Source organism: Lynx rufus, unplaced genomic scaffold (genome assembly GCF_022079265.1).
Source record: "Lynx rufus isolate CCGP_SWC_20201006 ecotype Redwood Valley unplaced genomic scaffold, mLynRuf1.p SCAF_6, whole genome shotgun sequence".
Classification (NCBI taxonomy): Eukaryota; Metazoa; Chordata; class Mammalia; order Carnivora; family Felidae; genus Lynx; species Lynx rufus.
In genome coordinates, this window is record NW_025814878.1 from 27,208,155 (window position 1) to 27,280,243 (window position 72,089).

At 37.7% G+C, this 72,089-nt stretch overlaps 2 protein-coding genes across 2 annotated transcripts; one reads left to right on the forward strand and one right to left on the reverse strand.

Annotated features, from left to right (window-relative positions):
• Nucleotides 1-3,235: 3,235 nt before the first annotated feature.
• On the forward strand, nucleotides 3,236-47,553 carry MED23 (mediator complex subunit 23). The gene is made up of 29 exons (XM_047101926.1): nucleotides 3,236-3,425; nucleotides 3,770-3,801; nucleotides 3,964-4,051; nucleotides 6,678-6,802; nucleotides 7,815-7,926; nucleotides 9,651-9,749; nucleotides 10,343-10,444; nucleotides 11,026-11,095; nucleotides 12,568-12,680; nucleotides 14,154-14,249; nucleotides 19,893-20,093; nucleotides 21,675-21,818; nucleotides 23,874-24,019; nucleotides 25,005-25,250; nucleotides 27,048-27,190; nucleotides 28,227-28,401; nucleotides 29,985-30,148; nucleotides 32,563-32,687; nucleotides 33,725-33,930; nucleotides 34,020-34,200; nucleotides 35,701-35,871; nucleotides 36,560-36,776; nucleotides 38,337-38,573; nucleotides 39,892-40,057; nucleotides 40,877-40,949; nucleotides 41,927-42,141; nucleotides 43,072-43,192; nucleotides 43,939-44,070; nucleotides 45,886-47,553. The coding sequence occupies exons 1-29, from the start codon at nucleotides 3,378-3,380 to the stop codon at nucleotides 46,051-46,053; spliced, it is 4,116 nt and encodes a 1,371-aa protein (XP_046957882.1). The 5' UTR covers nucleotides 3,236-3,377; the 3' UTR covers nucleotides 46,054-47,553.
• Nucleotides 47,554-49,484: 1,931 nt separating this feature from the next.
• On the reverse strand, nucleotides 49,485-57,782 carry ARG1 (arginase 1). Its single transcript, XM_047102995.1, has 8 exons — nucleotides 57,717-57,782; nucleotides 56,568-56,640; nucleotides 53,906-54,080; nucleotides 52,187-52,346; nucleotides 50,872-50,966; nucleotides 50,446-50,550; nucleotides 49,873-50,009; nucleotides 49,485-49,651 (listed from the first exon to the last, which is right to left on the reverse strand). The coding sequence occupies exons 1-8, from the start codon at nucleotides 57,780-57,782 to the stop codon at nucleotides 49,485-49,487; spliced, it is 978 nt and encodes a 325-aa protein (XP_046958951.1).
• Between the last annotated feature and the right edge of the window lie 14,307 nt (nucleotides 57,783-72,089).

Below are 72,089 nucleotides of genomic sequence, written 5' to 3' on the forward strand. Positions count from 1 at the left end.
TGACTGTTCCTAGCACCAAGCCTCCACCTTGAACCAATCTAGTTGCACTGGTTTGACCATTAGCACATTTCCCTAGGTGCAGTTTTACATTTGCACTTTCTGCTCAGTCTGCTTTGACCTGCTCCCAGTAATTTCCTTCCTGCTGAAGGCTTGGTCATCTTTGAGGAAAACTAAGACAGTTGGTACATTACTCATTCAAGCATACCTCCAACCAGTCCTTTCCTTTTATGCTTTTTTTCCCCCCTTCTAGTGAACGTTTAGTGATTTGACATTTTCTGCTAAGGAAATTATATGCCATTTTATAGAAATTTCAAGCTAAGGATTTAGAGGAATATTTTAATTGAATGGACTGACTCTTGGTTATGGCATACAGAATTAACAAAACCACTCTGTCACTGAGGACTGGTATCATTAAATACTGCTGAAAAAGTAAAAGACCTAAATAAATGGAGAGATCCACTGTGTTTGTGCACTAAAAGACTCAATATTATTTAGGTATCAATTATCCCCAAATTATTCTATAGATTCAATTTAATCCCAATAAAAATTCTAGGTTTTTTTTTTTTTGGTCAAATTGAGAAGCTGATTCTAAAATTTATATGGAAATGCAAAGACATAGGGGTGCCTGAGTGGCTCAGTTGGTAAAGCAACCAACTCTTGGTTTCCGCTCAGACCATGATCCCAGGGTCCAGAGATAGAGCCCCGCTTTGGGAGTGCTGGGCACAGAGCCTATATTGAGATTTTCTCTCTCCCTCCTTCTGCCTTTCCCCCACTCACATGCATGCACTCTCTCTCAAAAATAAATAATTAAAATTTATTTTTTTTAATTGCAGAATGAGAAATGAATAACATATTTGGGGTTCCTGGATGGCTCAGTCCATTGAGCATCCAACTCTTGATTTAGGTTCAGGTCATGATCCAAGGATCCTGGGTTCCAGGCCCTCCTCTGGCTCCTCGCTGAGCATGAAGCCTGCTTAAGATACTCTCTCTCCCCCCCCCCTTTCTCTTCCCCCCTCTGTCTCTCAACAAAAAAATTAAAAAAGAAATGAGCAAAGGACCTAGAATAACCAAAATAAGCTTGAAAAAAATAATAAAGCTGGAGAACTTAGGCTACCCTATTTTGAGACTTGCTAATAAGCTACAGCAATTGAGACAATATGATACTGGCATAACAGTTGGAACCCTCACACATTTGTAGTATTAGAATATAAAAATGGTAAAAACCATTTTGGGGAACTGTTTGGCAATTTATTATAAAATTAAACATATACTTCCCATATGACCCCAAAATTGTGTTCCTAGGCATTTACCTAAGAGAAAAGATAACATATGTCTGCTTGAAGACTTGCTCAAGAATGTTTATAGCAACTTTAATCAAATTATTCAAAAACTGAGAATAATCTAAATGCCTCCTAACAGGTGAATTGATAAATAATCTGTAGTATACTACAGATTGACAAACATGGATGGTTCTCCAAATATACAGTTATGTGAAAGAAGCTAGGCACAAAAGAATACATACTGTGTGATTCCAGTTATATAAACTTCAAGAACATGCAAATTAATTCATGGTTACATAAGTTAAAACAGTGTTTGGGGGTTTGGCTGCAAAGGAACACCAGGAACTTCCTGGTGTGATAAATATACTCCATCTCTTCACTGAATTGGCAGTTAGACCAGTGTAAACATTTGTCAAGATTCATGGATCTCTACATGCAAAATGTATGTATTTCATTGTTTATAGATTACACATCAAATGAAGAGATTAATATCAGGGGAAACACATGAAGGTATAGGAATAGATGGTCAATTTTTATTCAATGGATGGAACATCAGCAAGCATGTTATAAAAATTAATTTGTATTTGGTTACAAAAAAAAATATAATTCTTTCTTGACCATTCTTCCTTTTTAACTATACAAGCCCTGGCCAATATTGAGATTTCAAGCATTGGCTAAGAACACACTCATTTGGAAACAGAGTGAAAGCCTGGAAGTCTGCTAGACAGTAACTGAAAACTGTCTTAAAAGTGTATCTGGGGCCATCTGGGTGGCTCAGTTGGTTAAGGGTCCGACTCTTGATTTCGGGTCAGGTCATGATCTCAAGGTTCTTGACATCAAGTCCTGCATTGGCTGTGCTGACAGGCTGACAGCAGGAACCTGCTTGGGATTCTCTCTGTCCACCCTTCTCCTTGTCTCTGCCCCTCCTCACCCCAAACAAACTTAAGAAAAGGTGCATCTGATCAAAGATAGTCCAAAATAAGATAGTCTGTTTAGCGCACAAAAATAACTCTGGTCTGTCCTTCTTCTAGCTTGGATATTTTACAAAATTGATTGCTGCATTATGGTTCATTAAGTACCTAACATTGTGTCTAGCTCTGAGCAAAGGGTGAACAAATATTTCATAAATGAAGTACTCCACTACTTATGCACCAAGGTGTTAAATGAAGATAAAGAAGAGACCCTAAATCAGCTTAACTGAGGAGGGCAGGCTTCCAGGAATATGTCAAACTGATGCTTGAAAAAATAAAGTGGTGTGTGAGGGGTACACTCCACAGTGCACTTAGCCACTGATTTGACCATGCCAGTAGATCAGCCTTCCTATTTGCCAACCGTTCTCCACTGCTACCCTCACCAAAGAGGCTAGGTATTCAGTAATAGGTAATAAATAACATTTATTATTTTATATGATTATAACTAAAAATGGTAGATATTATTATTTGATTATTCTAATTAAAAATCAGTAATAATGCGTTCATTTATTTTTTCAACCTTTTTTGAAAGCCTGCTATGTGTCACGCACTATGCAAGGCACTGAAGTTACCGTACTTGAGAAGGTATGGTCCCTGTCGTCAAGAAAGGTGTGGTTTCAAATCCAGCCTCCAGAAAGTCAGCAGGTGACAGACGTCATGTTCACCTAGGTTGCAGGAGGAGCATTTCTCCCTGGCTGCCATTCCCTGGGCTCCAAGCTTTTTTCCTTCCCAGGAGGCAAAAGCATCTGAGCCGGAAGCATCTCCCGCTCCAGCCGGGAGGTGGCGACCTGCAGCCGACGACGCCTCGGGGTACTTAGGTTCAAAGCTCCACTTGGGGGCGCTCTCGTCTGGCTCGCAGGCCGCCCTTCTCCACCGGCGGAACATTTGGCTGGGTCTCTGGTTTCTGCAGGTTTCATAATCCGCACGCACCCGGCACTTCCGGGCTTCCGGGCAGACTCCTGCGGTTTGCTGGGCCTCGAAAGGGGAGCCTTTCCGCTGAGCGCTAGAGAAAGCGACTCCTGAGAGCCCAGGTTTCCGGCGGGCGTCTTCGCCCCTCTGCCCCTCAATTCCCGGAGCTCGGGTCTAACCCGGGCCGCTCGCTGGGCGTCCTAGGAAGGCAGGGGCGATGGTCCAAATGGAGACGCAACTGCAGAGCATTTTTGAGGACGTGGTGGTGAGTGGAGCCACCAGGGATAAAGGGCAGTGGCCGGGCGAGGGGGACACTCGGTGGCTGACTCAAGGAACCCGGTCCAGGCAACCTGTCCCATTCCTCTCCTTTGTTGTGACACCGTGCATGTCCGCAAGGGTTTAGGACTCTCCAACAGCTGTCAACTTCAAAGTCGCCTTTGAAATCCACAATACCCTTCGTGACAGACCAGGCCGGGATTGTTATTTTGTGTGTGTCTCTGATTGAGTTGATTTGTCCTGTGTTACATTGTAGTGTTTTTCTCGAGGAGGTCCCTCCTTTTTTCTTCTTCTTTTGTTTGTTTTACATCGTTTACTTTTCGTTTTTTACAGAAAACGGAAATTATAGAAGAGGCTTTTCCTGGGTGAGTATATATGCATGGCAGATTTTTGTGTTTTTACATGAGTGTATTTTTGTAAGATTTTACTTTGGTTTGTCTTGGAGATATATAAGATCCATAAGATTCTGGTTATGTTGAATTACCGTTTTAGAACTAGTAGCAAATAATCTGACTTTTGTGTTTTAGAATGTTTATGGACACCCCTGAAGATGAAAAAACAAAACTAATTAGCTGTTTGGGGGCCTTCAGACAGTTTTGGGGTGGTCTTTCTCAGGTGAGCACTGCATTTTTACGACATTCAGCTGATGATTTTTGATGCCTTCTTTTTTACATTATTTTGTTGTTGCTGTTAAGGTATTTCTGGAAAGGGAGAAATAAGTTTGTCAATATTTTTTATTTGTATATTCGGGCTTCCATTTGTTTCCATTTGTATTCTTCTAGTGGAGAACCAGTACTGAGAAGTCAAGTTGATAACAGCACAGTGTGAGATGTCTTTAAAAATCTCCCCCATGTTAGATTATATAAAACCATTTTCATCCTATTTTGATCTATTTGGTGCAAGGGAAAAGAGCTGTGGTAGAAGTGTAAAAGATACAAATTTCATTCATTTTCTCAACAAAGGACTATAAAGCATTGATACAAAGATACTATGATCAAAGATACTATAGTAAAGGTACAAAAAAATGCCACAATAAGGATACTATAATAAAGATACTAAGATATTACAATAAAAACGAGGAAAGGAGCAGCAAAACTTAGTAACAAAGAACAGTCACCAGAAAATATGTTCATGAAAAAGACAAAATGTGTGATCCTTAAAGAGCTGCTGTTCCAGTAGTGTATTATCTTCTCATGGTGCATTATTTGTAGGAAAATGAGAACCGTTCCCATTTAAGCCACTGGTGATAAGACTTGCTGCTCAAACATGGGTTACATAATGGCATATATTCTCTTTTTTTTAATTTTTTTTTAATTTTTATTAGAGACCCTGAGAGGAGGAGAGGGGCAGAGGGACAGAGGGGGAGAAAGACACAGAGAGAGAGTGTCTTAAGCAGGCTCCATGCTCAGCACACAGCCCGATGCTAAACTTGATTACTTGACCCTGAGATCATGACCTGAGCCAAAATCAAGAGTCGGATGCTCAACTGACTGAGCCACCCAGGCACCCCGGCATATATTCATTAAAAAAAAAAAAATGTTTTAATTAGTTTCTAATAGGTAATATATTCATATGACTCCAAATGCAAAAGGTACCAAAAAGGGGGACCCTACGAATAGTCTGCCTTCTATCTTTCTTAACTTAATCACCTACTTTTTCATGTCAGCAGCCAGTATCCCCAGTTTGTTGCCTTCTGGAAGTATTTTACACATGTAGAATCAATTTTTATAAAACATTCATATAATGTGTACACTGTTCATTAGCACCTTTTTCCCTCTTACTATTAAATTCTGAAAGTAATTCTACATTAATCCATTGAAAGTTACTTCTGCCTTTCATACAGTAGCATAATCCATTATATGACTGTACCTTCCTTTATTTAACCAGTCTCCTACTGAGTGACATTTAGGTTATTTCTTAGGTTATTTAAACAATACTAAATGAATAACAATACTTTAAACAGTACTAAAATGAATAATATTCTGCATAGGACACTGTGCAGAATAAATTCCTGAAAGTAGTATTGGTAGGTTAGAGGGTATGTCTATTTATAATTTTTACACAGATTGCCTAATAGCTTTTCCTAAGGGTCATACCAGGCAAGGGGAGAATAAGCATACCTGTTCCCAGCCTCACAGTAGGGTGTTAATGAATGTTTCTTGATGTTTACCAATCTAAAACAGGAGAAATTATATCTCATCATGGTTTATTTTGCATTTCTCTAATATCGAACATCTTTTCAACATATTTTAATTTTTAAATAATTTATTAAACATTTTATGGGTTAAGGATGGCCTGTGTGTTCAAGAAGTTTATATTCTAATGGGGAGCCAGGAAGAAAATAGATATTTCTTTTTTTTTTTAATTTTTTTTAACTTTTTTTTTTTTAATTTATTTTTGAGACAGAGACAGAGCATGAACAGGGGAGGGTCAGAGAGAGGGAGACACAGAATCTGAAACAGGCTCCAGGCTCTGAGCTGTCAGCACAGAGCCCGACGCGGGGCTCGAACTCACAGACTGCGAGATCATGACCTGAGCCGAAGTCGGCCGCTTAACCGACTGAGCCACCCAGGCGCCCCAGAAAATAGATATTTCTAAATCAGCATTATATTTTCAACAATAGAAGTGTGTTTGAGGGACAGTAGTAGTGCAGAAGAGGAGGACATGTAGGTCCCTCTTGAGGGTATCCTAGAAGACAAACTGATATGGGTACTACATTTTGGTATCAGGTTATACAAGTCTAGAAATTTGATATGTCATTGTATTCATAATTAGGCTCTTAGGGATTAGATTTCACACAATTCTTATGAGGCTGATATACTGACTCACAGTGGATCCCCCCTCTCCCCCCCCCCCCCTGCCCAATGACAGGAATGTTTATATCTGCCATTAAGGGCATTGCTTACAATTTCTTACACAGTACACAGTCTTTGTTAGCGCTTTCTACTGACCATGAAAATACTAAGAAAATTTTACTCCTTCTGGCAGTCTCATGTAATAAAAATAGTGGGAATTTAATCTATAGAATTGTATTGATTTTAAGCTTAATATGACTGAAATACTAAATCTGAATTTTTTCATTTTGTCTTTTTTTTAATTGTTTTCATTCATGAATGTTTATAGTGGAGTATTTCATTCATAGTCTTGATGTACTCCCAGGTATAGTAGCTATTTGTTAGCTATGTATATGGCTATATATAAAATATCACTTTGGACCTAAAATCGTTTTTTAATTTTCCAGGAATCTCATGAACAGTGCATCCAGTGGATTGTTAAATTTATTCATGGCCAGCATAGTCCTAAAAGAATTTCTTTTCTTTATGACTGCTTAGCGATGGCAGTGGAGACTGGTCTCCTTCCACCCAGGTATGTTTACTGATAGAGCAATCCAAAGAGTTTTTTTTATTAATATTTGGAAATTGATCCAGGTTGTTATAATAGAGTAAAAGAATGAAAAAGGAGGTTAGGCTCAACAAGTAATCCTTCATAAAATGTCAGGTTTTAGTTTCTAGGAAATAGTATTCTTAGAATTGTGTACATAAAAGCTCAAAACCAGGCGGGCTTTGCCTTTCAACTCAGGAGCTAGGATCACTTAACTTTTCCTACACAATGAACTACATGAACACATTGTGACTTAAAACAATAATAATCCTCTTATTAACACTCATGGTTGCAATGATTGACTGAGTTCAGTAGGCAGTTTTTCTCAGGATCTTGAGATTGCAGTCAGATGGTAGCTATGGCTATAGTTATCACAAAGGTTTCCCCATTCATGTCTGGTGGTTGATGCCTGGTTGTCATCTGAGACTTTAGCTGGGGCTATCATCTGGAATCTATACATGCCCTCTCCTCGTGATCTGGACTTTCTCATAGCATGATGGCACCCAACACAAGCATTCAAAAGAAGGCTAGAGAGAAGCTACATTACCTTGCCTTGGATGTCATAAGCACCCGTTTTGCCATAATCTTAGGCCTGCCCAGATTTTAGGGAAGAGAGTGTAGACCCTTCTCCCACCTCTTCATGGGAGTAGTGTCAGTGTCACACTTTAAAAGAGTGTGTGGGATTGAAAATCTTGTTTCAGCCATCTTGGAAAAATACAATCTACCACAAACTGATAGATGGTAAGCATTTCATCTATAGTTTCTGGTAGATTTCTGTCTAGTAAGAATATACACAATATTATCGTGTTCTGTTTTGTGTTCTGTCTTTCAGTTAAGTGAAAAAAATGTAACGTACATAATTTTTTAAAGTACATTTGAAAAGTAATGTTCCTTTCTCAGAAATGCTATGATAAATACACAGAATACACAGACTTTGGCTGTTAGAGAATTTGAAAAATTCTGTTGTGTAACTGGAATGGGTATTCTTATTTTCTAGGATGGTTTGTGAATCCCTGATAAACTCTGACACACTGGAATGGGAAAGAACGCAGCTTTGGGCCTTAACATTTAAACTAGTTCGGAAAATAATTGGGGGAGTGGATTACAAGGTATTTTTTCCTAATTATAAAAAGTAACCACTTTCAGACATGATTGATTTTTAGTGTGTAGATCTTAATTTCAGATGGAATAAATGAAATGGAAGCATTTATTTTTTTTGTATTTCCTAAAGGAACTTAAAATTGCTCAGTGTTTCCCATAGCTTCTCTGCTCTCCTCCCAACATTCTTTTTATTTAAAAAATTTTTTTTAATATTATTTATTTTTGACAGAGAGAGAGACAGAGCATGAGCAGGGGAGGGCCAGAGAGAGAGAGGGAGACACAGAATCTGAAGCAGGCTCCAGGCTCTGAGCTGTCAGCACAGAGCTCGACGTGGGGCTCGAACTCACAGACCATGAGATCATGACCTGAGCCGAAGTCGGACTTTCAACCGACTGAGCCACCCAGGCACCCCTCTCCTCCCAGCATTCTTAAAAATTCCAGTCCTAATATATATGATGAGTAGGGAAGTCACCAGCAGACTCTGTTGCCTTTTCATGTCACAGATCTTACAATGTTGCGCCCCTTTCAAATGAAAGAGCACAGAGCAGGGGCATGTGAAACCATGAAGGGATGTAGTCATCAGCTGCTAAAGGGAGCAAGCCCTGTTTCACCTCTACTTTGACCTCCTTTGACCACATATGCTTCAGCGCTCTTCTCTTGACCCAGAATAACAGCACACACTCTCACTGTGTCTCATAATACAACTCAGGGTCTCCCTTGCTGCAAACACCATTCTCCTTCATTCAGACTACCTTTGTTATTGTCCTTTTTGAAAGGATTGCCATTGTCTGACCCTAGGCTTTATCTGTATTATCTGTATTTTCTCTAATCAGAAATGACTTAAACTGCTTAATTATTGATCTGAATCATGATTTCATACAAAATTAATTCTAAGAAACTTTTTTCTTTCTTTCTTTCTTTTTTTAATTTTCTCTTTACTTACACTTCACTTTCCTTAGCAGGTTTACTTGGAGTTTTTGCTTTCTTCACTTGATCTTAGCCAAAAAGCCGAGAAGCGATGGAGTTTTTGCTTTCTAATTTGTAGGATGCCTTATAATTTTTTTTCTAATTTCTTTCATGTGTATGTTTTGTCTCTTTTTTGCAAGACTGATCACACAGTTCATACTCAATAAATGCATGTTAAATGAAATTTTTTCTCTATATATCTGATTCTGCTCTGAAATAAGGCAACTAGTAATAGATAGGAGATGACCAATTAACAGAATAGCCTTATTGGATAAGTTTGAGTGATTAGGTATGTGATGGATGAGAAGGGGGAGTAAAGTTAGAATACGACAAAGCGAGTAAGCAGAAGGGATCACCTGCCAGAAAATTTAATATTATGGCCCATGTCTCAGAGTGTTTTCGAGTTCTATTTAAATATATTTTTGTAAGCTCAAATTAAACTTTTTGGACTCTCATAACAATAGAAAGTGTAGTAATGTTGTGAGGGTCCGAAAAAGTTAGCAGAGTGTGGACTGATTTTTATTTGTAAGTGACTTTCTTTGTTCATTCATATTGTAGGACATTCTTTAGAATTCTGTTTTGCAACATGACTCTTCTCTTGGGTTAATGTTAGGGACTTAAATGTTAGCTCTGATTCAGAAAAATTGAAAATGTGACATTGAAGGTAACATTTTTTTCTGATTATGTGATGTTGAAAATTTTAGGTGTTTTAACTAGCACAGGGGGCACTACTTAGTTTTAACCTATGAGTTTTTTTTTATATCAGGGTGTTCGAGATCTCTTAAAAGTGATTTTGGAGAAAATCTTGACAATTCCCAATACAGTGAGCTCAGCTGTTGTACAGCAGCTTCTAGCAGCAAGAGAGGTAATTTAGGACATGTTTGCAATTCATTGATCATAACCTCAAAAAAGTCTATGTTTATATAGATCTGTGCCTTTAAAACATATGGTAGTTTGTGAACTGTTACTACTTCTACAAAAATCACTTCTAGTTTTACTGTTTATTATATTTTTATGATATGATTAAAATGTATTTTACTTTTATTGTATTTCTAATGAAAATTTTTATTAAGTCATAGCTTTTAATTATGAAAACAATATAGACTTAAAGTATTTTCAGCTGTTACAAGACCATAGCCTGTGGACCACTGAAAGATCTTTGTGCTTAGTAACTAATGTTGCAAGAGTTGTTACTTTGATCTGTTGCTTTCCTCTTAGAGGCTACCAATATTTAAAGCAAGGTTATTTACTAACATCCATTTCATTGTCCATTAATCTTCATTTTGAGAGATTCTTCACATATAAATGAATTCTTTTATGCTATAGTGTAAGCCCATTAAATCCATAATATCATATCTTTGCTTTTAATATCTTTGTTCTTGTTGCCACTGTTGCATTTAAAGGGCTTATCTGTGGAACTAATCAAGAACAATAACATTGCTCTTTTATTTTTCTTAGGTTATAGCATATATCTTGGAAAGAAATGCCTGTCTATTACCAGCCTATTTTGCAGTCACAGAGATCAGGAAACTATATCCTGAGGGAAAACTTCCACACTGGGTAAATCTGATATTTTCTATATTTTTAATAGAAATTTTAATCAAAAATAGTTATATTAATCTAATTTTTGTGTGTTTTTTTTACTTATTTTTTTTAATTTACATCCAAATTAGTTAGCATATAGTGCAACAATGATTTCAAGAGTAGATTCCTTGGTGCCCTTACCCATTTAGCCCATCCCCCCACCCACAACCCCTCCCGTTGTATTAATCTAATTTTTGTGTGCTTATTTTCAAAATGGTCACTTTTATCCTGAGATAAAATGTGCTTTTTTTTATCATTATAATGTATTTGTTTTATTTTTCTGCTATCTTCTTGAGACAGTTTCTATATCATGTGTTAAAATATACCAGCTTCATCAAATAGCTAAGGACATGGTGGTATGATTTGGCTTAATTCAGGGACAGATGAACTGGGAAGTAATTCTTTGTAAGGAAGTATAAGAGGACTAACTTTTGAGTCATTTTTATATGCTAGGTATTGTATTAAATCTTAACATATTGTCTCATTTTATATAAACGATGGTTATATTCAGAGCAGTCTTGATTTTATTTTTGTACTTGTTTTTGTTTTGTTTTTAGTTACTTGGAAACTTGGTATCAGACTTTGTGGATACCTTCAGGCCCACAGCAAGGATAAACTCCATTTGTGGTAGGATTATAATTTAAAATACACTAAATAATACCTGGTTTTTAGTCAGCTACTGAACAAAATTTGCAGATGTACCTTACACATGTCCTAGTGGTTTGTTATTTTGATAATTCTGTAGAAGCTTAATAATAGCCATTTCCTTGTTTTCAGGTACTTTTTGTGTTGAGTGTAGGGAGGAAAAAAACAGGTGTCTGGACTAGGTCTAAGTTTCAGGTGGAATCATTCTAGATGTTTTTCCTGGTGAAAAGAGGGAACTTTTATTAGAGCTAGTAAAGCCCCATGGGATCTCCAGGCAACTAGAAGTCTCAACTGATCTGTCCCTCTGAGGCCATAGTACACAAGACTATCAGGTTCTTTCAGCCCATTCCAATTCCACTTTTGTTCTATACTTCATTTCTTTTGTTTTTCATTTTTTCATGTTTTGTTAGACTCTCGGAATTTTTTTATTTATTTTTTCCTTAGATTGTTCTTTTTGAGAAAAAGAGAGAGAGCAGGGGAGGGGCAGAGAAAGAGAATCTGAAGCAGTCTCCACTATCAGCACTGAGCCTGATGCAGGACTTGATCTCACAACCCTGAGATCATGACCTAAGCTGAAATCAGGAGTAGGACATTTAACTGACTTAGCCACCCAGGCACCCCTCAAAATTTTCTTTTAAAAATAATCATGTGATTTGGCAATTTGTGCAGTGTGCAGCAGTGTTTGGGTATATAGACCATTATTTAGTTGATGACCAAATTTTCAGCACTTCTTGTGAGTCAGGTGCTATTCTAGATTGGAAATACAAAAATAAAGCAAACAGACACTAGACAGATAGTTCTCAGACGTCTAGTTTTTGTAACTGAGTGGATATTGGTATCATTTAATGAATTCTAGAAGTGGTGCAGATTTGAGAAGCATGATGAGTTCAACTTAAGATGTGTTAAGCTTGAGGTGCCTGTGGGACATCCAAGTGACAGTATTCATTAGGCAGTCGGGTATCTGAGTTGATGGTCATATGCTACATCTAAGGCCTCTAGGAACATGTGTAAAGTGAATCATGTTGACCCTAGACTAGAGATCTGTAAACTTTTTCTATAAATGGTGATATAGTAAATATTTTAGGCTTTAGGAGCCATTCAATCTGTTGGAACTACTCAGCTCTGTCATTGTGGTGCAAAAGCATCAGTGTTCCAGTAAGACTTTACAAAAACAGGCGGCAAGCTGCATCTGGCCCACGGATTATAGTTTGCTATCTCTAACCTAGATACTTGGACAAATGTAACATTTTTGAATTTGGAATGTCTGTACAATTGGTCTTCGACCATCTGGACTAAAAATAATCAAAGAAAATTCCCGAAATTTAACTACAAGCTTTTTACAATCAGTGTCTGATTCAGCCCAGATATTTATTAAATATTCACAGAATGGTCAAAGGACCAGGCATTTCTGTGTTCATGTGTACTTAAAAACATTTTTTTTGTAATACATACAGGCCGCTGCAGCCTTCTGCCAGTTGTAAATAACTCGGGAGCCATTTGTAACTCGTGGAAATTGGATCCTGCAACTCTTCGTTTTCCCTTGAAAGGCCTCTTGCCATATGATAAGGTATGTAGATAAATATAATGGAATTTTCGATCCATCTAACAGCCTTCATCCTGGATTATTTGATGTGTTGTGCTAAATTCTCTCTTCATAGGCTGAAGAAGTACATATTTAATGAAAAATGGTTTGTGGTTTATCATGTGATTCTAGTATCCAATTATTCCCTGTGGTTTGTGATATTGTGGATGTTTATGCTCCAGTAGACAAAGCACATAGACTAAGAAAACTGAATCTTTAAGTAGAATCCTTGTTTTTATTCTTCCTTTACAAAGTGAGGACCAAAAATGAATTTGTGTGGTTCTTAAAATTTGAAGAGTGAGCCTCTCCTTTGTTAGATTTTTTATTTTTATTTTTTTAAGTTTCTCAAAGTAATCTCTACACCCAACATGGGGCTTGAACTCACAACCCCAAGATCAAGAGTCACATGCTCTTCTGACTGAGCCAGCCAGGTGCCCTGACTTTTGTTAGATTTTTTAAAGAGGGGATGGAAAGGACAAAAGTGGAATAGAGTATTCCCAAAGGAGAAAAATCTATAAGTATCAATAAAATGAAGCATGACATACAGATACAACACTATACTGAAATTTGATAGATTCATTATAGTATGGTTGAAATGGTTACAGAGCAGGGTATGGGGAAGACTAGATATTTTTCATGTAAATGTTTCGTGTCAAAAATGATGTACAGAGCAATTAGGAAACTTACTCAGAAGTGAGGAGAGTGAATAGTGAAACTAAGGTCACAATTCTGAGTTCTCGGCATATTATTAGTCAGCAAACTTTGGAATGTGAAAGAGTGGTAAACTACATGGAATTTATAGTTACCATGATAGCAATGATATTGAAAATAGATAAATAAATTATGCACTTACTGTATGCCCAGCACTACTCTAAGAACTTTTTTGCAATAACCCTTATTCTCGACTATCGTCTTAGTGTCTCCATTATACATATGATGCAACTGAGACAGAGTGGGGTAGCAGTTTGGCTAAGGCCCCTTGTTTAGGAAATGGTAGAGTCAGTATTTGAACTCAGACAATCTGATTCCAGAATCTACACTCTTAACCCCTTTACTATCAAGTCATTTTCCTCCAAATTTGGAAGTAGTGTTTATATTAACACTATGAAAGTGATTGGAAGCTGCCTCCATTCCTTTGGTTAGATTTCTGAGCAGAAGATTCTTTCCTTACAGTGATGCTTAAGACTTTCATGTGACTGTAACTGAAGTCATTTCAAAATTTAGCCTCTGTATGACCTTGGGCAAATCCCTTCATCTCAGTTTTATCACCTATCAAATGAGGGGTGGGGTCAGATTAACTGTAAGCACTAAAATCCTATGATTTTTTTCCACTAGATACTGCCTACTGTATGAAGGTAACAAGTGCCTTTAGTGGATTTTTTTTATCCCAATTTCAAATTATTTGAATTAACATTTACTTTGATCTTGAAGCAATAATTTTTTTTATTTTCTTTAAAGGATCTGTTTGAACCACAGACTGCTTTGTTGAGATATGTATTGGAGCAGCCTTATTCCAGGGATATGGTCTGCAATATGCTAGGTTTAAATAAGCAGGTACTGTACTATGCTGGAAACCTAGTAAATTCTGCATAGAATCTGCACTATTCTTTTCTCTTTTCTTTGCTAGAGCTAACTGAGCAAAACAGTTAAGAACTATTTGGTGATTTTTTTTTTTTAATATGTGGTTTATTAAACAATGAATTGTTCCTATCATTTATATATTGCTTTAAAAATGTTTAAATTAAAAAGGAGATATTTTAAAAGTTGGTTTATTTTGCATTGCTTTTTTTTCTATAAGGCCAGTTTCAAGTATACCTTTTGCCAGAGAAACCTACACATGACTTAACCATAATTTTTGACTTTTTTGTTGTTTGGGTGCCTATTTTTATAACCCTTGGTATCTTCAGCATGGCCTGGCTGCTGATTTTTTCCCCCCTTTTTGGTGTATGTTTGTTTTTGGTGGTTTAACATGTGGGAGGGTTTGTGCTGACTCTGGGTTCCTTGAGGCTGGCCTCATAGTCACTGTTTTGTCTTTTCTTTTTTTCTTCCTTTATTTTTGTTCTGTCCTGTCTTGTCCTGCCCATCCTCCAATGCTCTAGACCTTGAACATTGCTCAGGTATGTTCACAACCTTACTGTTGTATTGTGACTAACGATACGCTGGCCGCTTTGTAGCCACTGATTCCATTTAGAGAATACATGTATGGTCGGGGCTTGAAATTGGCAGGACCATGCTGAGACCAAGGCCACTAAAACGAATTTCTTCTTGGGATATGAGAGTTGTTTTTGGTGGATTGTTTTTGGTTTTGGTTTTTGGTGTTTGTTTTTTTATATTCTTTTTTTTTCTTTTTTCTTTTTTCCTTTTTTTTTTTTTTAACAAAAAGAGACAACACCTGGCACACAATAACACCTGTCACTTTTTGATGGGTGGTTTTTCCTTCCCACTCCATTTTCCTTTTTTTTTTTTTCTTTTTTTATACTTTAGGGCTAAAGCTCGCCTTGTGGAATTTTCAGACATGGAAAGATTTGTGGTGGCCTTTATCTTTCCGGATTATTAAAACATAAATAAATAACATCTATAAAACTATTTACATTGCTTTGCCTTAAAACAAAAACAAATTAAAAACAAAACAAAAAAAAGGGAAAAGCACTTTACTAGAGATACGTTATTTTAAAAGTTGGAGTGGTAAACTTTATGCAGGGAAGGTTTTTTTGGAAACATGGGGATTGACTAAGAAATGTCACACTCTTAGGTGACCCCACACCTGCTTGACAAACACCCTTCTTTGTCAGTCTTTGCCAGAAGTGTCCTCCTCCTAGAGTGGGCTCCTTGCAATTGAAGCTCACCTGTGGTGGGAGAAAAACACTATGGCCAAACTTTATGAACCAAACTCTTATACAGTCCCAAGTCTGTTCCAGGACTTTTCACCTTTGAGATTTTAAGCAAAATAGTGGTTCCAATTATTTTTGTTAAAAATTTTTGAGCCCAACATATTAAAATAGACCAGCTTTTTGATTTTAAAAAGACGTTCTTGTCTAGGTTACATAAAATAGCGTTACTGTTTGCAATACTATAGTGAAGGTTGTGCCAGTGCTTCCATTTATAAAGCCCTATTTTTAAGGACATATAGCTTGGCCATAAAACTTGCTCAGTGTTGAAACTTTGCATGCCAAACCTCACCCTAGTAGCAGTATCTCTTTTATTATTTTAAGTTTTTTCTTCTGAAAAATTTACCAAGTTTCCTTGTTTGGACAAGCCTATGTTCATGTGAAACTGAACTGCCTCACACTACAGTACCTGACAGTCACTTCACACAGTCTGTCAATTTAACATCTTAAATAGCAAGTCATTATTTCTGATCAGCTTTCACTTGAGTTAGAGGTAAGTATTCAGCCAACTTTGAAAGAATGCTTCATGCTATGTCTTAAAACTAATTTTTGCAATGAACTTTAAGTCATACTTGACTCAATTTTTTTTTTTTTTACAGTTTGGTGGATAAATGTACCCATGGTCATTTGAGCTGCGAGTACCTTCCCCCAGATAGCCTTAGCTATCATTAGCTTTTTTCTCTTGGGATGCAGCTCTTCTCAGACTAGAAATTGACAAAACAATTCATAGAAGAGTATTTCTGATTTGATTATTTTAATAACAAGTTTCAACCTAAAAAAAGTTTATGACTAAGACATAAATCCGTAAAAAATAAAGTTTATAATGGAAATGCTGACAGAACATTATTAGTATTGGTCCCACTGTAAACATTGTCAAAAGTTCACAATTCATCAGTAATTGTTTGGTACAAAACTCTGTAGTGAATGGACTTGTAGATGGAAGATATATGCTGAACTGACTTGATATATTAATTTTACCACCTGGAAAGTAGAGTAGAAAGTGAGAATACAAAGTATAAGGCATATGATTAAAAATAAACAAGTTATCTTATCACATCTTTTATCATTACAGAACTATATCCTGCACTGTACTTTCTTGTCCTTTCTCTAGCAATGCAATAATTTACTCAAAGCTTGAAACTTTTTAAGAGCTGTCCATATTGCATTTTCCAGTAGGAATTGGGCTATATTTTATCCTAAAGTTGGTCACATTCAAAAAGTCATAAATAGCCCAGTTCTGTGACCAGCAAGGTGGAGTGTTCCCAGTGGAAGAATCCTGTTTTATATGTTCACACAGCTTCATGTTCTTTCTGCCCAAGAAGAACATTATGTAACAGATACAACCCTCAAGTTCTTATGTGGTGGTGTGTGAACTCTGGCTACCCTGAGACAGTGATAGACCAATCACTCAATTATCTTTGAAAGGCACCATTGAAAGTGGTATTAACTGGCATAGGGCTGATTGGCAGAGAATATGATAAATGACGTACAAAGGGATTTTTCTTCCCAACTTGTCCTGAATAGGTATTGCTCTAAAATTGATTTCTAGCACTGAAATAATGGTTTGAAATTAACTTAAGCCCACCTAAGTACAGTATGTTAAAATTTTGCCACAAAAGCAGTACCAGAACTGTTACATCAAAAGGGTCAGGGACCACTTAATCTAGGATATGGTTACTTGGACTGAAAAGCATTATCATTTGCCACTTGAAATAGTGGTGAGAAAGAATCAGGGGCATGAGTGTAGGTCAATGTTAGTATTTCTATTAATGCCTTGTGCATCCTTTTTAGCTTTTACCAAAGATGAAAATTTTAAATAAGTTTCCAATACAGTTTGAGCTATCATGCAGAAATTGAAATGGTAAAATATTGAACTTAGATTCTTAATGTTAAAACAAGTTTTAACTAAATATTCATGTAAATATGATATAAACTAGCTAATTCAACTAAATGCCTAGATCTCGAAGGATTAAATTTACAGAAGCTTTCAGAAGGCATGTTGTGAATAGCCATAGAGCATCCATTGGCTTACAGAAGTATCATAGCCTAGTGATTGATAATCTTTATCAGATCATTAAACTGCTTTACAAATTCTCATTTGTTCCACTTTGTAAAATAATGTACATGGTGGAGAGTATTAATTTTAATGTACTTATTTTTTAGTAATGAAAACTAAAGCCAAACTTACTATTCTAAAGTAGTTAGCGTAGATCATTTTATATTTCAACAGGGTTTTTTTTTTTTTTTGTATTAATAAAATTGGCAAATAAACAGAGGAACTAACCTATCTTGAAACTTGGTTTGAGAAATATCCTTGGCTTTCATCAAAACACCTGGGAAACACAGAGTTAATCCTGATAAATGTTCTGGCACACTCAGACACCAGGGCATTAGATGTCATAGAGATTCCAGGCTGATTTAATTCTTAACAGAAAACTTAGAGGGAATTTGAATTGTGGTATGTATTGAAAGATCGTCAGCTTTAACTGTAAATTTCCTAGTTGTTCTTACTTTGTCAAAATCTTAATATTTTTGGTTTTCCTCTTTAAGTCATTAACTGTATGACTATTACTACACCCTAAAAATATGTAGGTAAAAGTCTGGTTTTTTAAAGACACACAGCTAATACTAAAAAGGGAAACTCCAAAATGACTCAGGTGCTAAAAACCAATTTTATTTAGTTTGCTCTTTTTTCCCCGAAGCAGACTGATGGAAGACCATCATGGATGGAGGAGTAGATGACAAATTGGTTAGTTTCCAAACTAGAAGGAAATTCCCATCAGTAATGAAAAATTCCTACTGGAAATCCTGGCTTTACTTCTTTTCACAAATTTTTCTGACTCTTGTATACTTTGAATGATTTCACTCTAAATTTGTGTTGTCTGACACATTCCTTAGGTTGTTGGTGGTTGGCAGAACTAGTGAATTTCAAGCCCTGTACACAGTAGTTTTGCATGCTGATTTAAGAAATAGTTCGTAGTGTTGTCTGTTGCACTTTGCTCTGCTTCATAATGATAATTACATTTGGAGGGAAAGTACTGTAGTCCCAACTGGTGGTGTTAATATTGCTATTTGTAAACCTGTAATGTGGTTGAACTGTGATCATGGCATTGTGTTTTGGAAAAAATATGAAACAACCATTGATGCTTACTGTTTCGGATAGATGTTTGTTTTATTTGCATGCTTTAAGAAAGTGCAGCTATATTGGAGCTTTACAAGTTTGGAGCTGGCAAAAAGCATGCAAAAGAGGGGATGCTATTCATTATGTTTTGTTTTTTTCCCAAATCCGTCCCCATTTTGCATTTTTTCCCTAAATTTAAAGAAATCATATCCCTTTTTCATGGCAAAAGACTAATAATCACATCTAAAGCTTAGAAGGAAAGCATCTGTATTAGTAATTGTATTCACTAGAAAGGCTTCCGACTGCCTGGCTATTAAGTCATATAACATATTTTATAAAAGAAATATGAAAATGGCTTAAAATATGGCTTAACATATTTCTTTTGGTAAAAGCATATTTTTTAAATCACTTTAAAAGCATAAATCTTTTTGCCTCTAGAAAGGGAAGTTGCATTTTCATTTTAGTGTTTAAATTCAATTCTTTTTCTTGTTTTAGATTTTAAAATAGTCTAATTTAAAATTAAAGCTGCATTATGTTTGGCTTTTAAGAAGGAAGAGCAGAGATTAACTTTGAGGTCAGTTATTCAGTAGAGGAAGTTTCCATTTCAATGTCAGGATCAATACCACACACCGAAAAACAGATACTGAGTATAATCTGGCAGCTATTTAGATATATCTTATCTCTGTGTGTGAAGGTAGTGTAAACTTGTGGTGGTTGCTTTAAAATACATAGATTCTCACTGCCTTGTTTGTTCTCCTCACAATATTTGATTCTTGGAAATTCGGGGTTCTTATATTTTGAGTTAGAATAGAAAATTAATACTACTATCCTCATTTCCTATGCTTTTTAAATTATCTTTTTTTCGAAGGATAAATAACTAAATTATCTGCTGTGCAGTACCCTTTGTCAAATTGAAGCAGTGATGTCTGATGTCTGTAGTAAAAGTTAAAAGTGAATAGGAAGTCTGTTTTGTGTGAGATCTGAAAAATAATCTTTGTAATGGAACTCATCCTCTATGATAATGTAACGTGATGCAGCTTTAATAGACTAAACCTAACCTTAACTTTCTAAGTTCAACTTCATTCCATGCTTCTCAGCCTCTTGTTACAATTAATGCCCATTAACCGGTAAACTTCTGAAACTAACCGGGAGGCTTTTGGAATACTGTATCTGATCTCTGCCCTACAGCACAAGCAGCGTTGCCCTGTGCTGGAGGACCAGTTGGTGGATCTGGTGGTCTATGCCATGGAGCGGTCCGAGACCGAGGAGAAGTTTGACGATGGGGGAACGAGCCAACTCCTGTGGCAGCACCTCTCGAGTCAGCTCATTTTCTTTGTGCTTTTCCAGTTTGCAAGTTTCCCACATATGGTCCTTTCTCTTCATCAGAAGGTGAGTACCAGCTGTCCTGTCGGAGCCACTTCACCTGTCGATTGGTCGGCTTTAGACTGGTATCGACGCTGCCTAGTGGTTTCGGCAGTGGCCGAAGCTCTGAGCCCTGATGGCCGTTTTGTTCAGTGCCTTTATGGCTTCTAAACTTTCCACTTTCTTGTCACTGTAAATATTGGTTTCAGTCATTCATTCCACATATTCATAGTGTGAGGACCAGGGGATACAAAATGAAAAGGCACCACAGTACCCTCAAGGAGCTCCTTACTCATGGGAAGATATAGCTATATACAATTTGATTACAATAATAGTTTGCATAATGGAAGCATGTTTTCCTGCAATGGAAACAAAGGAGAATAATCCCTATTAAAGACATCAGGAACGGCTTTAGCAAAGAGATATTGAAGACAAATAGAAATTTGCCAAGAGGAAAAGATAGGAAAGTGTTTCCATAGCAATAAGATGATCATTTTGGAAAGGACAAAAGTGTGTGAGAATTGGAGAGAAAAATATAAATGGGCAAGTGTTGGTGAGAACAGAAAGGCAGTAAGGCAAGACCAGACGTGGAAAGCTTTACATGGACAAACATATTTGTTCTAATGAGTTTAGATTCTCTTTGGGCGGCAAATGAGGAGGGGAATGACCTCATCATATATACGATGGAATAATTACTGCTAATTGCCACATGTAGGAAGATGGGGACATAAAAATGGACAGGTCCAAAGTCAGAGGCAAGGATGTTGGTAAGGGAACCTTTGCAGTGATCTGGGTGGGAGATGCTGACGGCCTAAGCCAGAAAAGAGAGGAGGAGCCCAAGACCAGAAAAGCTGAGAGGTGAATAGGACTTGGTAATGGGTAGGTAACAGGGAGTAACAGGAGTCTGGCATCACTCACTGGTTTCTACTTTGGTAGTGAATGAAAAAGTGGGACAATGAATCCAAAACAAGGAACACAAATGGACGAGTAAATTTGTAGAAGAGTTGGTTTTATCATAATGTTTTAGACATGTTGGATGCAAATAAATGTTGTTATAACATCTCTACAGCATGATTTTTTGGGGGAAAATTTTTCGTAAGCATTGTTAAAATCCTTCTAACCACCAGTTCCCCCCACTGCCACCCCCACCACCATTGATTTCTGTTCTAATCTACAGGAAACCAGGAAAAGTGTTTTTTGATACCCACTCCTCAAGGATTTTAAATTAAAGAAAAAAAATCCTTTTTGTATAATGAAGTATTCCTTGTGTTTTGATGAAAGATTTTTAGCAATTATCTTATATTAAACTTGATTCTCTTGCATACATGATCAACTTAGTTATGCTCTAAAACATTGAACTTTTGATATGTATAGTTGTTTTGGGATCAGGGAGGAACTCTATATATAATATTAAAATAATTTAAAAGGCTTTGCTTGGTGTGTCTTGAGATTAAGTATTGTAAATGCCAAAGTTGGATGCTAACTTTCGGAGAACAGGGTTTCTCCTGTTTTTTGTGGGGGTTTTGTTTTTGTTTTTTTCACTTTAAACTTTACTACATCCATCTCTTTAACCAGCTGTGTAGATGTGTATTTAAACATCTTTTACAGTTAGCAGGGAGAGGACTGATTAAAGGCAGAGATCATCTAATGTGGGTTCTCCTGCAATTCATTTCTGGAAGTATTCAGAAAAATGCACTCGCTGATTTTCTCCCTGTCATGAAGCTCTTTGACCTTCTGTATCCAGAAAAAGAAGTAAGTTTTACAAATTGTTAACAGTGTGATGAGGGGAGTATGTCTAATTTATGTGTAAGGATTTTTGTGTGATTTTGTGAACAGGTTACCGGATTTGGAAGCTGAAAACCTGGGTTCTTTCCCAATTCTGTGACTAAAAATCATGAGATGGTACATGAGTCTCTCTTGATATTAGTTTATTCATGGAAAGTGAAGAAATTGAACTAGATTAGTTCTGAAGCTTATCTTAAATTAAATTGAACATCTATAGCAAGCTCTTTCTCTACATTCTTTTTTTTTTTTTTTTTTTTTTTTTTGAGAGGGAGCATGAGCAGGGGAGGGGAGGAGGGAGAGGAAGAGCAAGTATCTTCAACAGGCTCTATGCCCAGCACGGAGTCCAACATGGGGCTCGATCTCACAGTCATGTGATCATGACCTGAAATGAAATCAAAAGTGGTATACTTAACCAACTGAGCCAGCCAGGTGTATTTCTCTGTATTCTAAGTAGGTTTACAATTTTTTAAAAGCATTAAGCTGTTTTGATCTATACAAATCATTGAGTGATCAAATAACATCAGTGTCTGTTAATGTCTGTTTTTGTTTGTTTGTGAGTTTAGTATGTTCCCCCATTGTTCTGTTAGATGAGGTATTTGGGTAAAATATGGTATATATTGACGATTGCCATTTCTTTAAACACATGTTATTATGGAAATTTTTAAATGCACAAAAAAAGGTAGGATGAATAAAAAAATAAACCCCTGTGTACTCATCACCAAAAAATATTTTCTAAGTTTTTCATTAGTCTCAGGTATACAATATAGTGATTCAACAATTCTGTATGTTAGTGCTCATCAAGATAAGCGTACTCTTATCCCCACCACCTATTTTACCCATCCCCCCACCCACCCACCTCCCCTCTGGTAGCCATCACTTTGTTCTCTATAATTAAAAGTCTATTTCTTGGTTTGTCTCTCCCTTTTTTTTTCTTTGCTCATTTGTTTTGTTTCTTAAATTCCACATATGAGTGAAATCATATGGTATTTGTCTTTCCCTAACTGCCTTATTTCACTTAACATACTCTTTAGCTCCAACCATGTTGCAAATGACAAGATTTCATTCTTTTTTGTGACTGAATAATATTCCACCGTGTGTGTGTGTGTGTGTGTGTGTGTGTGTGTGCACGCCATATCTTCATTCGTTCATCAGTGTACACTTGGGCTGCTTCCATAATTTGGCTGTTGTAAATAATGTTGCGGTAAGCACAGGGGTGTGTGTATCTCTTTGAATTCATGTTTTTTTCTGTTTTGGGGGTAAATACCTAGTAGTGTGATTACTGGATTGTAGAGTAGTTCTAACTTTTAAGGAACTTTTTGAGGAACCTCCATGCTGTCTTCCACAGTTTGCATTCCCACCAACAGTGCACAAGGGTTCCTTTTTCTCCACATCCTCACCAACACTTGTTTCTTGTGTTTTCTATTTTGGCCATTCTGACAGGTGTGAGGTGATACATCATTGTAGTTTTAAGAAACATCCTTGCTTCATCTTTCCATTCGTCTTTTTTTGTTAATACTAGACAATTTTAAAGCAAATTCCACATGTCCATATCATTTCCCCCATCAGTATACAATATGTATAGTGTGTGTGATAATATATATTGAATACAGTACTTATTTAGATTGCATATTTCTTAATTTTTCTATGTTCTTGAAAACCATATATGTGACCTTTAGAAATTCGGAGTTTACAGTATATTTATCACATTCAGTAAAATTTCATAATGTGTCTGTTTTTTAAAGAATGTAAATTTTTGAATGATTGTGAATGCTCTGTGACAGTACCTGTGAATTTCTGTTAATTCCTTGGCAAGTAAACAATCTTGTAATAGTTTTAATTTTTTATAGCTGTTAGATCTTCTGATTTATATTATTAAAGAGTCAAAGAACAATTGAAGCTGAATTAATACAGGGTATTTTAAAAAGAGTTATATCAACAATGGATTATTAGAATACATATTTATTAAAATATTTACAATTTGTTAATTCTTCTCTTTCTTATAATATGCAAATTGTTTTCCAGTATATCCCAGTTCCTGATATTAACAAACCCCAGTCAACTCATGCCTTTGCAATGACTTGCATTTGGATTCATCTCAATAGAAAAGCCCAAAATGACAACTCCAAGCTACAGATTCCAATACCTCATTCTCTAAAGCTTCACCATGAGTAAGTAATTTGTAGCTTAACAGTTCATTTTTTAAAATTACTGTTTTAAAAAACAGCAATGACATTAGCCTAATGTCATTATAGGCTAATGTCAGTCTCGGTATTTGTATGAAGTATAGAAATCTCCCCACACCCACTGGAGGTAAAGGTGAATATTTAATTGCATGTCCTGCCAAGAGAGACTGACCAATAACCTGCATCAGAAAACAATTAGAAAATTAATTCTGTTTATATGTATGCAGATATATAATTTTTAATTTCCAGGTCTAATCTTTGCTTTTACATGTTTCACCTTAATTTCCAAAAGTATGTGAAAATGTTTCCAAATTTCCTAAGCACTCAGGATTTGAGCGTGATCTGAGAGATCTCTTTCACTCCCTGGCTGCCAGGACTGTTTGAGCTTTTCTGGCTGGTGTGCTCCCTTACATCATTTCCAGAGCTGTGATAACTCAAAGAAGATGCTCTTAAAAAGAGCATGGGACTTGGCTTTAGATAGTCACGGATATTAGGAATATCTGAACTTCCCACCTAGAACTTCTGAAAAGGATCCCCAGATCTCTTCATAGGAGACTGTAGGGGAGTCAGACTTCACATTCCATTTGGCTGTCCCTTTATGAGACATTCCTCAATCATCTTTTCACAGTGACATCTATAATGAAGGCACATTGTTATACTTAGCCAGATGGATAATAAATAGAATTTGTGAGTTACTTGTTCATTATTTGAATCTTAGTGCTGTGTATGTAGTAATACTTAACACATATTCATTAACTGGTAGCTTATTATTATTTAAGTTCTTATTGATATGCTACTTAAACTTTTGTACGTTAACCACTCTATATTTTGAGCAGAAACTATTATACCTGTGGGAATAAAGATAGTATTGGTAAATCATTTCATGAAAGTAAATGTTTTTTAAAACACAAAGCTAACTTTCTGGAAGTTACTTGCGTTTTTTACTGTTTGATGGTACTTGAAATTGTAGGTTCCTACAGCAGAGTCTTAGAAATAAAAGTTTACAGATGAATGACTATAAGATCGCCCTGCTGTGTAATGCATACTCTACAAATTCCGAATGTTTTACATTACCCATGGGAGCTCTGGTAGAAACTATTTATGGGAATGGAATAATGAGAGTACCTCTTCCTGGAACGAGCTGCTTGGCTTCCGCGTCTATTACTCCCTTACCCATGAACCTCCTGGACTCACTGACGGTTCATGCCAAAATGAGGTATGTTCTTTTTATTTATTTGGTCCTGTGTTGGGGAATTGATATCGGTGTAGTACAGGCATGATTTCATGATTATGTGTGTGTTTTTTATGGTCAGTTGCATTTTTTTCATGATTTGGTTTATTATAAAAGTTATTTATTATAGGAATTCTAGAATATAAAATAAACCTGAAGAAAATAACTGCTATAATCTCATCATAACAAATAAGCATTGTAAAATTTTTTGGTATATGTTCTGAGTCTTTTTTTCTATGTATAAATATATGAATTTATGGGCTAGGTTTTTTGTTGTTTTTTTTTTTAATAAAATGTGTTCTTACAGTAACACTTTGTTATAACCACCTTTTCCCCATAATAATCTGTCAAACACCTCTTTAGGTTTAGTGTTTTTCAGAAACATCTGTTTTAATTGCTACAAAGAAGTCTTTGGTGTGGCCATATGTAATTATTTAGCCAGTTCTGCATTGTTGGGCATGAGTTATTCACGGTGTCTTACTATTATAATGATGGCTAGAAGATTATTTTTATGTCTTTACATCTACCCATAGTACATTTTTATCAAGTAATTTGCTGGAAATAGCTGAGTCCAGGAATGTGAAAATTATAATGCCTTTGCTGTATTGATTACAAATAGGATGCTCTTAGAATTGACATTATGGTTTCCAAAAGACAGAAAATGCTCTGTTGGGTGTGATTCTTGAACCTTAAGTACCCCTTAAGAGCCAAGCTGATAATGTAAATGAGTGACACATTCTGCTGAGTGGAAGAGAGCCAGATATTAGTGCACATGGAAGTGTGTGTATATAGAAGGAATTGAGGCTGACTGAAGCTTTCCTCATGGTGCTGCCAGTTTAGCTAATTTCTATAATGTAAGAACGTAAGCTAATGTAACTAAATCTTCTAAATTTTTTTTGAGAAGGGGTAGAAATCCAGATTTTTATTTCTAGTCTTTCAGCTCTTAAGTACTGGCTCAGACATCAGACACTGTGGGTGAAAGAGAATGTATCTGTGGGACATCAGTTCTAGAAAAGCCATGCTCTTTTTCTCATGGTAAACATTGTCGTAAAATTATACATGTGCTTTACCTGCTTGGGTGACAGAGTTGAGGGAAGCCCTGTTAGAACCCAACATTTGGATCTTAGCAGTGATTTTTTTTTTTAAGTAATTCCATAATAAAAGTTGTTTACTTTCTCAAACAGTTTTAGTTACATATTTGAAAGAGAAAAACAGACTAAAGCCATTCATGCATGTTCTTTTATTAAACTTATTTTTGAGGTTTGGGTTTCTTTTTGTGTTTTAGTTTTTGTTTCAGTCTTTTTTAAAAAAAAAAATGTATTTTGAGAGTGCACAGGGGAGGGGCAGAGAGAGAGGGAGAGAGAAAATCCCAAGTGGGCTGTAAGCCGTCAGTGCAGAACCTGATGCAGTGCTTGATCTTATGAACCGTGAGAGCATGACCTGAGCCAAAATCGAGTTGGACGCTTAACCAACTGAGCCACCCAGCTGCCCCTGGTCTTTTTATTTATTTTTTTTTTCCAATTCAAGTGTATTATGAGTTGTACCCAAATTTTGCTTTTTGCATGAGCAGAGGGATCCTGATGCACGTTGAAAACACCATGGAAACCAGAATTTGTCTCGGGTTATACAGTGCATCACTACCAGGTGTCCTGCATGGCTGAAATGATTAAAATGGAGCTCATTCATTTTTGAACTTAGATTTATACCAAGTTTCCTATAAATACACTAATCCTATGTTTATGTCAAAAATATGGATTTTTCTTTTCTTTTGTTTCTCCTCAGCCTTATCCATAGCATTGCTACCAGAGTGATAAAACTTGCTCATGCAAAATCCAGTGTGGCCTTGGCTCCAGCCCTAGTGGAAACGTACAGTCGTTTATTGGTCTATATGGAAATAGAGTCTTTGGGCATCAAAGGATTTATCAGTAAGACAGGACTTTCTGGTGTTTGTACCCATTAACCCATTCATTCATTCAACAGGTATTCTTTTAGGTGCTGGGGATACAACAGCGTAAAGATGTCACTGCCATCATAGAGATTACCTGCTAATGAGGGAGACAAGTAAATAAATGAAGTATAGAATATGTCAGATGATATGTCTTATGGAGAAAAATAAAGCAAACAAGGGGGGTAGGAAGTGTGAGAATCAGGAGAGTAAGCTGCATTTTTAAGTAAAGTTACGATAAGAAAGGGGTATTATGTTAAGTGCTTGGGATACAATGAGCTAAACAGACATGGTCCCTGTACTCATGCAAGAATCTGTGGTCTCATATGCTTCTTTTGCTAGTTTGCCCCTGGGGCTAAGTCTGGCAATAGGAAAGGAGTTTTCCTGCATTTTAGAAGACAGCTTATAATGTTTATTAGTTGTTACATAGTTCTAAATAATATATACTTTGTAATATAGAAGTTTTTTTCTGATTCATGGTAATTGTAACTTTTCACTAATATGGTGTAATTTTAGTTTTAACCATAATTACTCTTCTTCCCAGATAATCAAGGGTTCAATAAAACTTTTTGGGGAGAGAGGAGGGAATAGGGGTGGGTGTAATGCAATCTGTATATTAAAAAGTGATCCTCATGCTTCAAAAGACTGGAGACATTAACTTTATAAAAGTAATTTGAAAGAACTGAGAAGTGAGGAAGGGTAATTTTTTTTTTCATGTATTGTCTCTTATTTTTCTAGATGAACTTGAGTCTCATTTGTCAAATTCCAACGGGAAAAAAAGGGCAAACTTGGTATTATAATTAGGATCTGGACTTTTTTCGTTACCATTAAAGGAGAAATTATGGAGAAAATTTGGAAAGTGTGTGTGTGTGGTGTGTGTGTATGTGTGTGTGTGTGTGTGTGTGTGTGTTCGTTCATGATCAAATCTTTACGTAGATTTTACTCCATGTGACTCTTGAAATGTTTTTAATTCATAACTTTTATAATTGGTGCCTTAAATTGTCTTATTCCTCAAGGTCAACTTTTGCCAACTGTTTTCAAGTCACATGCCTGGGGGATCTTGCACACACTTCTCGAGATGTTCAGCTACCGGATGCACCACATTCAGCCTCATTACCGAGTGCAGCTCCTGAGCCATCTTCATACTTTAGCTGCAGTTGCACAAACAAACCAGAACCAGCTCCATCTCTGGTGAGTTCTTTGATGCTGTCTTCCCTTAAGATTTATTAGAAACTTTGTTGGAGATGGGAACTTAATCCTTAATAGTATTTGTATTCATTTGTCATAAAACTCTTCTTCTAGAGCATCTTATTTCCAATATAGAAGTAGAGTACGGCTTTTAAATAGAAAGTTATTAAGATAGTTGAGTCCTTGCCTAGTGATCTTTGGACTGAGAAAAAGTACTTTCAAGGCCTTTGATGATATGTTCTAATTTAGCCCTTTAAAATTTTTTTTTTTTTCAACGTTTATTTATTTTTGGGACAGAGAGAGACAGAGCATGAACGGGGGAGGGGCAGAGAGAGAGAGAGACACAGAATCGGAAACAGGCTCCAGGCTCTGAGCCATCAGCCCAGAGCCTGACGCGGGGCTCGAACTCACGGACCGCGAGATCGTGACCTGGCTGAAGTCGGACGCTTAACCGACTGCGAATTTAGCCCTTTAGAATGTTGGATTTAAGGGCGCTTGGGTGGCTCAGTCGGTTAAGCGCCAGACTTGGGCTCATGTCATGATCTCACAGTTCGTGGGTTGGAGCCCCGCACTGGACTCTGTGCTGATGGCGCAGAGCCTGGAGCCTGCTTGAGTTCTTTGTCTCCCTCTCTACCCTTCCCTCCCTCCCTCCCTCCCTCCCTCCCTCTCTCTCTCTCTCTCTCAAAAATTAAACATTAAAAATATTTAGAATATTGGATTTAAATATACTTTAGATTATGGTTAAATTATCATGTCACTTTGATTTTGTTTTAAGTGAAAATATATTTGAGATTTAAAAATACAAATTTTTTTTAAGGGGCACCTGGGTTCTAATTTAGCCCTTTAGAATGGTTGGTTGAGCGTCCAACTTCAGCTCAGGTCATGATCATCGTTCAGTTTGTGAGTTCCAGCCCTGCATTGGCCACTCTGCTGTCAGCACCCACCCTGCTTTAGATCCTTTGTCCCCCTCTCTCTCTGTCCCTCCCATGCCTTTGTGCGTGCGCGTTCTCTGAATGAATAAACATTAATAAAATAAAATAAAATTTTTTTAAATATTTTTTTAAATAAGAGGCTACTTTAACGTTTATTTATTTTGAGAGACAGAGAGAGTACAAGCAGGGGAGGGGCACAGAGAGAGGGAGAGAGAATCCCAAATGGGCTCCATACAGTACAGAGCCCAACATGGAGCTTGAACCCACAAACTGTGAGATCGTGACCTGAGCGGAAATCAAGAGTTGGATGCTTAAGCGACTGAGCCACCCACACACCCCTAAAAAATGTAATTTTTGAATCCTATATATCCGGGTGAAATTGTTTAGTCCTATAAGCTGCAGGCTATCTTTTTCAAATATGTAAAAAATGTCAGATGGTGTTTGCTATAACATTTGGTATCAGGTTTTTAAGACAAAGTTCATTCTTACTCAAAGGAGGAAGGTTTTTTTTTTTTTTTTAATCAAAGAAGAGGAATTCAGAGTTTCCATATTTTTCAATTGTAATTAACCTAGAACTAGATTCAATTCTATAATTCTGAAATTTTATATGCCACTTCACTTTTTCACATTTCTTTTTGTTCTCTCACCTTTTAGTGTTGAGAGTACTGCACTTAGGCTTATAACAGCATTAGGTAGTTCGGAGGTACAGCCACAGTTCACACGCTTCCTGAGTGATCCCAAAACGGTGCTGTCCGCGGAATCTGAGGAGCTGAACCGAGCCTTGATATTGACCTTAGCTAGAGCAACTCATGTAACAGGTACAGTGAATGTGCGACCATCAATAAGGAAAACAAATGAATTAGAGCATGCTGTGTCCTTAGTGATTATTAAAGACTCATCGCGAAAAGACCCTTTTCATATGTTTAAAAAAAAAGTTGTTTTAATACCTTCACCATTTCAATCATTAATGTAGGTTCTTCTGTGTAGTATCATTTTTTAACTAGGTTGAGCTTCAGTTTCCAGCCATTTTACATCATTTTTAAGTAGTGGTTCTTGACCTTTTTGGTCTCAGGACCACTTAACATTTGTAAATTTTTTTTAATGTTTACTTTTTCAGAGAGAGAGGGAGACAGAGCGTGAGTGGGGAAGGGGGAGGAGGGGCAGAGAGAGAGGGAGACACACAATCTGAAGCAGGCTCCAGACTCTGAGCTGTCAGCACAGAGCCTGAGGCAGAGCTTGAACTCATGGACTATGAGATCATGACCAAAGCCAATGTGGAATGTTTAACCGATTGAGCCATCCAGGCACCCCAGGACCACTTAACATTCTTAAAAACATACAAATTCCCAAAGATTTTCCATTTATATGGATTTTATCAACATTTATTATTTTATCAATATTTACCTTATAGATATTAAGATAGATGCTTTTTTAGTATTTGATTCCCTTAAAAATAATAAACATATATTAACATTCTCATTTTTTATGAAAAATAAACTATATATTCTCCAAAACAAAACTTTAGTGAGAAGAGGTGCCATTTTTTCACATTTTTTACATCTCTCTTTAATATCTGATGTAAAGAAAGCTTTGCTAGATTCTCATACTTACTTCTGCATTTCATCTATCTCAATATGTTATTTTAGAAATGAAGAAAATATGGCCTCACCCAGGTAACAGGTTGGAATGGAGAGAAGTATTTTAATAGCCTTTCCGATAATTGTGAATACTCTTTGATGTCACACAAAATTGGACAAGAGATGGTTTCTTAAATGTTTGGTGCAATGTAGAATGCAATCCAAAATTCTATCAGTGAACTTTTTTTACTGTATTACATTATAACCCATTGGTCTGTTTTGCACATTTAATGGATTTTTTTAATCCATATTTTGTAACTTCATGAATTAGTGTTTTGGAAGACATTGGTTCAGTGAATTATATAGATCTTATAAATGTTCGCACACTTCATTATACAGTATCATAAAATTACATTTGTTTATATCACTACAAATTTCTTTAGGAAAATCTTTAAGTTTTATAAAACTGTTAGGTTTATAGTAGTAGATACAAGTTTTCCAAAATTTTGATTTTTCACTTGAAGTGTCAAATTTTATCACTGGCAAAAGATGTGGTCATTTGTTTTCCTTGAAGTAACAGGCTCCCTTTGTTAATTTTCAAGAAAATGTGTGCTTAGTGCCCAAGTCTGAATAACTGTAGTTTTCTGTCAGATGTTCTTTTAAGTAAAAATGGAATTCCATTTTTAAAAAAAGAGCTAATTTCACTCAGTATTCAAACAATTGCACAAGTACTTTTCCTTAAGATACCCATCATACTTTGATGTATAATAGTAGCTAGAACACTATTCATACCTCCGTTTTTATCACACAGAATATTAAAATGAGATGTACTTAAGGGCTGAGATACAGTCTTTTTCACTACTTCAAGGATATTCTTAAGTAAAACTGGCTCCTTCTCCCCACCCGCGACCCCCAGCCAAGAGCATAGTGAAGATTACAATGGCTGTTAGTATAGTTTGGTGCCACAGTTTGATTTGTTCTACGGGCCAGCAGTTTTCCCTATCATTACCTTTGCACTATTGGTGCACATGTTAACACAGTAAAAAGGTCCATGCTGTCTTATTATAATTATTTTAGTAGTTTTTACCTCGTCAAATCCGTGAAAGGATATTGGGGACCCACAGACTCCACAGACCACACTTGGAAAACTGCTGTTTTAAAGAAATAGTTACTGGATTTAGCAGCCTGAAATAACATCTGTGTGAACTATCTTATTTTATATAAACTAACCTTCTTGATTTAGAGAGTTATAGTCTATAGCTGTTTCAACCACTAGAAAAGATAGCTGCTTTTGTAATTATATTTCCTTGGCTCAGTGAAGTGCTGACTCCTTATTGTCAGAGTCAACTACATGAGCATTCGTGGTGGGCCTGTATCACTGTTGTATCATTAGTGCTCTGTAACCTTAAAAAAAATTAGATTGCAATGTCTTTTGTCTTCTTTCCACTAATTGTGTTCTTACTAACACGATCATTCAAATCACTCACATAAACTAAAAAAACTTAGGTCCTAAGCTGAATATAACTAGTTAAGCAGTGAGTGTATTGCAGTGAAATTCCTTGGGTGTGCATAATTGTTTGTTGCTTTCTCTGTGATATTTAAGAATTGTGGGTATGATCATTTATATCTGGATTACATTTTTTGTTTATGTTTAGATTTTTTTACAGGCTCTGATTCAATTCAGGGAACTTGGTGTAAAGATATACTTCAGACCATCATGAGTTTTACTCCTCATAATTGGGCATCACACACTCTTAGCTGTTTTCCAGGCCCACTACAGGTAATCTGGTCTTGAATTACATGTTGAATATGTAAAAATCATTCTTCCATTTAATATATATAAAGTCATTCTTTCCCATTTAGTGTTATTACTAGAGACTTTGTTTTAGTGATATCCAAAGGAAATTAGCTTTTATTTCTTTTTCAAAAAATCTTTGCTATTCCAAGTGTCTTGACTTGTTCCTTGTCGTACTCTAGGACTGTATATATTCCTAAAAATATAATTATGATCTCATATTATTAACAGTTTTAGAATCTTGTGAGAATTAACACGTTACCTAAAAAATTCTTTCTCTTAGAACTGAAATGGGGAGAAATACAAGTTAATGGAGCTGCACAGAATACACATTGGTGCACTTGACTGAATTTTTTCTTAATCACACAGAGAGAAAAACTATAAGCTTGGCTTTTATAATATGGAGAAAAGAAAACTTCATCTGTCCTCTACTTTGCAAAGAAAAGTTTAGGCATAATGAACATCTGCTTTCTATAACTTCTAATAGGGCTAAAGCAGTAGTTCTCAAATTTACCAGGATCACCTAGAGGGCTTGTTCGGATACAGACTGCTGGGCCCTAGGTGCAGAACTTCCAATTCAGTAGGTCTGGAATGGGGTCCAAGACTGCATTTCTTACAGGTCCCAGGTGGTGCCAATACTGATGGTCTGAGACCCATTTGGCTGTGTAATAGATTTTCCTTACAGAGATGCTAAAATATGTAACCAAAGGATACATAAATTTCTTTTTTTTTTTTTTTTTCTTTTTAATGATGAACAGAAGTATCAACAGATGATTGAAGAAGCTTTGATTTCAGGCTTGCTTGGAATTTCTGTTTAGGAAATCTAGAAAGGGAATCTTAGAGATACCAAATTAAGCCTGTGTATTTTCCCATTATAGAAATTCAAGGCTTGATTACTAAGTTGCTTGAGGTTGCCTAGAGTTTATTAGTGTCATAATCAAGCCTAGAACTGGCTTCTTAACTCTGTAGCCAGTGTTCTTTCTAGTATAACCCTTGAAGTAAACTTCTCATCTTCCTTTTAGGCATTCTTCAAACAAAATAACGTGCCTCAGGAAAGCCGTTTTAATCTGAAAAAAAATGTGGAAGAGGAGTATAGGAAGTGGAAGTCAATGACCAATGAAAATGACATCATTACCCACTTTTCTATGCAAGGCTCTCCTCCTCTCTTCCTTTGTCTTCTCTGGAAAATGCTCTTGGAAACAGATCATATAAATCAGATTGGCTATAGGTAAGCCAAAAACCTAGATCTGCATTCCATTTGATAATCCATTATTACCATACAGCAATATAACTTATTTTTTACTCTCTGATTTCCAGAGTATTAGAAAGAATTGGAGCCAGGGCCTTGGTTGCCCATGTGAGAACATTTGCAGATTTCCTAGTATATGAGTTCTCTACATCAGCTGGGGGTCAGCAACTCAACAAATGCATTGAAATTCTTAATGACATGGTATGGAAGTACAACATTGTTACATTGGACAGATTAATTCTCTGCCTGGTAAGAATATGCTAATTTAGGAATAAGTTTCTAAGCCGCCTCATTCTGTTTTGGATCAGTGTGTGTGACTGATAGACCTTGTGCTGATCTAACTATATTGCTTCTAAGGATTTAATGAAATTATACTATAATCAAGTATTACTATCAATTCCCTAAGGAACTAGAGATTTCCCAGTGCATTTATTCATTCATTCATTTAGTAAGCATGTATCGAATATCTGCTATGTTTGATGCACAGAAAGTATAGAAGTAAGTAAGACAGACAGGGTCCTGATCTTGTGATGCTGTGAAAGTATAAACAGTTAGTGAAACCCTGAGTTGATTCCCAAAGGCTCCCACTAGAGGCAGGAGTGGTAAAAAGCCATCATATTTCTTTGCAGAGTGTTAATAATCATTTCTGTACACTTTGGTGGCCACAGTCAGAACTGAATGTTTCTCATAGCCACCCAATATTCCTCAAATTATTTTTTTCTCAACTTTGATGTCTATTTCAGCAAACAACTTTTAAAACTTTTTTTTAACATTTATTTATTTATTTTTGAGAGAGAGAGACAGGGCATGAGCAGGGAAGGGGCAGAGGGAGAGGGAGACACAGAATCCGAAGCAGGCTCCAGGCTCTGAGCTGTCAGCACAGAGCCCTATGCGGGACTCAAACTCACGAACCGTGAGATCATGAGCTGAGCTGAAGTTGGATGTTTAATTGACTAAGCCACGCAGGCACCCCTATTTCGGCAAGATTTTAAGAGAAGACACTGAACAAGGCCGGAAAATACTTATTTTTTTTTAACACTGTAGTGTTGGGTCACCTGGGTGGCTCAGTTGGTTAAGTGTCCGACTTCGGCTCAGGTCATGATCTCATGCTTCATGAGTTTAAGCCCCACATCGGGCTCTGTGCTGACAGCTCAGAGCTTAGAGCCTGCTTCGGATTCTGTGTCTCCATCTCTCTCTGCCTGTCCCTCAATCTCTCTCTCTCTCTCTCTCTCTCTCTCTCTCTCTCTCCCTCTCCCTCCCTCCCTCCCTCTCTCAAAAATAAATAAACATTAAAAAAAATACTGTAGTGTTGATATTGGGGTGGCTTAGTTGGTTAACATTAACCTCTTAGCTGCAGAACATAAATATGGTTATGATATAGTAGGGGAAGTAAGCTAAGTCTATAAATCAATAAGATAGAAGAATCAGATAGAGGTGTGAGTGAGGAAAATATCGCCAGGCAGTAATGAGAGCACACCTACCCAGGTGATATATCTTGAAAAATGGGTTAAATTTCAACAAAAGAAAAAAAAGTGATACTTTAGACAGAAGGAATGGTGAGAACCAAAAATGAGTAAGAAAGTTAAATATGCTTAGGGAATTCTGAACAGTTGGCTAGGGGTAGACTCCACATATATTGAAACTGTAATGATAGGTATTACTGTATTCCAATTTAGACTCTCTAGTGGAGGGGCCATGCTTTTGCACAGGTCAGACATTTTAATATCATTTTTCTGTTTTTCTCCAAAGGCCATGCGTAGTCATGAAGGAAATGAAGCCCAGGTTTGTTATTTCATAATTCAGTTGCTGTTACTCAAACCAAATGATTTTAGAAATCGAGTGAGTGACTTCGTGAAGGAAAATTCTCCAGAGCACTGGCTACAGAACGACTGGCACACCAAGCACATGAATTATCACAAGGTACTCATTCAAATCAGTGCTTCTGTGACTCCTTCTTAAGCCAGACTTAGGTATTTGGCTAATTGATTTGGCTGTTTTCTCTGTGGTTCCACTGTTTTCTCTCTAATCTGTACAGAAGTAAATTAGCTCTCTAAACTTCCTCGAGATTCTAGAATATCTCTACCGTTAAGAATATATTGAAACTGCAATTTTAGTAGATGTGAGTACTTACATACAAAATGAAAGGGTTATCACAAATTTTCTATACATAAATCTTTTTCGATACACCTTTGGGATAATAGAGATTTTTGTCAAGTGAAGGACTCTAGATTTCATTGCACTGCAAAACAAATATGTTTTCATATTCTTTTAAAAATGACAAGTTCAGGGGCGCCTGGGTGGCGCAGTCGGTTAAGCGTCCGACTTCAGCCAGGTCATGATCTCGCGGTCCGTGAGTTCGAGCCCCACGTCAGGCTCTGGGCTGATGGCTCAGAGCCTGGACCCTGTTTCCGATTCTGTGTCTCCCTCTCTCTCTGCCCCTCCCCCGTTCATGCTCTGTCTCTCTCTGTCCCAAAAATAAATAAACGTTGAAAAAAATTTAATAAAATAAAATAAAAAAATAAATAAAAATGACAAGTTCATTTTAGCTCTATTTTTTAAGAGAATTTAAAAAATGTCCTAAACATTTCCCATTTTCTCACTTCCACAGAAGTACCCCGAGAAACTGTATTTTGAGGGCCTCGCGGAGCAGGTTGACCCTCCTGTGCAGATTCAGTCTCCCTACCTCCCCATCTATTTTGGAAATGTGTGTCTTCGATTTCTCCCAGTATTTGATATAGTAATCCACAGGTTTTTAGAGCTGCTTCCAGTTTCCAAGTCACTGGAGACTCTACTAGATCACCTTGGTGGCTTATATAAATTTCATGGTGAGCTTTTTCAAATTTTAATTGTTTTTCAATAAAAATGTTTTGGGAGTAAGTGCTATATAGTGATGCCATGAAGTATAAAGTAGGTGACGTAAAAATATGAATAGGTAGGTCATAGCAGATGTACTAAATAGCAGAAATAAAAGTGATATGCAGGAGAGGCCCCCTTTTACATAGTGTGTGATTAGTTGCCAAATGTGTAGAGAAAGAGAAGCGTTATGAGTTCAGAGCAGACTGATGTTACTGTGAACTAAAGGGTCTTGGCAGGCTTCCTGGATGATAGGATTTGAGCTGTGATGTATGTGATTTATCTAAACAGGAAGAAGAGAACATTCTAGGCAGAAGGAATCTTTTGGAAAAATCACAGCATTTTAACAACAGTGTCCTCATTGGCTAACTTGAGAATTTAAACATTGTACCTGACAATGTAGATCACCTTTAAGTGCCAGGCTCAGAAGTTTTGATTTTATAACATGCAGATAATCAAGAGTCAACTAGATGTTATTGAGTAAGGTCATGGCATAGAGAGCATTATTTTAGAAAGTTAAATCTAGTTGTAGTCAGTAGCATGTTTTGGAAGGAGGAAGCCATTTCAAAAACTTAATGTCAAAAAATTTCAGGTGTAGGATTAGTATCTAAACAACTGTGATGGCATTGGGAATGCGAAAGAAGGGACAGATAGTCCAGGAAGAAGGAACAGGCCTTGATTGCTGCTTGTAGGGAGAATATAGAAAGAAAAGAAGAGAACTACAAAGTTGGAAACCATGTGACTAGAGAATGGTGGAGTCAGTGACAGGAGCATGAAAGTCCTAGAGCAGCCACTGTGGGGACAAAGTATATTTCTCTGGGGTGGCGGGGTGGGGGGCAGTTCTTCTTAGTCCTTTATCTAAGATGTTTTCCTCCTAACCAGAAGTCTGAATTGCATGTTAGCATTCCAGAGTAAGTATGAAGTTCAAGTGAGCATTTCTGTAAAAACATTTTGTTTTTGTTTTTGTTTTTTTGGATTAGGTAACATGCACATGGTAGAGAAGGGTATGCAGGGAAGAATAGTTAGTCCCATCCCTGATCTCCAGCTAGCCAGTTTCTTTCTCTGTGGGCAATGACTGTTACCAGTTCCTTGTGCTTCCTTCCTTAGCTATTGTGTAGTTAGGGTTGTTTTTTTTTTCCCCCACAAATAATATATAATACACACATTGTTCTGCACCTTGTTTTAATACCTGTATAGTGTGTTAGGATGGATTATTTTTATCAGTGCGTAAAAAGCCCATTAATCCATACATGCCATGATTTACCCTGTTTTTGACCATTGAGGCTCTTCGGATCTTTTTGCTAGTATCAACAGCGCCACAGCAGTTATTCATTTACATACCATGTATATATTATTCAAAGCCTTCTGCCTTGTCCTGAAATAAAAATATTCATCGTACGCAACTTCCCAGCATGTGAAATAGTTTCATTGGCTTCTGAGCTATCTTTCGGTAATCTTGAACACAGAGGGTTAGTTTTTCACAGTTGTTGGCAACTGGATAAACTTCGTGATGATTATTTTCTTCTTGGCAGATCGGCCAGTGACTTATTTGTATAATACTCTGCACTATTATGAAATGCACCTGAGAGACCGCCCACATCTCAAGCGAAAACTTGTCCATGCCATCATTGGCTCACTCAAGGATAATCGACCCCAAGGCTGGTGTCTAAGTGACACGTACCTGAAGTGTGGCATGAATGCACGAGAAGAAAATCCTTGGATCCCTGATGACTCCTACTATTGCAGATTGATTGGCAGACTAGTAGATAATATCCTTTTCATTGTGATTTTTCCAGACCTTTCAGAAATAACTATATGTTGATTTGTGAGGACACATACTACCTTTTCAAGGTAATATATATTTTTTTAAGTTTATTTATTCATTTTGAGAGAGACAGAGACAGCACGAGCTGGAGAGGGGCAGAGAGAGAGGGATTGAGAGAGAATCCCAAGCAGGCGCCCCGCTGTCAGCACAGAACCCAACATGGGGCTCAAACTCACAAACTGTGAGATCATGACCCAAGCCAAAACCAAGAGTCAGATGCTTAATGACTGAGCCACCCAGGCACCCCTCAAGGTAATATTTTTATACATGCCAAGGCTTCAATTCTTTTAAGATTATTTTTGTTTTTACTTTTGTAAAGGTTTTGACATCTTAAATTAGCAACATCAACTTAGCTGCCAAATAGGCAGAAATTCACTCCATTAAAATTTTAATCTTAAAAACAGACCTTACAAGGTTTGTTTCAAAGAAAAAAAATTGATCTCCAAAAAAATATACTATGTATTGTAGTAAATGCATCTGTTTGCTACTGGAGAATATAGACTTTTGTTGCTTTACTTTATTATTTTTTTTAATATGAAATGTATTGTCAAATTGGTTTCCATACAACACCCAGTGCTCATCCCAACAGGTCCCCTCCTCAATGCCCATCACCCACTTTCCCCTCCCTCCCACCCCTAGAATTTTGTTGCTTTAAACAAATCCTTGAATGCTTTTAAAATATATTAATAGATAATAATAAAACTTGTTTTTCCCTCCTTTTTAATGAAAAAGCTGATTTACTTATATTTTGATTTCTTTTTTTGATTTCATGTTTTAAGTTATAAGCACACTATGTTTAATATGTTTGTATACCATGTCACTATTTACTAGGTAGAGCAATTTTACGTAAATGGGCATGATTTATTTTCTTACACAAAGATTTATTTCCTGAAGTAAAAGAATTACTCATTATAATGTTCTTATTACCTGCCTTACAACTGATGAAAGAAATAGGTAGATGAAGCCTAGGGCTACTTTGGTTGCATCTGTGGCTGTCATGTCACAGTTCTAAAAGCACACCTATAGAAGACCAGCTATTTATACCTTGTGATTATACATTTCAGTTATGTCAAACGTATTAGTGTATTTGGTTCATGGTATTTGCCTCTTAATTTCTGTTTGCTTATTGAGGCCTCATAATCATAAATTGATAATCAAATGAGATGTTTACATGTGAAACATTGGAAAACTGTAAAGCACTCTACAAATATGAGCCATTAATTTCAAAACAAACAAACAGTTATTGCTTTAATCATCTGCACCGATGGCTGGCAAATCTCCCGGTCCGTTCCCAAACTGCGACTGGAGATTCAATGAGTTTCCCAACCCAGCTGCCCATGCACTGCATGTTACTTGTGTGGAGCTCATGGCCTTGGCCGTTTCAGGCGAAGATGTTGGAAATGCTCTTCTAAATGTCGTCCTGAAAAGGTGTGTATCCTGTTTCATGCAGTAAGATTCATTGTTTTTTGTAAAGAGAATGATATTTTATTAGGAGCTGTTAGACAAATCTGTTGTCCCAAGGCTGATGCACTTGGGACGGTAACTATCTTTTGGTCCCAGATTTTGTCTTTGTGATATAGATATAATGGAGGGAGCCCTGGACAGGGTCAGAAGACCTGGGTTTGTTCCCACATCTACTATTTTTTTTTTTTTAATTAAAAACAAAATTTTTTTTTTAACATTTATTCATTTTCTAGAGAGACAGAGCACAAGTGGGGGAGGGGCAGAGAGAGGGAGACACAGAATCTGAAGCAGGCTCCGGGCTCCAAGCTGTCAGCACAGAACCTGACACAGGGCTCGAACTCACAGACAGCGAGATCTTGACCTGAGCCAAAGTCAGATGCTTAACCAACTGAGCCACTCAGGCGCCCCCCCCCCAACCTCTACTCTTTAGTAGCTGTTTGACATTTAAGTTAGGAATAAGGTTATCATCTCACTAGAGATAATCTTTCAAGATTCCTTTCTCGAAGATCAGCATGAAGTGGGGGATTATGATTGGAGAAGTAGAAATAAGTGGCAATAGTCTTAACATCCCAGCAACCGCTGTTAAAGGAGACAACCAAAAAAAAAAGCTTTTGGATATTTAAATTTTTACTCAATGAAAATCCATTGTAGTTTTATTGGAGTAGATCAGTTGTTAGCCCCAATTTGTATATGTTGTCAAAATAAGATCCATTATTAACCGTATAAAGGTGTTTTTGTAATTTCACATTTTTCATATTTTTCTTCTGTTTTCTTCACTTATAGTCAGCCTTTAGTGCCAAGAGAGAATATTACAGCATGGATGAATGCAATTGGACTCATCATCACTGCACTGCCAGTGAGTTAATCATTTTGATTTGTACCAGAATACAGTTGTTCCCTGTCAGCCAAAAGAATAAGATGCATGAAAAAAAAAAGATGCATGTAAGATGCCCTTGTATAAGGATGTCATGCAGTTAAGGAAGTGGTTCCTATTTTTCGAGTTTTCATATCATTATTGCTTCAGACACCTACAGTGACTATTTTCTTTGCCTTCTTCAGATCTAAAAATCTGCCTGACCAATGGGTCTCGGTATCCTTTGACCAACTTAAGTTCTTACATTATCTATCCAACCTTAGTTCTGATCTGCTTTTGACCACTTAACATGTTACATATCTAGAGCCTTTCACTCATGCAAATAACACTTGTTGAGATATGTTTGAGGTACTTCTGATGTGTTATAGAATGAGACATTATGCAGAGCCCATCTTCCTTCTGTCAGCTTCTCTAAAGCCAGTTCATTCTTTGCCAGCTTAGGTTCTGCTGCTTCAGTGAACCCTTCCTGGACCTCCCTTCTGTGACCTCACATGTGTCTACTTAGCACTATTCAGTTGTCTATTGTGATACCTTTTGATGTCAATGACATTATCTAACTCTGTGCTCTCCAAACTTGTTTGATTATGCACCTCTATGAATCATTTTTTCCTTGCACACCTCCAAAATATCTATATTTATCTGTGAGTTATATATGTGTACCAGTGTTGTCTGTATAATAGGTATTGGTAAGGGCAATTTTCCATACACTAGTATCAGATACTAGCCCTCTAACTCACAGACACTTATCCCCAGGTTCTTATTAACTGTATTTGACTTACTGTGAAACGACTCACTTTTGATTTCAAAATCTCCATTACACAAAAACACAAGCTAGATATGTAAAAAATTTTAAAGAATGAGAATGTGCCATTATGTTAGGCTTTGGAGTGGAATATTAGAAATGGGGTGGAATACTGGATAAGTGATCATTTTCATCAGGCTTTCCCCTCATTTTAAAGGAGCCATATTGGATTGTTCTTCATGATCGAATTGTGAGTGTTATCAGCAGTCCCAGCTTGACCTCTGAGTCAGAGTGGGTTGGCTATCCATTCCGCCTCTTTGATTTCACTGCTTGTCATCAGTCCTACTCCGAGATGAGCTGCAGCTATACATTAGCTCTCGCACATGCTGTGTGGCACCATTCCAGCATTGGGCAACTTTCTCTCATTCCCAAGTAGGTATTATGATTTCTTAAATAAATTGGACTTTTTTTGTTTTGTGTGTTTTTTAACTCATTTACACATGAGGTATGCATCTCATTCAATAGAACAACTTGCAAAGTGAATTTTAATTACGTAGAGTTTCTAAATAATGAGGAAGCTCTTTAATTTCAGAATTGTCTGTAAAAATTAATTTGTATATGCAAGAAATAATCTGATATCTAGTTTTCCATCACAGTTTCAGGAGACTTCGTCAAATGCATGCTTTTTCCAGAATATGTATTTTGAACTGAATAACTCATATTAGCCTGTTTTCTGATTATTTTTTCTTGACTATACAATTGGTATTACTTAAATTCACATTTCTTGAGTATGGCATTTATATTAGATTGGCCATTCTCTTTTTATTTCAGATACATGTTTTTCCTACTATTCAAAAGTAGAACATTGCTGTGAAACCTTTCATAAGCCAAAATGGCGTAAAGTGAAGCGTATCCCACTCTTTCTAAAAGTTCATGTTACGCCACTTCGCTTTTATGGAAGACCTATATTAGTACCTATTTTTGCAAACCAAAAGAAGACCAAAGAGAATTTTTGCTTTTACAAAAAAAAAAACATTGCTATAATAATGTAGGTCTTTTGTAAAAGCAAAGTGGCATGACACAAACTTTCAGAAAGCACTCAGGAGATCCGGGGGTACCTGTAATTCCCCTCTGTCATTCAGTAATTGTACTGTTGAGAATGACTCCTAAATCTGAAGTAATTTATTTTGATAATCAAATGAAAATAATAGCCAGTGAGAAATATAAGATTAATTAGAAAGAGAAACTTTAAAAAATATTACAAATTTTACAAATGCTTGGGTAGGCTGCATCAACAAAGTTCAAATAATTCAAATGATTTAAAGTCACAGGAAATTTTTATTTTTAATGTTCGAATTTTAGGTTTCTCACTGAAGTCCTTCTTCCTATAGTGAAAACTGAATTCCAGTTGCTTTATGTGTATCATCTTGTGGGACCATTTTTACAAAGATTTCAGCAAGAGAGAACTCGATGTATGATAGAGGTAAAAAAAATCTGGCTTTTCTATGATAAGATTAAGTCCTAAAAGATCTTTGTAAGTTTATTTCCCAGTGTTTTCCAACCTGCATATCGTAACCATTAGTAGTGAAATTAGTTTAATAGGCTCTAAAAGCAATTTTAGAGGATTTAGCGTGCCTGTAACTTAGAATGCCTATAATGAATTTGGTGCGGGATGTACTGAATTGGAAGTATAGGGGAAATAACCATTATCAAGCTTGAGAAGAAAGTTAAGATGCAGAAGTGCATTTGAGAGCCTGCACTATAGTGCAGAGGAATTGATTAAAATCATGGAAATGCATGAAGTCAGTCAGTCTTACAAGAGTATAGAGAAAAGAAAATGAGATAGGAATAGAACCTTAAAGTATGAGCCACCAAATGGAACTAAGAAGGTACAATCTGAAGTATCTCTGAGACTGTGGTTATCTCAGACACTGAGAAGTGGTTTCTACAAAGGAGATTGTCTACCTCTTAATTTTAAGCGACATTCCTGAGTTACGAAGAGAAACTACGTTTAAGCCCTATTGGGGGGGAGTTTTGTAGCACTCTGGATTCCATTATTAATGCAGACCATATATATCCCATGCACATAGAGGTTTGTATGATCAGCAACAATTCTTCAACAAACATGTTATCCCTCTGTGTTTGTCTTGTAATGGAGTCCAGGTGCATCATTCTAAATTACTGAACATGTTTGCCCATTTAAATAATTTTATATTATTTGTTAAATAGATCGGTGTGGCATTTTATGACATGTTGCTGAATGTAGACCAGTGTAGTGCCCACTTAAATTACATGGACCCCATCTGTGACTTCCTGTATCATATGAAGTATATGTTTACTGGTGACAGCGTAAAAGAACAAGTAAGTTAACTTTATCTTTTAATGATGTTTAGTTTAGACAACTTGACTATGTGATGATATACTTTTGTTTGAGATTTTTAAATTTTTTTCTTTTAAGAGGAGAAGGCTGATGTTATTAGACCTTTTTAGGCTATATGAACACATTATTCTGCACGTATAAAGTAATAGTGAATACATGTTATCATTTCTCAAACTTTCCCTCCTTGATATTTGCAGCAGGGCATCTGAAAAAGACCAAGGTTGTTGATTAATAGTAATCTCATTAGAAAGAAACAGTATGGTATGACTACTTTTTGAAAAGACCAGGGAGGTGTGGTGTAAAGAGTAAAGGAGGTCCTGCTTTTCCCCCACAGTGATTAGGGTACACTCTGGGGACATTGGACATATTGCAGCATGACTAGAAAACTGAAGCCAGGGGGATCATGAGAATAATTTGGAAAGGGTATTTGAAGGAACTGGAGGAACTTAACATGAATTGTCAAAGTCCCAGGGAATTGTTCATGTTCTCACTATTTGGAGGATTGCCATTTGGAATAGGCATTAGATTTGTTCTGTGTCACTTCAAAGGGCACACAAACTCCAGTGAAGTTAAAGGGAAGCACGTTCTGAGTCAACATATAAAGAGCTACTTTCTAGTAAAGTCACTGGAAAGTGGCAAGGACGTCCTTGAATCATAACTGAGTTTCCTTATCTGTAGGAAACAGAATCTTGGCTCTTTTAGAAGGATGGAGGTAGGGCAAGTAGGTGAAGGCGGGTGAACTCCTCTCCATACCTTAATATTATTCTTTCTCTGGTAGGAAAGGAAGGTAAGTTGATATATAAACACATGAATCCTAGTCTAGTGGATTGTTTCCTTGGACCTAGGGACATGGGGTAGGGAGGATGTTGATTCCTTTATGCCTCAGCAAGATTGTCAAGGAGATTTGAGTGGGAACCAATACAGAAATGTTTTATTTAGCATATCCTTTATATTTAGGCCTGAAAAATATGTATATTTGGGACACCAGGGAATACAGAAAGGAAAAATTATTAATGGGCTGATTTTTCCTGGTAAGATCAAAGAGCATTTGAATGAAGCTAAGAAAGCCATGGAACTGCCTAATGTTTTTATTTCTAAGTAAAAGTAGATTTTTTTTTTAGTTTATTTATTTATTTATTTATTTTGAGAGAGGGTGTGAGCACAGGAGGGGCAGAGACACGGAGAGAGAGAGAATCCCAAGTAGGCCCCATGCTGTCAGCTCAGAGCCCAATGGTGGGGCTTGATCCCACAAACCGTGAGATCATGACCTGAGGCAAAACCAAAGTTGGAGGCCCCTAAATAAAAGCAGATATAATGTTATTTTGTTTCAATTCCAAGTATAAATCAAAACCAAAAAATTAGCTGTGTTGATAAATGTTACAGATATAAGTTATTCAAAGAACTTCAAAGTATAATCATGCTTCACGCTTCTGTGATGGTGGCGTTTTAAAAGGATGAAGAATGCGTAATGTACACTATACTAGCTTTTGACAGTGAGATGACTGGCTAGCTAGGTAAGTGGGTATGTTTTTGTAAGTGTATGCATGTATAGATATATGCACACACACATATACACACATATATAACATATAATGTGTGTGAGGGAGAATGCAGTTTTTTCCTCGTGTATGAGAATTTTATTTGCTTTTGTTAAAACCTGAAACACATAAGAAACTCCTCATCCAGCCCACTCTACTCCCTAGTTTGTCATCTCCAGATATGTATAAGTCACTTCTTTCAAGGTGGGAAATTGAAGTTCTCTGCTTAAAGTATTTTTTAATGTGTTTGTTTCGCAGGTAGAGAAGATTATCTGTAACTTAAAACCAGCTTTAAAACTTCGTCTTCGATTCATCACACACATTAGCAAGATGGAACCAGCTGCAGTGCCCCCACAAGCCATAAATAGTGGGTCTCCAGCACCTCAGTCTAATCAGGTGCCAGTGTCCTTACCGGTCACTCAGTGAGGGCAGGGTGTACCGCAGTGAAAAGGAAAACACATCTGTCTTTGGAAGTGGACTCAAATCTATTAAATCTGAACATGATCCTGCTACACAGAGAGAGATACAGTAGAAGCAGTGATGTTCAGATTGTTTTATTTTGATTCAAATGATGAATCTGTTGATACTTTACAACTCCCATCTCCCTACCTGTATTTTTGTCTCTAAGAGATAAACTACATGTTGCTCATATCCATCACAATTTATTAGAGCTACCTAGGAATACTGAGGTATCTATGATCAAATGACTCTTACTAGATACTTTTAATCTTTCCTATCTAGTCCCCGGTTTTATTTTTAATTTTTATTAATGACTTCTGCTTTCAAATACATCGTTTTAAAGGCAACACACATGTGAAATAGTTACTACAAATCATTTTATACATAAATCTCTCTTGGTGTATCTTTGGGATAGGAGATTTTTGTCAAGTAAAGGACTCGAATTTTCACTTCATTACAGGAGCAAACACAGTTTCCTATTCTTTTAAAAATGGCTTAAAATTTTTACCATAGATTTCCAAAGAAATGGGCTAACATTTCTATTAAGGCAGATTGGCAAGTTTTTGCTTTTGCTATGGACTTGAACTTACTGTATGAAATGAGTTTCAAAGCCATGTAAAAAAATAACACAGAAAGGCATAAACTTAATAAAATAATACTTAAATGGTGATTCTCCAATCTCTGTTTCTAAAAGTAAATTAATTGCTTTTCCAGGTTGACACTCTCACCTGGCCAATGATGTGATTAAGTTTTTATACTCTTGAAATTCTTAAGTTAATGTATTTTTAATTATAGCATACATTGTGGTTCTTTATGGTTTATCAGATTTTAAGAGGCAAACTGTTAATTTGGGGAGGGTGGGGCAATGGCGTTAAGATTGTAAGATTTGAAAATAATTAGTAAAATCTGTTGAATGAGTAAACTCTCTGATTAATTACTCAGTCTGAACGGGTGTCTGCTGTGTTCCAGGCAGTATGCTGGCTAGGTTGTAGCAAGAGAACCGGGCTGTTTCTATAGGTTGTACACTGCATTTGGTGACTGACACTGACCTAATAAACTGTAGTTTACTCTCATTTATTTTCTCCACTTTCCTGACATTGACCTAGGAACTAAGAGTTACTGATTTTTTTTTAAAGAATCAGAAATGTGGCCAACTGTATTTTAGATTTTTATTTCTGAATACATTTCTCTTAGATCTCTCCTTTGGTTCATATGATTGTAATCACTAAATCTTTATTTGCCATGCAAGTCTGGCTTAAAATGTATGTAATGGTATAAGTAATTTTTCTAGGTTAATAATTTCCTTAAAATTCTCCAGAAATGTTATGCTAGAAATGATTTCAAGTGTTCCTTTTGGCATAGTTTCACTTACTCTTACTGACTTGAAGAATATATTGCTTTGAGATCCTAGAATGGAATAATTGTGACTCTGGTGTTACACAAACAGAATAAAGGAAGTGAAAATCAGTGTGACTGTCTCAAGGACAAATACATTCCAGTTAATTTATTAAAAATTCCATTTGTTTCCTCTCTAGCTAAAAATAAGGGGATATGATTTTCCCAAAATAGGCTTTTAAAAGAATTGTTAATCAGAGACATTAGAAGAAGATAGAAGCTTTATTTGGGTTTAGAATGCACCTGAGGGAAAAACATCGCCTTTATATTCATTTCATCCTCAAAGTTTTTCTTTCTGAAAATGAATAGTAATCTAGAGTGGCTCTGTCCCATAGGACTTTCTGCAGTGGTGGAAATATTCTGTATCTGTGCTGTCCAGTACAAGAGTCAGAAGATCCGTGTACTGAGCACTTGAAGTGTAGAGCTGAATTTTTAATTTTATTAAGCTTTAAATAATTTAAATAACCCCACGTGGCTATTGTATTGAACATTATACTTTACAGTAAGATGTATCATAATTGCTTTGACCTAAAAGTAATTCAGTAAAATACGTATCTGACAGAGTCTATAATGTCAACAGTTAGATTTAAAATTCTGGATTGCTTATGAAAAATCAGGTGATAGGGGCTCTTTAACACATAGCTGTTACAACAACAATAAAAATCCTTTCATGGGACCTGCTTCATCACAGAGTCCATTTGAGTTTCTATGTAAGTTGGGGAGAGGGGAAGAGTTTGCTTCCCTGGTTTTAATTATATACCTGACCCTTGAACAACACAGGGGTTAGGGGTGCTGACCCCCACACATAGTTGAAAGTTTGTAACTTTTGACTTCCCAAGAGCTTAACCACTGATAGTTTACTGTTGACTAGAAGCCTTACGGATAACATTAGCAGTCAATTAACACACATTTTGTCTGTTACGTATATAATATACTGAACTCTTACAATGAAGCTAGAGAGAAGAAAATGTTATTAAGAAAATCCTAAGGACAAGAAAATACATTTACAGTACCGTATGTATCAAAAAATTGTGTATAAGTGGACCCATGCAGTTCAAACCCATGTTGTTCAAGGGTCAACTGTAGTTTACTCTCATTTATTTTCTCCACTTTCCTCACTATATTCCGTAGCCAAGATGAGTTTTCAGGGTGTTTAAGGATTTCAGCTAATGAGATACACTCTAATTGCAACGAGTAAAAGTGAGAAGTTTGGAAGCCACAGATCATTTTAAGTGAAATTCCTATCCGAGTTAGATCTTAGAAACAATAGCAATTTGATTTCTTTTTTCTACCTCCAGGGTAGGCCTCCAAGAAAGCCTATGTGAATAGAAGCTTTGCTTAAAATATAAACCAACACCATGTCTGAGGTTTTTACAAAAATAAAACATGATCGTCAAACATTAATGAATGTGGAGATTCCCCAGGCCCTATCATTGCCCATTTTGCAGTTGAAGAAACCAGAGCCAGAGTTTCATTTCACCAGGCTTACAGAATTTTGAGGATGATGATTTCACTGTGGCTTTTTAAATCCTTAGCAATTCCATGTATTGAGAAACATGTAGACATGAGAGAACCTTAATATAGAGAGTTTATTATAAAAATCACATCTTTTGAACAACACAAGAATATGATCCCTTTCAGGTGGGGTGAGCTTAATCTGCTGACATCAGGAGTCACATTCTACATGTGTGGGCTTAAACAGGTGTGTGTTTGTTTTTAATGCCAGCAAATTTTATTTGGAAGTTAACGTATCCTTCTCTAAGGATGTCTTTTGCCAAAATGGGAAATACAAACTTTTCAATTTCACAGAAGTTAGAATGTCCAAGTCTTGAATTTCATACCAGAGGGAATTGATAGTTTATACTAATTTTAATAATAATTACCAAGGCAGAAGATTTTTTGGAAAGATCAAATCATTGGGGCAATAGCTGTAAGCTTAAGTAAGTTATTAGATTGGCTAATTATGACATTAGCTATGAGATTTTTACATGGCATGTCCACATTTACTTAGGTGGGTTAAGGTAGTCAATAGGCTTATGATTACCCTCCCGAGCAACTCCAAAGCAAGCCAAGGTTACTGTTACTGCTGTGTTCACTGTTCGAGTTACTTCTTCCGGTGTCTTCCCCAGAGATGGGTTCACTTCCATTATATCTAATCCTGAGAGTAGCCCTGTAATAACAAATGAAAATAATGTAATTTGTTAAATAGTTGACGTTTTTAGTTCGTAACCTGACTTGAAATATTATCCAGGAGTGTAAAGAGGTGGGGATTGCATCATGCGATGGGCATTCTGGAAGTGTCCAATGGGCCTTGACTTTGAGATCAGGGGGTATAAATCTATATTGGCCATGTGTACACTTGCTTCTTTATTCACCCCAGTTTTTACCTACCTGTTTTGTAAATTTCTTCTGTAATGTAGAGACCTTCTCTGTAAGTCAGACCTCCCGGGACTGGTGTGCCAGTAGCTGGTGTGAAGGATGGGTCCAGTCCATCAACATCGAAGCTCAAATGAATTGGCCTTTTCTTTCTTTTAAGAGGTGGGAAGGACACTCAGCTTAATTTTTTTTTTAATTTTTTAATGTTTACTTATTTTTTGAGAGAGAGACAGAGTGTGAGTGGGGGAGGGGCAGAGAGAAAGAGGGAGTCACAGAATCTGAAGCAGGCTCCAGGCTCTGAGCTGTCAGCACAGAGCCCGATGTGGGGCTCGAACTATGAACCATGAGACCGTAACCTGAGCTGAAGTCGGACGCTTAACCAACTGAGCCACCCAAGGCACCCCAGGAAACTCAGTTTAAAGTTAGTGGCTTAATATGTAGTACATAAATACAGTTCTTACCTTGTTTCATCAAAAGTAACAATCCAGTGAAGTTCTATGATTTTATATAGAGTCCTTATTAATAACTTAACATCTATTAACATCAGTAGTAAGTCTTTTTAGTAATATTTACAAGGATCATACCTACCTTCCTAGTAGGTAGCTGAGTGCTTCTTCCATCACCTTGCCAATGCCCAGTTTATCCACTTCAGTCATTGAAAAATACTTAATACCCAGAGTTTTCAAAATATAGCTATGAAAGAGGAGATATTAATATAACCTACAATTAATAAAGAGTCTAGTTCTATGCACTACTGTTTCCTTTTAAAGAAAAGATCGTTGTGGTATGATACATAAAATATTTGAGTTCTGTGACCTATATGTATATATCAATGTATTTTTAACAGCAAGCCAATATAAAATTCACCTGAGTTATATACATAAATACTTATATGGATATATAGATATCGATATAATGCTTGGTACTTAAAACAATTTTTGTGTCACAGGTTTGACCAGCATGAATGCAAAAGGGAGAAAGCAAAGGTAAATCGCATCAAGGAATTAAACTTACTGTTCCCCAGGATCCACGTCTCTCAGGCCAATATACACAATATCTTTGGCGGATATGCAGGGAGTCACCCACGAGAATCCTGGTACATCAGGGATCTAAAATTGCAATGTTTCCATTTGGTTAACATGTATGATTCTTGAGCAGATCTTACCTTTGAAGTAAAGGGCACTTATTGGACTGCATATATCTTACATTTAGAACACGAGTTTCGAGGAAATCATTAAAGACAGTACAAAACTCAGAAGAGAATGCCTGCCTCCCCTTGTGGCACTCTAGATTTGCTTACGCACCCTCACCCTGTGGCCCAGACCTGACCTGAATCATTTGTCAGCATTTACCTGCTCTGTGCCCCATTCCACTGGACCCTGTTTTCCCAAAACTCTGCCATAAAGAAATCAGTGTGCTTTCATTACTTTTGTAGCTTCCTTCTTTCTCTCATCAGTAAGGACTTAATCCCAGAGGATGGCTTAGAGTGACTGGGGGAATTTTCGGGCAGCCCTTTGGTTGCTTTCCAAATGTCCCAGAACCAGGGATGGCTGTTCCCATGTAAGTTTATAAACCTATCACTTGGTCATCAGTTCTGAGCCTTTAACAAGGGGATTTGCATCCCCAAGGATCATCATAAAGACCAACATACTAGAGCTATATCAATAAAAATTGTTTTATTGATATGCTACAGAATATCAATGAAAATTATGAACCACAATGTTAAATCTGGAATGTCATATGTGTTAGAAAAGAAGTTTATAGGGAACAGGGAGAAGTTTATAGGGAACAGGTGGTAGTTCTTCTTCTTGCGATGTAGATATGAACTTCTCACAGTAAAGATGTTAAGTAATAAGCCATTGTAATCCACATTTTAAAACACTTTTGAAAATTCCCATGACGTGGAGGGGACACTCGGTAAGAATGAGAGGCTGTGTGGCCTGCAGTAGGAAGACGTAGGTTGTCGGAGACCGGTTTTGGCCCTTGCCTTGCCATGTACTTGGCATGTGATCTTGAGCAAGTTATAACCTCTCAACCTCTGCTAACTTGCTTATATAAAGGATCACTTTCTGCCCCACCTACTAAAGAGGGTAGTTTAAAAATCAAAAGGGAAGATATATGTAAGCTCAGTTTGCAAACTACCATGTACGGCAGAGGCACAGAGCCTCACTACCCTTATCTGCCACCCCCTTTGCTTATTGACTGCTGAGAAAATGGATTGAGATCACACCACAAATAAGATGGCACAGGGTTCTTCCTTCCTTTCTATCTCCTGAACTTCTGCTAAAGCGATGATTGTTCTGTAATAGAATACCAACCAGCCTTTTACCTTTCCTTTTAGTTCCTTCAGGAGGAAAGACACAGGTTGTCCGTGCAAGTTCCCACTTGTGGTTGTCAGTGGAGTGTTGATATCAGTGTGAGCATCCACCCAAATGACGCAGAGATCTGGGTGGACCCTGGCATGGCCAGAGATGCTTCCAATCGCCATACTACACAGGAAAAAAAGTTTGTGTAAACATCAGCTTTGCAGTTTATGACATCCATCATATTATTAACTCAGTGCTCTCACTTGGTTTTCCTTTAAGTCAAAATGGCTGCTATTTCTGACAGATTTTTAATTAGAGCTGCCAATTAAAAGAGAAATCATAGCTTATGTTAATTGCTAGCAAGTTATGTTTGCATCAATGGCCTTGCTAAAAAACTTGTGATTTTTTTGTTTTTTGGAAACCACCTTCTAATAAAATTGCAAATTATTATTTAAGCCAAAAAAATAAATCTGTATAAAACACTAGCCACACGAATTCCTTAGCATGAGACACTATTTAATTCTCAATATTGTATCAGGCTGATTTTCTGTACTCTCAATTCTCTTGGTAAATACTTCATTCTCTCAAGTGAATTACCACAGAATCCTTCCATTTTTCCTAAAATCCAATTATTTTACAATTGGAGAGTATCACTCAGAAATCCTTGTATGCATTTCAGCCAGGATATCCTGGGTGCTTACTCACTGTTCAACACTCAGATCCTCTGCTTGAAGTTTGAGTATTGATTACTCAGCCTGATGTTTGTTTTCCCTTCAGATTTCTTGTCTTGAGGCTATTTGCCGCTCTTAAAATTTCCACTTACAAATGTTTCCACTTAAAAAGAAGGTGAACCCCAGTTTCCCAGCTGAGTTTTAGGGGACACCAAGGAGCTGAGGTGATTGACTCTTACATCAAGAGTTGATTGTAATGTTGTACTTTCTGATCTGATCAGACTTCTGATAATGTATCCAGCGACCTTGAGGGTAGACGTTAAGAAGGTTGTTGCACAAAAATATTTTTGCCACATTTATAATCGTGAAAATTTGAAAATTACCTGAGTATCTGACAATATGGATATGTATAGTGATTTTTAATACCTTGATGAAAAATTATGCAACAATAAAAATTATGCCTATCTATATCATGAAGTAACAAGGAAATCTGTGCTTTAGGTTAAGAATAACGTATAGGATAACACACGCACTTGGTAAACAAAATCAGGTACAATAAAAACAGTATGGCAGGAAAGAAATATGCCAGAATTTCAGTTTCATTTGAAATGGTTGTTAGGAAGCTAAAATCACTACAGTCTTATTTACATGTGTGTATGTTTCAAGAATTTGAAAATATTACCTTTATAATGGGCAGCATAGACTTTAAATGTTGACTTTAATAAGTTGTTCCTATTACCCTATTATTGTATCAAGTACAATGAGCTGGCTGTGACTTCCTTATGCTTATTTATTTTGGAATGTAAGTTTGTGTGGAATTGTTTACGGAAATCCATTCATGTCATGTATTTTCTGCTGTAATAAAGACAATGCAAGACTTCAAATAGAGGGGAGTCTGTGTTTCCAAAAGAAAGTAGCAACCAATGCAATTAAAAGGAAAAAAGGCAGAAAATTTGGTATAAAGTATTGATCAGTGCTTTCCCTTTCATATTTTCTCTCTCCTCATGGTTTTGGTCATCCTCCCTCATGCCATTTGTGCCAGACTTCATGGAGAAAAGCATTAAACAAGACCTGTGGTCTCCGCCCAGCACCAGGCTGGTCCTTCCATTCTTCTTCACCTCTGCCACCACACCAGCCAGCTGCTCATTCGCTTTTCCCACAGACCTTGGATTCTTCACAATTTCAAAGGGAGGATCATTAGGGACGTCAACAAAGGGCAGGTCCCCGTAATCTTTCACATCACACCCTGTAATTAACACCAAAAGTTTCATAAAAAAAGATGACAGTCTGTGTATGATGATTCCAAATTTACAAAACTGCACATTTATAAGCAAAGGAAGCATCTGGAAGGGCTGTAAAAGTTGCAAAGGCAGAAGAATCCACGTCTACTTTTGCCTGACGTCACCCTCTCAGCTGTACACTGGGGTCTCGGTCAATACTTGTGGAATCAATCCAGTTAGGCTGGACACTAAAGTATAACAGCGATAATCTTCTGGTTTGGGCTTAACGAGTGGCTTCGCTGTCTTGATCTCTGTGTGGCCCTCTCTCTGCCTGTGTTCTTTCCACCTTTGCAATAAGCGTGTCTTGTATTTATAATAAAAAATAGTTTTTTTAGAAGAATATGTGTGTGTGTGTGTGTGTGTGTGCATTTATGCCCAGAAGGAAATACACTAGTATTTTCTAAGTTTCCTGACTCTAATTAACACTCCTTGGTTTCAATCCAATCTATCACTTGCTGAAGTAGCTCAGCTCTGTCCTCTGTGCATTGGACCTGCCTCAGTGGTGGTATCAAAATTCAATAAGTATATTATCAGCAATGAGCCTAACACTTCAGTGAACTCAGGAAATAAAGGCTTTATTATTATACTTTTATAATAGGGAGAAATTGCAGGTAACCCAAAGGTCCTAAGGACATGGGTGCATTTGCTAGAAAGCCTTGCATTAAGCTTCAAGGTACAGAGAGCTTCATGTAAAACTGACATGGGACCAGTTCAGTGTTCTGATCTAACTAGTCATTGTATATCGTATTTATTATATGCTTGCGCATATCCATGATTCAGTAACACCTTTAAGAGATTTAACTTGATATGAAATCTGACCAAATGATGGTTGTTTACTGAGACACTAGTCCAGTCCATTTACCCAACATTTCTGTTCTCTAGCTCCCTCCTTTTTTCAGCTTCATGAGGTGTAATTCTTATTTACTATTTCATTTTTATTTAATTAATTCTTATTTACTATTTTATTCTTATTTAATTAATTCTTATTTATTATTTACTAAAATTCACTCATTTTAAATGTACAGGTCAACGAGTTCTAGAAATCTATAGTCTTGTAACCAGCACCATAATCAAGATTTAGAACACTTCCCCTATGCCCCCCAAACTCCCCCATGCCCCTTTGCAGTCATGCCCTGCGCCCACCCCAAGGTAGGCCCCCCTGCTGATCATCTTGCTGTTGCTATGCTTTTGTCTTTTCTAGAATTTCACGTAAAAGCGGTCGTACAGTAGGTAGTCTTTTGCGTCTGGTCTCTTTCACTTAGCATGTTGTCTTTGAAGTTCATCCATGTCCTTGCCTGTGTCAGTGGTCTGTTCCTTTTTATTGTTGGGTACTATCTTATAGTACGGATGTACTACTTGTCATTTATCCATTCACCAGTTGATGGGCATTTTCTTTTCTTTTTTTTTTTTTTTTTTTTGGCTATATAAATAATGCTGCTAGAAACATGCAAGTGCAAGTCTTTGTGGGGATGTGTTTTCACTTCTCTTGGATAAGTACCTAGGAGTAGATTTGATGGGTCAAAAGGCAAATGTATGTTTTTTGGAGAAACTGCTAAACTGCTTTCCAAAGTGGCTCTATCATTATACATCCCCACTGGAAACGGGAGGGTTCCAGTTGCCCTGTGTCCTCTCCGATACTTCATCAGGATGTTATATGCAAAGACAACATCTGCTTTAGCCTGTACTTTTAAATTCTATATCATTTTTTCCTTTGTCTGCTCACGTATGTGTATGTGAATGTATATGTACGTGCAAACGCACATACACACTATGCAAACACCAGGTACTATCGTCATCATCATCATCCTCGACATCATCATTTATTTCCTTTTACAAACAGGGGTCCTCTTGCTAGCATTGTACTTCCTGCTGCTCCTTACTTTTCATTTGCAAATCCCCCAACTCCCTTACTGCCCACCCAACCCCAGTTCTTGCACACAGATTCTCTTATACAGTAAAAAGTTTGGCTGGAAAGACAAAATACCTGAGTGAAGATATTCACCCAACAATACTTACTGAGCATTTTCTCCACACACTGCCATATATATATATATGTGTGTGTGTGTGTATATATATATATGAATATATATATACACATATATATGAATATATATATACATATATATATGAATATATATATATGATTGTACTTCTAAAGTTATCACTAGTGCTGCAATTCTGTGCGATAAATGTCATTCCAGATATACCCCATTCCAGCAGGAGCCTGTACCTTTTTTTTTTTTTTTTTTGAGAGCACATGAGCACACAAGTTGGGGAGGGGGTAGAGGGAGAAAGAGAGAATCGTAAGCAGGCGGCACACTCAGCGTGGAGCCCAACTCGGGTCTTGATCCCACGACTCTGGGACCATGACCTGAGTGAAATCAAGAGTCAGCATTTAACCAGCTAAGCCACCCAGGTACCCCAGGCTGATTGCCTTTCAATGGAAAAATTACCTTGTTCTTTAAGTTTCTCAAGCAGGCCAGCCTTTCTCAATACGGTAGGGCCTTCTTCCACGCCTCCTCGTGGCTGAACAATTAAACAATAAAATAATTCAGATATGATCAGCTGCCCACAATAGAAACTCTTCTCATTATTTAATCAGTTGAGTTCCTACAGAGCCAGGAATTTACACCATCTCATTTAATCATCACAGCAAGGCAGACTGAATTAGTCCTATGTTAAAAACCAGGATCTAGAATCAGAGAGGTTATAGAGTTCTCCTATGGGCACACAGCTAACAAGTGGCAGAGCCTTATTTCACATCCAAGTTCTTTGGATTCCAGAACCTGCATCGCCTCTCCCCATGACAGACACCATGTTATCAACATGGTGAGCACGTATTTTGTGCAAAAGCGCTCTGATAGAAAATCATGAAAAAGAGAGTGCTTCTTTCTTGGGGTAACTCATAAGCTAATATGGAATTTGTATATTGAACCCCAATTACGGTACTAGGAGAGTTACTTCAATGCAGATACAAGATGCCGTGACAACAAAAACAGGCTGCTCCTAGCTCAGCTGGGGACAGAGCATGTGTCAGGTAAGGCTACATGCAGTAGGTGACATTTCAGCAGAGTCTTGCAACACAAGTAGGTTTTCAGGAAAATGGATGGTGGGATGGAAAAATACTGCAAACCCAGGGGAAAACTTGGGTAAAAGCATAAGGGAAAAAAAAAAAGCAAGGCAGGAGAGCCCTACGTGCATGTCCTCATGGCAGTGAGTTAGCAAGCTCCTGGGGAGAAAGCAGGCAGCAGAACGTCATCACTTGGGAGCTGAATCCACAAAGACCAGCCCGGTATTTCAGGTTTTGAACTGCTTAGGCACCATGGACAAGAATTCTCCTCTTGCTGTTTTTACATCAGAAAAGCGAACACACTTCCTTCTTGCAATAAATCCTCTCTAGACTCCTGGCAGAATAGAAGTCTTAAGAAACAATTTTCTTATGCACCTCTCTGATTCTAATTTCCAACAAGGCTTTTAGACACAGAACGTTATTTTGCATTGTCCCGTGAGATGTGCCAAAAGGCTCATATGTCTATATCGCTGAGATTGGGGCTATGGCACCAAACGAAGCAAATATTTCTACCTAATTCCAGATGACTCACCCTGGCTGCTAGGCAAATCTCAATGTCAAATTCCTGTTCCTGACACATGTTATTCCTTTTCTCCATTCCCTTCTTGAATGACTACCCTCCCCCCGCCCCTGCCCCCACACACACATCCTTCATCAAGCAGATATAATTTCCCTTTCTTTAAAACTCAATAGAGTGCTGCTTGGCTCAAGTTTTGCCTTTGGTTTTGTACTTGCTTGCTTTGTCTTTCCTCCTTATTAGATTTCAGTCCAATGTTCTTTCCACTTGCAGTGCTACGTGTTGTAGTATAGGGCTGACACTTAGTAGGTGCTCACAGATTGTCACCTTGACAAAACTCCCTGGTCTTTTCCCCTTTCCTTTCAAGCTTTAGAACAAGTCTTACAGACGCCTTGGTTGACACTATATCTGCTCTAATACAGTGGTTACATTTCCCAGAGTGACTCTTTCCATCATTCTTTATTTGTTTGATTCAAAATGCTTCTCACGATTGGTATCTCTTCGTTGCTTGGTTTATCCGCCCAGTTTGGAAATCATTTTGTTAGCTCTACTGACTCTGAAGCTGGGTCCAGATCCCTAAATGCCCACAAGTGTGAAGTATGCTGTGGCTCTACAGGCATCAACACAAGTCAGGTGCATAGGCTTTGAATCATACAATCCTGTCTGGAACCACAGCCAAGGCTAGCAACTTAGCAAATTACTAAACCTCTCTGATCCTCAGTTAACTTTAAAATAAATATAATACCTCATTTTTTTGCCATCGCCTCTCCCCCACCCCTCACTGCCTTGCGAGGGAGTGAGGCAGGGGACGGAGGCTTTTCTCAGACTCAACCTTCTCCTCATCCTAATCCTCTAATCCTCTCCTTTGCCTGTTTGTCAGACTTCTACCTCCTTTAGGTGAGGAGAGATGCTAATATGCTGGCCACCATTTCCCTCTATGCTATGGCTTAGTGCAAAAATATCTCTGCCCCCTTACTACCACGAGACAGTAAGCTTCGTTCTCATGGGGCCATTAATAGGGGAAGAGCTGTAGGGAAAAACAAAAAAAAGAAATACCAAGAATGGAAAATGCATCAGGCTGTATTTCAAAATACTATCCCTTTGAAGGGCTATCCCTATCAGCATAAGGTCCTCTGCTGAGGTCCAGGGGCCAGAGTATACTCAGGCTGTTACCTCCCTCCCTCGCTCCCTGCCTTCGGCCTCCCTTCCTTCCTTCTGAATTTTTTTGTTTTCCTCCCTCCTTTCCTTCCTTTTGGTCAGCTATTTTAATTCTGTTTTTGCTAAAACCTGTCCCAAGAATAGGTGAGTACATTGTGGGTTTTGCGATTAACCCCAGCACTAGAAGAAACATTTCTCCGTCAGCCAAACGTCCCCATGATTCGGGAGAGGGCTTTAAAGGACTAGGAGGGAAGTGCTGCCGTATTTACTGACAGTCCAAATGCAGTTTGGGTCTCTACCCTCTGACCTCTCCCAATCTGTTTTGCAATAAAATGCCAGAGTGCCAAGCGCAGGTTCAAAACTAAGAGGAGCGAAGTATGGCCCACATGGGCAAAGAGACAAAGAAGACCCCGTTTGAAATAACAACAGTGACAAAGTTTCACCCCTAGGAGTTTCAATTCGCTTTGTCAGGTTGCCTTTGTTTTTGTTCTTTATTTCCCCCTTTAAGCACAGATGCATCCTGGAGCCTAAGGTGTCCATAATCACATTCTATCTGCCAGAATGAGTGTGCCCAGGCAGAAGAAAAGACCATGTAATGAAATGTTCCTGGCATGTGTTGGCAATCAGGGAATTTCATAAATGCATCGGTCCTTTCAATACTGCCAACTTCCAGTTGGATTTTCTTTTCTTTCTTTTTTCCTCCCTCAAAAAGGGCTACACAAAGGGTTCTGCCCAGCCCATGAACTAACACTTTCACAGAAGCATTAAAGCCCTCAAATGATGTGAATCAGTCACAAAGTTGCATAAAGCAATAACATTTAGGTTATGCAAATTACAAGAAGTCTGAAAATTGCTGCCAATCTATGAAATGGCTCTAGGCATTAATACATCCCTAAACCAATGTGTTTTCTTAAAATCCTCTTGCCCTCTATATATGATATATGCACTGTAAAACCCAAAACCACAAGAACATGGAAATCTCAGTGAATAGCTATAATACAAAAATAGTCCATTTCCATTCAAATAAAAATATGTTCTCTTAAACAATAAGAAGAAGAAAAACTTAGTAGGTTCAAATAGAACTGGTCGTGGCTGAGATTAGGAACCACCAGGATAGGTGACATGGTGATCATAATTCTACAATGTTGCAAAAGGGTAAGAAGACTTTAAAATATATATTTCAGGCCCAGTTGCACCAGGGAACTGAACTAACCAGACATGAACACTTTCCTAATTCTAAAGTCTGAAACTCTGTGATAAATTCCAGTTATTCAAAGCCGGGTGTTTTACTCACCTGGCCCTTTGAGAAAGGCACTCCGATGATCCCAATGGATTTTGACTTGGAACTCATGCTCTGCCCCTTTTCTCCGCTGCACTGAGTTCCCCAGCCAGGCACCGCTCTCTACAATCCTCAGTGACAGAGGACACACATTTTTCCCCCCATTTATAACTGGGTCGAATCTGTTTACCTTATTCTAATGAGGAAGACTGGCTCCACCCGCTGCACCAAAGCATGACAGGCAAACTGGGATGTCTTGCGAATTCTTCAGACCTGGAATCTCCACGAGTCTTTGGAGTCCAGGTCTCTCATTAAGTGAGATTATTCATGTCACCGGTTCATCCCATTTTACAAAGTCAGCTGAATGACTGGACTCTTTCCTGACCACAACCTTGATTTCCTAATCATGATAATCTTTTTTAATCACAACCAATTAATCATAACCACACAAGTAGCACCACGGTTCTAGCTGTGGCAACTCGGGGCAGGGCACTTGCCTCCTCCAGGCCTTTGAATCCTCCTGTGTGGGACAGGGCTGGGCCTGGTGAGTCGGTCTCTCACTTCCCCTCCAGTACTGCAATGCTGAGTTCAGGTGTCACACAGGAGGATTAATGTTTAACCCATGGGACACGCCTCAGACATCACCAGGGTACAGAGGCAGGGAAAGCATATGATTTGTTTTTCTGGTCATTACTTAAAAGGAAAACGAATTACCTGATTCATAACCCGAAGATGTTACCGTACTCATTTTGAAATACGGTGTGCAGGAAAATAATAATTTTTGGAAGCGTAAGGTCCTAATCAAGACATAGAAGTAAAAAGAGCCAACATTAAGTTTTTATCATGTGCCAGATGCTGTCCTGTTTTATATTATATCATTTAATCCTTTACCAATTTCACAGCAATTCTGACCATTAGTTCCATTTTATGATAAAGACACTGAAGCTCAGAGAAGTTGCCAAATACTGTGCATAGGTGATAGGGAAGAGCCATGATTCAGTCTTAGGCATTCTGGGTCCACCCGAACACTAGGCTTTACACTCCAAACACGGGTGAAGCGCCAGCTTTCTGTGCCTGTCAAACCTGTGTGTCCTTGGAAGTTATTTATCATCATGCAGAAGTATGAATTTAAAAGAAATGCACCCTAAAAATTCCTCACAATTCAAACTGATACCATTGACATTTAAAAGGAAATTTCATTTAGTAGAAACTAATGTCTTTTTCCTATTAACGGAAGAGAATATTGTGGAGTATTTAAATGCCATAAGGGCGGGAAGCGTTGTCTGCTCTATCCCCAGTGCCTGGAACAGTGCTGATATGTGATAGCCACTCAATAAGTATTCATTGAATGAGCAAATGAGGAACCAGGGTCTCACAAGTCTATCTTGATAGGACCTTTTCTAATTAGGCTTCTTTTTTTTTCAGAGGTTTATTTATTTCTTTTGAGCGAGAGAGAGAGAATGCAGGGGAGGGCGAGAGAGAGGGAGAGAATCCCAAGCAGGCTCTGTGTTATCAGTGCAGAACCTGATGCCGGGCTTGATCTCACAAACTGTGAGATCATGACCTGAGCTGAAGTCAAGAGTTGGATGCTCGACTGACTGAGCCAGCCAGGTGCCCTGTAACTAGGCTTCTTATCTTTCACTTGTGAATTGGTCTATGTATCCTAGATATTTACTTGTGGTGTTTTGCATAGCTAGGTATTCACTTCTCATGGTGTTCATGTTGCAAATAGCTATTTCCAATCTATCACTGTTTACTCTGATAACTTTGCATAGGTTATCACTGAAAAATCTTTCATTTTGAAATAGACAGTTGAATATTTCCCCCTTAGGGCTTTGTGTTTTGGCAATTTCATTTAAGTCCTTCCTACTCCAAAATCACAAAATGTATCTCTATATATTTTTTCTGTTTGCTTTAGAGTTTCCTTCACATCTAGTTCTACATCCACTTTTACACTAATTCTTCCATCTATATTTTTCCCCGCACAGTCCACCAGTTTCCTCAACAACACCCATTGAACAATCCATTTGTTCGCCACTGAGTTGTATCTCCAACGTGCACTAGGTTGCCCTAATGGCGTAAGTCTGTCACTGAGTTCTTCTTTTCCATTGGCTTGTTTCCCTGTGGCCGCACCGGCTCCCCCCTGTTTTATTATCATGGCTGTGTGGTATACCTTACCATTCTTTGGGCAAGAATAACATTTTTGCTCTTCTTTTTCAAAGGTGATTTAGCTACTGCTGTGTCTGGGTGGCTCAGTCGGTTGAGCATCTGACCTAGGCTCAGATCATGATCTCACAGCTCGTGGGTTTGAGCCCTATGTCGGGCTCTGTGCTGACATCTCAGAGGCTGGAGCCTGTTTCAGATTCTGTTTCTCTTTCTCTGCCTCTCCCCCACTTGGACTCTGTCTCTTTCTCTCTCAAAAATAAATAAATTAAAAAAAATTAGTTAGCTACTTATAGGCCTCTATTCTTCTACATATTTAGACCAAGTTATTAGATTCCTAAAAAAGAACCCTCCTGGAGTTTTTACTAAATTTATAGATTAATCCATAGAGATTTGCTTTCTTTCAAATGTTGTTGTCAGCATTTTTTATTTTACTCTAACATCCTGAAAGCTCCTTTTATGCCAAGTGGAGGTCGCCTTCCTACTGTTTGATCCATTGATCACAACCCTTCAAACCAAGTAAAACTATCTCTTGACTGCCATGTCTTTCTTGGGTCCTCCATTGTTTAGCCTCAATATCCCCAAATACCTCACTTGGGGTGTGTGTGTGTGTGTGTGTGTGTGTGTGTGTGTGTTACATAACTACTACTGTTTTCCAGGTTACTAACCTAGTCACTCTTCAAAACATCTTCTGGCTTCCCTGTGCCCTCCTTAAGTGGCTCCATCCAGAACCACATGCATACCTCTAGATATAGATGGAGTCATCTGGCCCATCAAAGAAAAAAATGGCAATGCTTGAATTTTCCAGGTCACTGATAAAAATGTGGAAAATGGCAGCACTTACGTAAGAGCTTCTTGGCATTCCACTGGAAACCTCAACTCAGGCTGGCATAGCTCCATTAATTAATCACCAATCCATAGGTATAGCTGTCCTAAATCCCCAACTTAACCACTTCATCTTGTCCATAAAGACATTGTAAGGAAAACTGCCAAGTGTGTCTAATTCTTGCTATGCTTTGTCTGCTACCTTTTGTCATCTACCAGTCTGACTTCCCAGTCAAAAGTAATGAATTGACTTTGATGCATACTGTTCTTGGAAAATATGCCAACATCTGGTGATCCCTGGTTCCCTCTGCCCATAAACACGAACCATGTTTTCAGTCTCCAAAGTTGTCATCTCAGGAATTCCAAAGGAAGAAGACAGAGGCTATCTTACCTGTGTCATCCCATCAGGACTCCACTTTTTCCAGGCCAACTCTTTTATTTATTGTAGAGTGTGTGTATAATACATGCATATCTCTCTCTATAGATATATAGATATATAGATAGATATAGATATAGATATAGATATACATATACATATACATATACATATACATATACATATACATATACAGTGTTGTTAAAGCCCTTTTCCTAACAATACAAACCTCTTAACCAATCTCTTTCTCTCTCTCTTTTTTAAATCCTGTCTGGTATTTTCCTGAGAATGGGATCGCATCTTATTTGATTATGATCCAAAGCCAGTAGGATGAGATTTGACACATGGGCCTTTGTACTAGTTTCTTAAGGCAAAATACCACAAACTGGATGACCTAAGACAGCATAAATCTACTGTCTTATCATTCCAGAAACTAGAAGTGTGAAATCCAGGTCTTCCTTGCCTCTTCCTAGCTTCTGGTGATTTCTCAGCAATCTTTGCCATTCTTGTTTTGTAGATGCATCACTCTAATCTTCCCGTGGCATTCTCCCTGTGTCACTGTGTTTTCACATGCCCATCTTTTTATAAGAGCACAGGTCATATTGTGTTAAGTGTCCATCCTACTCTAGGATAACCTCATCTTCACTAATGGCAACTGCAGTGACACTATTTTCAAATAGGGCCACATTCTGAGGCACTAGAGATCGGGACTTTAACAAAACTTTTGGGGGAATACAATTCAACCCTTAATTTCCCTCAATGATTATTTTTGCAGTAACAAAGAAAAGATAAATAAGTTGCATGATGAGAGGAAGCAAAAAAATGACATATCTCTTAGTCTCTACTTTTTTTCTCCTCCTGAGGCTCTAAACTGTGACTTATTTCTTGCATTAACTTTTCCTCAGCCAGCTAACAGATAAGGCTCTGTTCAGATGAAGACCAGGATTCCTAGCACTTTTATGGAGGGCTGGAAAATACACAAAATCCAAAGAACTAAATCTCTAATGGAGTGATTTCAAGGCACATTGTCCAGACTCTTTAAGTCCAATGCAGTAAAGATAGGGCTGCTGCTGGAACACTTCAAGTTTTGGGAAAAGTTTACACTGGATAATTCTTGGATAAGTTACTTAGTCATATCTCTGGGTAATGACTCTCAACCCTTTGAGGCAAACCGGAAGCCTAAGCAGAGAGCGTGGCCATGAAAGAAGGTTGACTTTGAATGTCTGGCTCATGTTGCTTCATGTTGCTTCATGACTATATGTTTATAATCTCTTCCTCTGTCTTCACCTTCCTCTCTCCTTACCCAGCCAGACTTGAAACAGCTTTCCTGGGAGTTTGGAGACTACAGGAAATAAAATACCAAAGAATAATATTACTGATATCTCTAGGAGCAGAAGGAGCTCAAGACCACGTTGCACCAGGTGACAGAGGGTAACCCAAAAGTGGGAGCTCCACCCACATTGGTTCCCTGGGTTCTCCAGAGATATCACACAGGGTCCAATGGGCCTTGGTGTCAAGAGAAGATATTTAAGTTCCATTTTGGAAGCTGCAGCTACATATTAAAGAGAGTCTAAAATAGGGAGAAAGAAGAGAGAATTAATAGGAAATTAAAATCACTAAGTTCAGGGGCATCTGGATGGCTCAGTCAATTAAGCATCCAACTCTTGGTTTGGGCTCAGGTCATGATGCCACTGTTCATGTGATCAAATCCCACATGTGACTCTGCACTGTCAGTACAGAGCCTGCTTGGGATTCTCTCTCCCCCTTTCTCTGCCCTTCTCCAACTCATGCACACACATCGTCTCTCCCTCTCTTCCTCAAAATAAACAAATAAACTTTTTAAAAAAGATCACTAGGTTCAGGAGCACATGAGTCAGGTCTGGGTGACATCTGGAAGTAGTATGGGGACTTAATGTCCTGCACTAATGGGTAAAGATTAGAACCAGAGAACAAGACACCGTTATTTTAATCTAGATTTACTCTGAGGTAAATGTAGAGAAACCCAGAACATAGGATGGTAGACACAAAATAACTGTGGCCCCTGAAGTAGAGTGGCTTGTCCAAATCACACAACTATTTGAGTCTAAACTGAGACTGGAATCCGCATCTTTTGGATCCTGCTAATGCTATTCCTACTTCCTTGGGCCACCTCTCTTCACCTGTGAGACTTCTTTCTTCTTATAAATGAGACAGTCATCCTATAGCTTTTCAAATATTAAAGGGATTTTCAGAATCTCTCAGACACTAAACCTGATGAGTAGTAAAAAAACATAGTCTCAAAAATTTGACAAAAAATCTCCAGAAAATTCATCATGTCCTCTACCCAAATCCAAAGAGTCAAGCCAAATTTATATTTTATGTTTCTGTATTTTCTTTCTTTTGATTGGTTCTATTAAACGGTGCATACCTTCGAAATCCAACTTCTCTGGAAATTTAACAGAAATTAAAAGCAAAATTCTTTCTTTGCTGAGAAATTTTAGTGTGTCTTCATATTAATTGGCACTGAATATCAATTTCTTATTGTTAAAGGAAATCAGAAGTGTGTTAATTTAAGAGATGGTAAGTTGGTTTTTGCTTTGCTTTTGTTTTTGTTTGTCTTCGCTTTTGTTTTGTTTTTGTTTTTGTGTTTTTGTTTTTGTAAAATAATATATCTGGGCTAATGCTCTGAGAACTAACATATGTAAGTTTCCACTGAGGCATTTCTGACGGAAAGTGTGTTTTTGTTTAGTTGTTTTTAAGATTCTTCTCTTCGACTTTGGTTTTCTGTAATTTTAGTGTGCTATATCTAGCTGTGGATTTCTATACATCTTTCTTGAATTTGTTAGGCTTCTTGAATCTGTGGGTTAATAGTATAAATTTTTAAAAATTCATAGCCAAGGGGCGCCTGGGTGGCTCAGTCGGTTAAGCATCTGACTTAGCTCAGGTCACGATCTCACAGTCTGTGAGTTGGAGCCCCGCGTCGGGCTCTGGGCTGATGGCTCAGAGCCTGGAGCCTGCTTCCAATACTGTGTCTCCCTCTCTCTCTGCCCCTCCTCCGTTCATGCTCTGTCTCTCTCTGTCTCAAAAATAAATAAACGTTAAAAAAAATTCATAGCCAAAAAAATAATAAAATAATAATAAAAAAATTCATAGTCATTTTTATGTGCTCATGTCTCATATTCTGTACCTCATATTCTCTCTCCTCTCCTTCTGGGATTAAAGTCAAAGGTATGTTAGGCCTTCAAACTTTATTCTCTTATCTCTTGTTCTTGTTGCCTTTCCACATTACATTCTGGAGAATATCTGCTGACCTGTTCCCTGGTTCAATAATTCTTTCTTCAGCTAAATCTGTTCAATGAATTCTCAATTTCAGTTATTTTATTTTTTTTTTGGTATGGTTTCTTTTTTTCTGTACTTATTTTCAAGTCTTCTTTTATTTCCTTAAACATATTAAATGTAGTCACATTGCAGCCTGTATCTGGTGATTTTATTTTTCTGTATTTATTTTTTAAAGTGTATTTATTTATTTTGGGATAGAGAGAGAGAGCATCTGTGAGTGGGGGAGGGACAGAGAGAGAGGGAGAGAGATAATCCCAAGCAGGATCAGTGCCGTCAGCATGAAGCCCAATGTGGGGCTCAGTTTCATGAACCACAAGATCATGACCTGAACCCAAATCGACAGTCAGATGCTTAACCGACTGAGTCATCCAGGTGCCCCAGAATCTGCTGATTTTAGTATTTGAAATCTTTGTAAGTCTATTTTTGTTCTTACTGTTTCTTTCTTAGGGTGACTTTTTTTGTTGTTGTTGTTACCCAGTCATCTTTGTTTCTGTACTGATCATTGTTCATGAAAATACTTTCAGGAATAATGTGAGAATATGATGAAGGTATCCTCCTCCAGAGATTTGCATAGTTTCAAGGTACATGGGGGGCAAAATGAGTCAAGGACCACCTTAAATCAAATTCACGGGCTGATGTTCCCTGTACCTCCCAGGTGAATTAAAATTTGGATGTAAATCTTTGTGAAAGTTGGTTAACTTCTTATTCATCTTACTCTAAAGATCTAGCTCCTTAAAGTCGCAAGTTTTCCTCATGTGTCTATTATTTTTAGCTCTCCTCTTCAGTTCTGACCTTTTATACATCCTGAGCTTTGATTTATGTCTGAGGCTACCTAAGCAAAAGTTACCATTGACCGGAGTTGTCAAATTCCTCACTCCTGGGTGGCTCAGTCAGTTGAGTGTCAGATTCTTTTTTTTTTTTTTTTTTAATTTTTTTTTCAACGTTTTTTTATTTATTTTTGGGACAGAGAGAGACAGAGCATGAACGGGGGAGGGGCAGAGAGAGAGGGAGACACAGAATCGGAAACAGGCTCCAGGCTCCGAGCCATCAGCCCAGAGCCTGACGCGGGGCTCGAACTCACGGACGGCGAGATCGTGACCTGGCTGAAGTCGGACGCTTAACCGACTGCGCCACCCAGGCGCCCCGAGTGTCAGATTCTTGATTTCGGCTCAGGTCATGATCCCAGGGTCATGGATGGAGCTGTGCATCAGGCTCCACCCTCAGCAGGATGCTCTACACTGAGCATGGGACAAGCTTAAGATTCTCTCTCCCTCCCTCCCTCTGCCCCTCTCCCCAACTCATGCTGCTCTCTCTCTCTCTCAAAAAAAAAAAAAAAAAAAAGAATTGTCAAATGCCCCAGAAAAAAAAGCAGTTTCTGTTCTAGCTTACTCCTTGAGGTTCCCATTTTATTTTTTAATTTTGGCCTCACAATTCTTTACTGCCACGTTAGGTCATCACTGCTTCTAAGTGATTTTTGCCCAGTAGTTTTAGTTTTCTCCATCAAAAGAGATGACCTCAATAGCTAGCCTACCATTCTTGGAAACTGAAAGTGTACAGGTGGATTTTTTTAGAGCACTCGGGCAAAATACAGTGGGAATTTTAATTTTTTATCTTTCCAATGACATTTCTCAAAAGAATAAATAGGAAAGGTATCCACCCTTAGGATAGATACATGAACCAGAAGAATGCCATCTTGGACAAACATGCCATGATGACCACTCTGTGACCTGCAACCTTCTTGAACACAGTCCCCCACCCCATTATTTCTTTTTGTTTAATTACACCCTTAAGTACACCCTGGGGGCACAATATCTTTGATCTATTTTGGAGATATGACTATGATTCTCAAATATTTCCTCCTAGGCGGTCTCACAGTTATAAAAGCAGGCCTTACAGGAGGTGGGATTATGGAGATCTATTAATCTTGTAGCCACCCAAGACATGCTTCTGTCCATAAGTCCTTTTAATAAACTATTTCTTGTCAAGCTGGACTTGAGGGCCTTTTTCTTCAGTCTTATGGCTCCTTCAGGTTTTGGAGGTCATTTTGCATGCACCTTCCTTTCACAGAACAGTAGACATTCTAAGATGTGGACTAAGGACAACATGATCAAGGGGCCCTGGCTCTCTAGTTCTCCAGAGCCAAGAAAAAATGAGTCAGAGTCACCTCTGGGATCATAAAATATCTTTACTTGGCAGAGTCTAGCAGTTTCAAGGCAACTGTTCAATTTTTTTTTAGCCTATGTACTATAAATTCTCTGGTGAAGGACAGAGCTCCTCTGACAAGCCTAAATGCACGCCTATCCTCTATGGATGGTTCAGAGCACATGCTTCTACTCAGAGAAGGGGAAGCTAATTAAGTCAAAGGACTCTAGTCATCTAGATTCTTTCGTAAACAATCAGTATTTTCTTTTCTTTTCTTTTTTTTTTTTTTTTTTTTTAAATTTTTTTTTCAACGTTTATTTATTTTTGGGACAGAGAGAGACAGAGCATGAACGGGGGAGGGGCAGAGAGAGAGGGAGACACAGAATCGGAAACAGGCTCCAGGCTCTGAGCCATCAGCCCAGAGCCCGACGCGGGGCTCGAACTCACGGACCGCGAGATCGTGACCTGGCTGAAGTCGGACGCTTAACCGACTGCGCCACCCAGGCGCCCCATTCTTTTTTTTTTTTTAATGTACTCTTTTTTTAATGTTTTTTTTTTTTTATTTATTTTTGAGACAGAGAGAGACAGAGCATGAGCAGGGGAGGGGCAGAGAGAGAGGGAGACACAGAATCCAAAGCAGGCTCCAGGCTCTGAGCTGTCAGCACAGAACCCGACGCCGGGCTTGAACTCACAAACAGAGAGATCATGACCTGAGCTGAAGTCGGACGCTTAACCGACTGAGCCACCCAGGCACCCCAACAATCGGTAAGTATTTTCTAAAAACCACTGTACTTAGTGCTTGCTTCTATGTTTTTTGTTATGTGAGACCCAGAAGTATCATATATGACACTACCCTTAACTCAAGATGGATCTAGGATCACAGATTGCACGAGCTTGTCACCTCTGCTTAATTTGGTATCGTTCTTCAGTTTTTGTCTTTCATGAACTTCAGACTTTTAGGGTCTCTCATTTTAGGTTTGTCTAAGGTTTCCTCTGATTGAATTCAAGTCTGTGTTTTTGTAAGAATACCACAAAAGCAATAGTGTGTACTTCTCAATATATAATAGTAGAAAACATGTGATGGCAATTTGTCCTAGTACTATTGATGTTAACTTTAATCACTTGGTTAAAGTCGGATCTGCCAGGTTTCTCCACTATAAAGTTGCCATTTTCCTCTTCAGGATTAATAAGAATCTTGTGTGGTGATACTTTAATATTGTGCACTTATCCTGTTTCTCATTATACTTTGACTCACTAAGTTTAGTATCCATTGGAGATTCTTGACGAAAACAATTATTACTCTGATATTTGCTAAGTGGTGATTGTTTACTTCCATTATTTTTTAAATCTTTAGTTGGAATTCTGCTCTACCAAAGAGCTTTTATTTCTCTCCCACTTGTTCAGTTATTCAGTTATTTACATGTCCATGGACTTGTGGAATCTTATTTTACTCTGTGGGTTATATTTCATTATCCATTATGGACTGAATGTTTGTGGTCTCTCCAAAATTCATATTTTAAAGCCCTAATCCCCAATCTGATGGTCTTGGGAGATAAGAGCCTTTGGGAAGTAACTAGGTTTAGAAGAGGTCATGAGGGTGGGGCCCTCAGAAGGGGATTGCCCCTATAAGAAGAGACGCCAGAAAGCTTACTCTTGCTCTCTCTCCACACATGCACAAAGAGTTCAGGTGACCACAGTGGGATGGCAACCACCTATAAGCCAAAAGAGGCCTCTGAATGAAAACTCTCTTGCCAGCAGCACCTTGATCTTGGACTTCAGAACTGTGAGAAATAATTTTCTATTGTTTAAGCCACTCAGTCTGTGGTATTTTGTTATAGCTACCAGAGCTAAGACATCATTATTTTTTTTGTTGCTCAGACTACTCCAGATTTAGTCAATGTTTTAGGTTGACTCCTATACCCTTGTTTATATGACCGCCACGTTTATTGAGCACTTGCTTTCTGGCACCACAAGATATTCCAGGCTCATCTTGTACTTCATTCTATACTTTTCCTGCTATCATCCTGCTAGCCATTTGTCCAAGGAGTCCCAGGTCCTTTTATTTTAGAATGGTATATGAAAACAAGATGTGTGCTAGAAAGGCCCGTTGGTACTGAGTAATCATTACCTCTCTGGGCTCTTTCAGCACATTGAGCTAAAAAGTAAATGTGTGTATACACATGTACACACAATCACACGCATGCGCGCGCGCACACACACACACACACACACACACACGCATCCTATTCTTGTATCTGTCCATCTGAAGATATCGTAAAAATCACAAGTTTTTACCGATTGAAATATATTGGATTGTACTGATACTCCAATCCAATACCATAGATTTCAAGGATTCATTCTAGCCTTCTGTTTTTCTGTATTCATAACTCCCTTTCTGACAGCAAGACACCCGGCTCTTGTTATCCACGATGTATTCATTTATTTATTCATTTGTTTATTTTATTCTTTAAATTTTTTAATGTTTATTTTTGAGGGAGAGAGAGAGACAGAGGGTGAGTTGGGGAGGGGCAGAGAGAGAGGGAGACACAGAGTCAGCTCCAGGCTCTGAGCTGTCAGTACAGAGCCCGATGTGGGGCTGCAACCCACGGACCATGAGATCATGACCTGAGCCAAAATCAGATGCTTAACTAACTGAACCACCCAGGCGCCCCAATTTATTTATTATATTCTTTAAATTCATCACGTTCTTTGTTCATCTGCTGTTCTCCTTTTTTCTCCTTGATGACTTTTAAAATATTCTTTTATATTAAGACTATTAATTAGTCCTTTGTTGCTCAAATGTGTTGTAAATGTATATATTTTTCTTTACCTTTTTATGTTTCGGCTTGAGTAGTTAAAAATACTTTTCTTTGAGACATTAAATTCATTAACTGGTGTTTACTTTCTCATAAATAAGCATATTCTTGAGAAAAGGGAGGAAAGCAATGTGCACTGACCAGCTTTACCTATCCTACAGGTGTATTGAATTTTGCATGATTTCACTTCCCGTGTAAACTCAATTCCTCCCTTTGGCTTAGGACAAGCAACTGTCATAAATGGGAAAATCCACATACAGTAACAGCTCACCAGTCCCATTAACTTGGAGGAAGACCTGTCTGAGTGAAAA

What these genes read in the sequence shown, in the direction of transcription:
- ARG1 (XM_047102995.1), bottom strand. Translation starts at nt 57,782, where the DNA reads ATGGAGAAAAGGAATAACATGTGTCAGGAACAGGAATTTGACATTGAG. An exon ending in TGAAGGAACTAAAAGGAAAG is followed by an intron (nt 50,967 to 52,186) that starts GTAAAAGGCTGG and finishes TTGCAATTTTAG; the next exon opens with ATCCCTGATGTACCAGGATT. An exon ending in GACGTGGATCCTGGGGAACA is followed by an intron (nt 50,551 to 50,871) that starts GTAAGTTTAATT and finishes CCTCTTTCATAG; the next exon opens with CTATATTTTGAAAACTCTGG.
- MED23 (XM_047101926.1), top strand. Translation starts at nt 3,378, where the DNA reads ATGGTCCAAATGGAGACGCAACTGCAGAGCATTTTTGAGGACGTGGTG. An exon ending in TTCTGTATCCAGAAAAAGAA is followed by an intron (nt 21,819 to 23,873) that starts GTAAGTTTTACA and finishes ATTGTTTTCCAG; the next exon opens with TATATCCCAGTTCCTGATAT. An exon ending in TGGCTTATATAAATTTCATG is followed by an intron (nt 36,777 to 38,336) that starts GTGAGCTTTTTC and finishes TCTTCTTGGCAG; the next exon opens with ATCGGCCAGTGACTTATTTG.